Raw genomic sequence first — 72,089 nt, 5'->3', positions numbered from 1 at the left:
AATACTTCAATAAAAGTTTAAGGAAAACCAACAGACTGGAGAAAACATTTTCAAGCACATATTATAAGATAAAGGAACATATTTGCAATATACAGCAAGCTGTACTTCAAAAAGGAAGAGTTAAAACAGAAAAAAATGGCAAAAGTCACCTTGTAAATATGAAAAACAAAACAAATGGCAATAATATGAAAGATACTCAATTTCAATAATCATGTAAACAGCACACACACACACACACACACACACACAAATAACTACAATGGGATGTCATTGCTTACCAAATTAGAGAGTTGAACAAGGTGAATGCTCAGGAAACAATCACAAAATACAAAAACCCAGTATTCATAAGTATGCTTATTTTTAAAAAGAATGCTTATTGTACCACAGTTTGGAATACAGGCATAACTTCAAGATATTGCTAGTTTTGTTCACAGCAATAAAGGAAGTCTCTCAGGAAAGTGAGTCTTAATCTCTTCCCTGGTGGAGAGCCTTGCCTTCAATTTTTAAAACAGGCAACATCTGTGAATCACAATAAAATATGGTATGTTTGTAGTGAAAAATGGAAAGAAACCCAAATGTCCCTCAACAGAGACAGGTTAAATAAACTAACATATAACTACACTGGACTACCATGCAGTCAATAAGATTGTTGATATTTCTGGGACATGGAAATATGCCTGTAACTGTTTTTTTTTTCTTTTTTAGTTTTTGAAATTATGAAAGTATGTTATAGAATTAAGCATATAGTCTACTACCATTTATGTAGAATATATGGACACTCCATGATTCTCCAGTGATTTGCACACATTGGACAAATTAATGTGACTTGGCATTTTGAAGTAAAAATCTATGGTTTTGCATTATGTGTATTTCATTATTGTTGGAAACACTTTTAATATCTTTGCTCCAAACCTAACAAACCTATTTTTATTAATGAACACTAATAAAAAGTATTACTAAAGATAAAAGTTAACACCAGTCAGGGCACATGCCTGGGTTGTAGGCCACGGCCCCCAGCAACCACACATTGATGTTTCTCTCTCTCTCTTTCTCCCTCCCTTCCCTCTCTAAAAATAAATAAATAAAATCTTTAAAAAAAAAGAAGCAGTCTGCTTTAAACGCCAAATGATAGCTTCATATTTAAAAAAAAAAAGATAGAAGTTAACATAGTGAAAAGGGAGAACAGCCATTCCCAAGTCAGCAGCATGCAAATGAGTCATCTGAATATTAGTCTAAAATGGTGATTTAAGTAATGAAAACTGTTCTAATATTGCCTACAAGTCACAATTAAAGCACTGGGATTATGAGGGATGGTGACATGGAGCAAGATTAGTTGTGACCTCTCACTTGTACAGTCCAGAGTTACCTCATTTGTCCCTCAGAAAAAAGACTCATCTAGCTCTGGCTGGTGTAGCTCAGTGGGTTGAGTGCAGGCTGCGAATCAAAGTGTCACAGGTTCGATTCCCAGCTAGGGTACATGCCTGGGTTGCAGGCCATAACCCCCAGCAACCACACATTGACGTCTATCTCTCTCTCTCTATCTCTCTCCCTTCCCTCTCTAAAAATAAATAAATAAATAAAAATCGTAAAAAAAATAAATTGCTTTAAAAAAAGACTCATCTAAATTTAGTATATAACTTTGGTATGTTACCCATTTGTTTTTGTTTTTGTTCTTATTTCAGCTTAATTGAGATATATTTGACATGTAAAATTATGATATTTAAAATATTATTGTAGTGACCTGATAATATACATTGTAAAAGTATTCTGCTCATCTAGTTAAGCAAGACATGCATTAACACACATATCTATCTCTTTTTTTGTAAGAACATTTAAGTTCTACTCACTCAGAAATTTTCAAATATACAGTAGTGTTATTGACTATAGTCACCATGTTTTACATTACATCCTCAGGCATTATTTATTTTATAGCTGAACATTTATATCCTTTTACCAACCTCTCCTTATTTACCCCACCCACTGGCAACTGATTTTCTACTTTGTTTCTGTGAGTTTAAACTTTTTCAGATTCCACATATAAATAACACCACATAGTATTTGTCTTTTCTGTCTGGCTTATTTCACTTAGCACAAAACCCTCAAGGATCATCCATGTTGTAAATAGCATGATTTTCTCATTTTTAAAAGACTTTATTTATTTATTTTTAGAGAGGGAAGAGAGGGAGATAGAGAGAGAGAAGCATCAATGTGCAGTTGCTGGGGGTTATGGCCTGCAACCCAGGCATGCACCCTGGCTGGTAATCGAACCTGCAACACTTTGGTTCACAGCCCACGCTCAATCCACTGAGCTATGCCAGCCAGGGCTTTGATTTTCTCATTTTTTAATATACTTATATAACATCTTCTTTATCCATTCATCCTTTGGTGGATATTTAGGTTATTTAAATATTTTCACTATTGTGAATAATGTTGCAATGAAAATGGAAGTGCAGATATCTCTTCCATATTCTTACCCATTTTTATGACCCTTACAGTAGCCCTAGAAGCATCCTCACCTTCCCAAGATATGTTACTTTGAGGGAATAACTGATAAATTCCACTAAGTCACTGATTTGTAAACTTTCTTATTCCCATTGAGATTAGTTTTATATATGAATATGCTTGCTCATTTGGACAAAACAAAGGGATTCAAATAATTTATTTCAATCTTGAATTTAATTTACCCTTTCTCTGTCCATTTTCCAAGCCAGCCCTGGTTTTGCACAGCCAATAATTCAGAGTTTCAGTTTAGTATTATGTACAGGACTAAGTTACTGGTAGAAGAAATGAGACTGTTCTCATTGTCTTGGGTCATCTTTGCATCAACACTATTTATTTATCTCATAAGAAACAGTGTTGAAGTATTGACCCTGAGAGACTATACATTCAGCATGAGCTGTCCTTTTACAACCTTGGAGGCAACTTTATCCACAAACTTTCCTTTGATTACCTATATTTAACTTATTTTACTTAAATAAGTGGCACAATGGCAAAATTCATTTTAAAGATGAGTTCCTTAGTACAGCAACTATCCACATGGACATGGAAGAGTTACCATAGTCCCCCATTGCATACTACATCCAGAAGGATGTAATAGAAAAACAATTTACCTTCTTAACTTGGGTTAAGATAATTCAATTAGAGTAAAAGTATGAAAAATGAAAATTGATTTAATGACCACATGAAAAGTCATATAGGAAAAAGAACCTGTTCTAAAATTAGTTTAAACTCTTCCCACCCTGCCTCCAATCTGGGCCCAGTGAGTCAGGGTTGGATCTTGACAGTCTGGCCAGATAGGGTGTATCTCTTAGCTAGCTCAAAACTAAGAGAACCCATTGCACATGCCCAAGCCTTGAGGGAGAGGCAGAGACAGGTGCCAAAGGGCCAGAACAAAGGAAATCCAAAAATGGAAAAGCAGAAACCTAAAGGAGAAGCAAAAATAAAAAGCAGTTTCTGGTCCCTAATCTATGACTTAGCTTACTTTGTAATTATGAACATGTTACTTAATTTTTCTGAGCCTCAATTTTTCATCTATAGTAAAGGGTAACTCAATCTTCTTTGTTGATGTCATATGAATATATTTTGAAAAAGGTATATAAATGTAAGGTCATTTTGTTATTAAGTATAAATATTTTATTACTGGAGTTTTCCATTTTTGAAATTCTAGGATAGAGGATGACCCTTAGAAATGAAATGTGTGTTTTTCTTCTTTCTAGTCAGAGAAATGCAAGAAAAATCATCTCAAAACCTTTGAACATTGTCAATTTTCAAAATGTCCCTCTATGGCAATAGTAAGAGTGCACTAGAATTCCAGTTTCCCTTCATTTAGGTGTAGAAGCCAGGATGCCTATCCTCTCTGAACTGAGGGAACCCCTAGAGCACCTAGACATTTGGTGGAGGTGGGAGAGGATGTATGAAGAGAGAGCTTTCTTATTATTGAGTAGGTGGGAACTTCAGAAATTAAATTATAGGTACAGGTATATTTGCACCCTGAGCTTGTAGAATATTTGAAAATGAATTATTGTAGGGTACCTGTTTGGCAATTTCAAGGATTTCAGTGCCAGAATATGAGTGTCATGTCTGATAAAAAACAAAGGATGAAACAGAGGATGGAGAATAACAATTTAGTCAGAGGCTACAGCTTGTGCCAAGGCATGGAAGGACAAGGAAGCCTTGGTGTGACTTGTGTTTCAAGGATTGGAGCTCAGTGTGAGATGTGTGGGAGAGGGATAGGGAAGGAAGTTGGTAATTAGAACAAACTAGGAAGGTAAGATGCAGAGATGAAAGACCTTGAATGATTTACAAAGATGTTTCTCTTCTAGGCCAAGTTTCTCCTCTGGGACTTTGAAGGTTTTTAAAACATATTTTTTATTGTTATTCAAGTACAGTTTTCTTCCTTTTCTACCAACCCTTACTCACCACCCCAGGCCTCCTCACCTCATTCCACTGTTTCCACCCCCCTTGTTGTTGTCCATATGTCCTTTATACTTGTTCCTGCAAACACTTCACCCTATTCCCCTATACTCTACTGCCCTCTCCCCTCTGGTTACTGTCAGCCTGTTACCAGTTTCAGTGTCTTTGGTTATATTTTGCTTGCTTGTTTCTTTTGTTGATTAGGTTCCTGTTAAAGATGGGCTCATCTGGTATTTGTCATTCACTGCCTAGCTTATTTCACTTAGCATGACACTCCCCAGTTTCATCCATGCTGTCGCAAATGGTAGGAGCTTTCTTTCTTTCTGTTTCATAGAGTTCCATTGTGTAAGTGTACGATGGTTTTTTGATCCATTCATTTACTTATGGGCACTTAGGTTGCTTCCAGGACGTGGCTATTGTAAATTGTGCTGCCATGAACATCGGAGCACATAGTTTCTTTTGAATTGGTGTTTTAGGGTACTTAGAATATAATCCTAGCAGTGCAATAGCCAGGCCAAAAGGCAGTACCATTTTTAGTTTTTTGAGGAAATTCCATACTGTTTTCCATAGTGGATGCACCACTATACAATCCCACCAACAGTGCACTAGAGTTCCCTTTTCTCCACAACCTCTCCAACACTTGTTGTTTGTTGCTTTGTTTATTATGGGCATTCTCAATGGTGTGAGGTGGTATCTCATTGTGGCTTTAATTTACATTTCTCTGATAGATAGCAGTATTGAGCATCTTTTCCTGTGTCTCTGGATGCTCTGTATGCCCTCCTTGGAGAAGTGTCTGGCCAAGTCCTTTGCCCATTTTTTAATTGGGTTGCTTGTCTTACAGTGGAGTCGTGTGAGTTCTTTACATATTTTGGACATAAAACCCTTGTCTGAGGTATCATTGGCAAATATGTTTTCCCATATGATTAGTTCTCTTTTAATTTTAATGCTGTTTTCTATAGCCATGCAGAAGCTTTTTATTTTGATGAGATCCCATTTGTTTATTATTTCCTTTATGCCATTGCATAGAAGACATATCACTGAAAATATTGTTGAATGAAATACCCGAGATTTTCCTGCCTGTGTTCTTCTCTAGGAATTTAATGGTGTCATGACTTATATTTAAATCTTTGATCCAGCTTGAATTTATTCTTGTGTATGCTGTAGGTTGGTGCTCAAGAAATGAAACATTTTTTTTGCAGGTAGCTGTCCAGATCTTCCAACACCATTTGTTCAAGAGGCTATTTTTACTCTGTTTTATGCTGTCGTCCCCTTTGTCAAATATTAATTGAGCCTAGAGACTTGGGTTTATTTCTGGGCTCCCTGTTCTATTCCATTGGACTATGTGCCTGTTCTTATGCCAGGACAAGGCTCTCTTGATTATAGTGGCCTTGTAATATACATTGATCACAATACCAGGTATTGTGATCTCTCCTACTTTGCTCTTCATTCTCAAAATTACTGTAGCTATTTGGGGTTATTTATGGTTCCAAATAAATTTTTGAAGTGTTTGTGCTACATCTGTGAAATATTCAATTGGCACTTTAATACGCATTCTGTTGAATCCCTAAATTGCTTTGGGTAATATGGACATTTTGATGATGGTAATTCTTCAAATCCATGGAGACTGTATACATTTCCCTTTGTTTGTCTTCCTTGATTTCTTTCTTCAGTGTTGTGTAGTTTTCTGAGTACAGGTCTTTTACATCCTTGGTTAAGTTTATTCCCAGGTATTTTATTTTTCTTGTTGCTATATCAAATGGGATTTTTTTCCTGATTTCTGCTTCTGATGTTTCATTGTTGGTATACAAAAATGCCTGTGATTTCTGAATATTGACCTTGTATCCAGCTATTTTGCCAAATTCATTTATTAGGCTGAGGAGTTTTTGATGGAGTCTATATGATTTTCTATGTACACTGTCATGTCATCTGCAAACAATGGCAGTTTTATTTACTCTTTTACAATTTGGATGTCTTTTATTTCCTTTTCTTGTCTGATGTTTGTGGCTGAGACTTCCAACATTATCTTGAAGAAGTGCTGAGAGTGGACAACCTTGTCTTATTTCTAAACTTAGTAGGAATTTTTTTTTAGTTTTTGCCCATTGAGTATCATGTTGGCTATAGGTCTCTCATATATGTCCTATATTATTTTGAGGAATGCTCCCTGCATTCCTACTTTGCTAAGTGTTTTTATCATCAATGGGTGTTGTATCTTACCAAATGCTTTTTTAGTAGCTATTGCTACGATTGTGTTATTTTTGTTTTTTATTTTATTTATGTGATGTATGAGGTTTATTGATTTGCAGATATTGTACCATCCTTGCATCCCTGGGATGAATCCCAATTGATCATGGTATATGATCATTTTAATGTATTGCTGGATGTGGTTTGCCAATATTTTTTAGAGGAATTTGGCATCCATGCTCATGAGTGATATTGGCCTGAAGTTTTCTTTCTTTATTGTGTCTTTACCTACTTTTGAGATTAGGATGATGCTGGCTTCAAAAAAAAGAGTTTGGGAGTTTCCCATCTTCTTGGGTCTCTTGGAATAGTCTGTGAAGGATAGGGGTTAGTTCTTCCTTAAATGCTTTATAAAATTCCCCTGTGAAACCATGTGGTCCAGTGCATTTGTGTGACTGAAGCTTTTTGATTACTGCTTCGATTTCATCTGCTGTTACTGGTGTGTTCAGGCTTTCTTCTTCTTCTTCTACATTCAATTTTGGAAGATTATGTTTTTCTAGAAATTTGTCCATTCCACCTAGGTTTTCAAATTTCTTGGCATGTAGTTCTTTGTTGTAATTTCTTACAATCCTTTGTATTTCTGTAGTATCAGTTGTAATCTCTTTCATTTCTGATTGTGTTTATTTGGGTCCTCTCTCTTTTTTCCTTAATGAGAGTGCTTACAGGCTTGTCAATTTTGTTTATCTTTTCAAAGAACCAGCTCCTGCATTTATTAATCCTTAGAATTGTGCTTTTAGACTCTTTGTCATTTAATTTTTGTCTGATCTTGGTTATTTCCTTTATTCTACTTGGTCTGGACTGTCTTTGTTGTTATTCTTTGAGTTCTCATAGGTGTAGGATTAGATTGTTTATTTAAAATATTTCTATTTTTTTTTTTAGATAGGCCTGTATCACTATGAACCTCCTTCTCAGGACTGCCTTCACTGTGTCCCATAAGTTTTGGATTGTTGTGAGTTCATTTTCATTGTTTCCAGAAACTTTTTGATTTCTTCCTTGATCTCATTCTTGACCCATTCATTATTTAATAGCATACCTCTTAATCTTCATGAGTTTGAGTGTTTTTGAGGTTTTTTTCTTGAGGTTGGTTTCTACTTTTAGTCCCTTGTGGTCAGAGAAAATGCTTGAAATTATTTCAATCATCTTGAATTTGTTGACGCTTGATTCGTGTCCTATCATGTGGTCTATCTTTGAAAATTTCATATGCATTGGAAAAGAATGTGTATTTTGCTTCTTTGGGATAAAAGGTTAAATTCATCTGGTCTAAGACATTGTTCAACGCGAAAATATCTTATTTGATATTTTATTTTGAAGAACTGTCCATTTTTCACAGTGAGCTGTTGAAATCCCCTACTATAACTGTGTTGCTGTCAATATCTTCCTTGAAGTCCTCCAAGATTTTCATTATGTATTTGGGTGCTACTATGTTGTGTGCATATATATTTACAATGTTTATATCTACTTGATATAAAGTAACCTTCTGGGTGTCTTTTCATGGCCCTTTTTTTGAAGTCTATTTTGTATAATATGAGTATTGCTGCCTTGGATTTTATTTTCCTGTCCATTTGCTTGGAAAATTTGTTTTCAGCCCTTCACTTTTAGTCTGTGTATGTCTTTTGTCCTGAGGTGGATCTCTTGCAGAGCCCATATGTGTGGGTTATGCTTTCTTATCCATTCAGCTATTCTATGTCTTTTCATTGGAGCATTTAATCCATTTACATTTAAGGTTATTATTGATAGGTACTTATTCATTTCTTTTCTTCTTCATACCTTTGTTCCTATCTCTCACTGTTGTCCTTCCTTTTCTTGAAATAGTCACTTTAGCATCTCAGAGTTGCTTTGGTGGAGGTGTATTTTTTTAGACTTCTTTTGTCTGGGAAACTTCTTATGTTGTCTTCCATCTTAATTGACAGCTTTGCTAGGTAAAGTAGCCTTGTTGCAGGCATCTGGTTCCCATTACTTGGAATATTTCTTGCCATTCTCTTCTGGCTTGGAGCATTTCCATTGAAAAGTCAGCTGCCACTCTTATTGGGACTACCTTGTATGTTACTTCCTGTTTCTCCCTTGCTGCCTTAAGATTCTCTCTTTGTCTGGGAATTTTGCCATTTTAATTAAGATGTATCTTGAAGTGGGTCTCTTTGGGTTCCTCTTGATTGAGATTCTCTGTGTTTCCTGGATTTCTATGACTTTTTCTCTCATCAAACTAGAGAAGTTTTCAATCATTACTTTTTCAAACAGGTTTTCTATCCCTTGCTCTTCTCTTTCTCCTTCTGGTATCCCTATTGTACAGATATTAATGTTTCATGTTGTCCTGCATTTTCCTTAATTCCTCTTCATTCTTTCTGAGCCTCTCTTCCTTTTCATTCTCTTTCTGGGTGTTGTTTTCTACCTTGTCCTCCAGCTCACTAATCTGATCCTCTGCTTCATCTAGCCTGCTTTTGATCCCTTCTACTGTGTTCTTCAGTTCAGAAATTGCATTCGCCATTTCCTCTTGGCCCTTGTTGATAGTTTCTACTTCCTTTCTCATGTTCATATAGTTTGCAGTGAGATCGTTGTAATTTCCCAGTAGTTTTTGGTAATTCTCTGTGAGCTCATTGAGCTTCCTCAAAGCTGATTGAGCTTTGAACTCAATATCTGATAGATGACTTGCCTCTATTTCATTTATCATTCTTTCTGAGGCTCCCTCCTTTTCTTTCATTTGGGGATTGTTTCTTTTATTCACCATTATTTGTGATACTCTTCTTGTTAGCCTCTGCTTCTTAAATTGATCTGTTTTGCCTCCCTGGGTTTATGGTGTGAACTTCTATGGTAGAAGGCCTGTGAGATTCAATGGTGTAGTCTCCTCAATCTCCTGAGCTGGATGTTCTTGGGCTGTCATTTATGTTGGCTCTCTGTATGTCTTTGGGTTTTTACTGTTATTGGAGTTTCTTCGGTGGGTCCTTCCCTCCAACTGGTTTACTGAGAGTCAGTCCATCCACCATGTTTATATTCTATTGCGCAGGTGTGGATAGGTTGTTCTGAAGCTGATTCTTCTGCATGTACAAGATTTTGAGGCTTCTCTCTTGCTCTTGTTTAGTTGTTTGTTCTGGATAATTTCTCCACCACTTAGTTGTATATCCAGATCAGTCCTGGGTAGAGGTTAGTGTGGCTTCCAGTTCCTCCTTCACCTTCCTCTGTTGTTATTGGTTGGTGATTCCTTTATTAGTGTGTTTCCCCTTCCAGCAGGTATACTGGTGTTCACAGCTCCCATCTACTCTTTTTTGTGATCATTTGGAGGGGGAAGTCAAAATTATTTAACACAGCAATAATGTATTTTATGGTATTTAAAGTCCAACCTGTAGAGAAGAGTTAGGAGATCCTTTGGATATGTATAATGTTTACTGTGATATTTTCTCCAACCAGACACCTTTTAGAAGGTGTGGGAAAAGATAAGACTTTTGTTAAGGGTGGGGAAAGATTGTGAGTTGGATCTAGAAAGCAGTGAGCTTGTGGAAGGTCATATTATGAGGTAATGTGCGAGTAAAGGAAGGAAAATAAGTGTAGTGTGCAAGATAATAGAGTTAACCACCACAGTAATAAAGTTCAACATACAATGAAGTGAGCTAAGATCTGAGAGGGGTGCTATGTAGTATTTGCAATTGTATGGAACAGCAATTATTTACAATAATAATGGAGTAACAATCATATGACAGAATCTATGTGATCTGAATAACAGGAATAGGAAGTACAGGACCTAGAGTAGTGTGCTATTGGAACACAAGTTAAATGAAAGACAGAAAATTAAAAGTACACTATGAAAGAGAGAACTAGGGATGCCAGTCAAACAATGCAATTTAACAAACCATGCAAAGAAGAGTAAACAAAAAGAAGAGAAATACAAAAATACTAAAAAAATGAAGAAATAATAACAGTACAAATATACAAGAACGTGCAAGTTCACTGGAGTAGCAAAGTGAAATTTGTTTCACTGTCTCAGTTGTTGGTATTACCCTTCTTTGGGTCCACCCTGGTCTTTTCTTTTAATGGTCTCACCTTTGGGAATTCAAAAAAAAAAGGAAGAAAGAAAGGGAGAAGGAATAAAAAATAAAGAAGGAAAGAAAGGAGGAAGGAATTTTAAAACTTTAAAAAAACGAAGAAGCCCTCTTCTGGCTTTAAACCAGCCAAGCCAGTTCTACTGGCCCACCTGGCTGCAGCAGGCTGAGGAAGGATTGGTTTTGCTTTTCTCGCTCCCTGAGCCACACTTTTCACAGTTGCCCAGCCTCCAACCCAGTTCTTCAGTTCACTGCCAGGCCTCCAGTGCCCTTATGTGCCCAGCCTACACCTTCCATCCACCAGTTGCACTGTCCTTGAGATACACCATTTATGGGCAACTCACACACCACCTTCTCGCTCTTTGCTGTCCTAGATGATAGGGACTCTCAGAGTCCTTTCACAGTTGTTCAGCCCCTGCACTGAGGTAAGTCTTTCTGGGGATTGCTGACCCCCTGAGCCCTGCAGCTCTCCTCTGTGGGGGCCTCTCTGCCTTCCTCTTAGAGAGCCAGTTGGCCCTGCAGGTCCCCACGCTCATGGGCTGGGTAGGAGGTACCTCTGTGTGGTGGGTTTAGGCATGCTGCGTCCTGGGGTTGTGGGATGAGCCTGAGCACTCATCCTCACTGCTTGGGTGGGAGGGGCAGCTGCCAGGCTACAGGATTGGATGAATGCAGTCCCTGGTGCTTGGAGTGTAAGCTTGCGGTCAGGCAGATATAGGGGAGCTGGAGTCAGGGGTGTCTGCTTTGGAAAATTCTCAAAGAGCCTCTGAGTGCCTCTTTTTTTTCTTTTCTTTTTTTTTTTTTGAAAAATTCCTCCTATTCAAGCCTGCTGCTTCAAACAAGGGCCTGGCCTCTCACACAACCCAACTCTCCAACCAGACTGAGGACTGAAAGAGTCAGGGTCCATCACTTCCCAACTCTTTCCAGCCAGTGTCCACAGTCTCAGTGTTACAGAACACACAGGGGCCAAGGGGGTCAAAATATACAATTATCAAAAGGACTACCCACTAGGTTTGATTGTCTGCCACCTTAGGAAAGACACCTCTCAATGCCAGAGATTTGTGAAAAGGAAAGGAAATGTTTATTTAAAGCTATACAGACTTAAAGTAGTGACCCAATGTCTTCATTAAAATATCAAAGTCCTTTTGGATACCCACAGATGCCCACAGTGTTTCTTTCTCCCCCTGCCCTAATTTGGGTTACAATATCTCAGGAAAAGAAGCAAGCATCCATGATTCAGGCTGCTAGCACCATCAGCTGTGTTGCCGTCCAGGCAGGATCCCTAATTAATCCAAAGCCATGTGGCACCTTCTCATGGCCTACTGGCAAGAGTTCTTTCACACTTCCAGGCAAAGTCTCTCCTGGTTCCCAGGCCATGTGGTCAAAGGGAGCACTCCAAAGCCACGTGGTTCTCTTCCACCAAAGCTGCAGGGGTCCCCACTCTGGCAAAGCTGTGTGGTTCTCCACCCAATGGCTGCCATGTCTGGGTTTAAATCCCCATGCCAATCTTCCTCTGCACCCCCATTTCAAACTCCTCCCACAATCAGTTACACGTGCCAGCATTCCTGTATTATTCTAAGTTTACTGGGCTGCCATTTTGAGTCTGGCCAGGTGTGTCCCCATGTCATGGAGCCAATCTTGTCCAAGCTCCTATGCAGGCTCTGTAACCAGGGGGATCTGCCCCCCAGTTCCTTCTTGGGTGGAAGTTCTTTCCATCTCCTTGGCTCAGAGCATGGCCTCAGCTATTTAACATATCTATGCAACCATTTAAAGGTTATGGATATGTTAAATGACCATGCCATGGATTAGCTGCAAAGCTGTGGCTGTACAAAACAGCTCTGCATGTTCCTGCTCCATGTGTCCCTTCCTCCAATTCACACCTGTTGGAAGGGAAGGGGTGAAGACATCTTATGTTTTTCTAATATTTCCTAGATACCTTGAGTTCTGGACCCCATTCCAAATCCCTATTTGCCCCCCCCCCTTGGCTGAACACTGTTTCATCAGTGCGTACACACCAACCCTATGTGTTTGCCATTCTGTCCTTATTCAGCCCCTGCAATTTCAAGCATCTAGGTCCATCCAGGTGCTGCTCAAACCTTTTTTTTTGGCAGGGGAGGGAGCCATTGATGTGGCTCTCTCCCAAGAATCCTGCTGCAGATCCTGTGGGCACTGGGTCTGGGGCTGCAGCCACCCTGGTCCCCAAGCTGGTCCCAGGGACCTTATTGTCCTGAAGCACTCTCTTTACCATCTGACTTTTCAACATCCTGTACAAGTTTTGATCTCCAATCTTCATATATGCTAGGATACCACTGGCTGTCTGCTCTGTTCCTCAGAAGATTGGCTAGGTGTTTCACCAGTGTGCAGAAGGAAATGAACTCTGTTCCCCCCATCTCATCACCATCTTCTATCTCAGCTTTGAAGGTTTTTAAGCAAGCAATTGATCTATCTGATCGGACACACACAGAGCAAAAGGAAATTCTCCACAGTATGACAGTTAAAACTACAGCAAAAGTTTCTGTAATGCAGTTTAAATATTCTTAAAAAAAATAAATTCAATAAAAATTACAAAATAAAAATAAAAATTAAAGTTAAAACATTTAAGAGTACAAGAAGTATATCTTGTATATAATATTTGATTTAGCTGATAATTATAATATATTCAATGTTTAATAAATACAAAATTCAATGTTCTTTATAAGTAAAAACAAATGTTTAATAAAAAGAACTTTGAGAAAGCAGGCAAGAAAAGCAGTATTTCCTTTAAGTAGAAGAGAGTAAAATAGAATGGGTTATTATTCTTCTTTTAGCTTAAACATGTTTATTTAATTACATATCTATATTAACATGCTAGTGTGTTAGTATAGTATAACATTTCTCATTCAAACTGAGAGTTGCCAGGGATGTGCTTCAACACTCTACAAAACAACTGTAGATCACTCCATTCAGGCAAACCCAAAACCAGGCTACTGCTTTCATTGTGGCCTAAAGATTCCAATACCACAAACTGCTAGACAATGGAGCAATCCAAGTTAAGACCTTGAAGGAAAACAAGAAGAGGAATGACAATTAAATCATCTTTCCAAAGAGCCATTGAGTGGTAGGGAGACAGGAACCCTTATCCTTGAATACAGTTCACTTACAACATATGGCATAAGAATGGTCCCAACAGCCTCTGTGATAGGAAATATTCTTGTATGTAATTGGACTATCTTCCTACCTGTAAACTAGAAGCTATAACATTTTTGACTATTATATGTAACCATGTATTGACATTCAGCAACCTTTGAAAATAATTCCCTTCTCCCAATAAGGAATCTGTTATAAGGCAATCAGGTTATACAGCTATTTCCCATTCCACTGAAACACAGAATAATTGTCCTTCATATACTGCACATATCTTGGGAGTTGGGTTCTGAATGAGTGACTTTCTTACAATGAGTTGTGTTAACACTGCCTTGTGTTAACACTGCCTTATGAAGCTCACATGCGAAAAAGGCACTATGCACACTTAAAAACACACTCTTCACCATATGTAAAGACCTTAAATCACCTGAATCTAAAACAATTGCTTTCTTGAGTAAATATAAACTACTAATCTAACTATATACCAAAGATACTAGTGGGAAAATTATATTTTTCCAATTTCTTTCCTAATTAGGGATCCTAAATAAATGCATTTTAAAAAGTACCTTCAGGTAACAAAAAAATACATCTAAATGGAGGATAATAAAGATGCTGAATAGGTTAAGGTGCTCCTTCCTGTGGTCCATACTGAAAGCATAATATTATACTAGATAATGAGCATTAACTCAGTTTTTTCATTCTCTACTTCAAATTAACATGATTAAACTAGAATAGAATCTTTCCCCAAATAATAAGTAAAGAAACAGAGCCCTGGCTGGCATAGCTCAGTGGATTGAGCGCGGGCTGCGAACCAAAGTGTTGCAGGTTCGATTCCCAATCAGGGTACATGCCTGGGTTGCAGGCCATGACCCCCAGCAACCGCACATTGATGTTTCTCTCTCTCTCTCTCTCTCTCTCTCTCTCTCTCTCTCTCTCTCTCTCTCTCTCTCTCTCTCTCTCTCTCTCTCTCTCTCTCTTCCCTCTCTAAAAATAAACAAATAAAATCTTAAAAAAAAGAAAAAAAAAGAAACATGATAGAGTTGGAAAGTACCAATTTAGGTACAAATTTTGCATCTCATTGTTTTATGTAAATCAAAATCTTATAACAAAGATGCTCCATACAAGCTGTACCAGTAGTTCTTGCTTCCAAAAACACACACAGAGCAGTAATAAAAACCAAGCATGAACTCTAGGACATCTGCTATAGCATTGTTATAAAATACAATCATTTTGGCCACAAATCTATACTTACTTCAACTTTTTGTTGAAATATTAGTTTGCAACATCTCCAATTTGGTGCACCAGGACTGACAGATGTTCTGGTTTTACCTCAGCTTAAACTTAACACAGATTCTCATTATACTAGCTACAGCTCAGGAAACTATTCCTCTGTTTTGGAAGGAGGACAAAATGCCATCTGTCTCTGCATAGTTATTAAAATGGATACTGCAGTATAAAGAGCCTCAGCTCTAAGTGTTAGAAGGAGTTGCACCCCATCCATATCCTACTACAAAGTTTACATATACACATATATGTGTACATATATGTACATTTACACGTTATATATACATATTAATATTACACATAGTATTCAAGTTTTCCAATTATTTAATTATGTGAACATTTTCAACCAAAAGTCATGTCTCACCTTCCCCAGATCAATTTGTAACCCATTCATTTTACATCATCTGACACTAATTACTAGCGAGAAGGCAAGAGAGCTGTACTCCCCCAGCAAAAAGATTTCAAGGTCATTTGGCAGCCTTACTATAAAAATTGGGCTATATGCAGAGACAATGGAGAGAATAAAAGTAGAAAAAGTATTTATAGAAATGAAAGGACAAGCGAACTCAACTACAGTCTATACCTCTACAAGTCAGCAGGTGGGCAGAGAAAGAGGAGGACAAAGAAGAGGAAGAAAAGAAGGCTGATGACAAGGAAGACAAGGCAGACAAATAATAGAAGCTGACACCACAGAAAACCTGAAAATGGTGCTGATGATTTTGTTAACCCTGATAGTAGGAATGTGGCTACAAAGGTATCAGTATTAACTGCCAAGCAGGCTTCTTCTCTGCAACAAAATGTGGAACTTAAACTTTCTGTGCAACATTATGATTAACTTTGATTCCTATATTTTCGTAGTTTTGAAACAAATAAATGGAAAAGAACTTTCAACCTGGAGAGAAATTTCATACTTCAAGGAATTCAAGGAGCTCTTTAAAACCAGTATTTTCTTCAGCAGAGGCACTGGAGATCAAGCAATTGCATCTTGAGATCTGGAGACTCTGACTTAGGGTATATTCAGACCTTTACTCCCAAACTTCTTGACATTTAGTTACCTGCTTAGGGCCAACAGTATCTTCTCTCTAGCCAGCAACTGGTAGGTACCCAAGTCCTCTCAGAGTCTATATGAGGGCCTTATCATTTTCTTTTTTCATTATACCTTTAATGCTTTTATATTTGTCTAACTCTTCCTTTGTAATTAAAAAAATATGGTACATTTATACAATGTAATACTATGCAGAAGAAAGAAATAACAACCTCCTACCCTTCGTGACAGCATGGACAGATCTGGAGAGTATTGTGCTAAATGAAATAAGCCAGGCACTGAAAGACAAATACCATATGATTTCACCTATAACTGGAACCTAATCAACAAAACAAATAAGCAAGCAAAATATAATCAGAAACATTAAAATAAAGAATATACTTACTGTAACTAGAGGGGAGAGAGTTAATAGAAGAATATAGGGGAAGGGCCATCAAGGAACAGGGCCTTAACATTTTCAAATTAAATCATTGTCTGAACCCCTAACCCCAGACATCTGTCTAAAAAATTGATGAGGATTAGAAATCACAATGAATGCATTTTTTTACTCCAAAGTCAATTGGTTTGGATCTATTTATATAACCTTTAGTTGATTCTATATTTTATTTGAAATGAGACTCTGAAAACCTTATTTGAAAGCTATCAGTCCAGTTCCCACATGGGTGAGTTAACTTCACTCAGTCACTTGTCACAACCACATGCTTTCCCCTCATTCCACTGAATCATCTGGCAAATGGTGCTGTTGGCCACAATGGGAGCTAAGGAGAAAATGTGGCCCAGTCAGTGCAAATTCATCTTCAGGGCTGTGGGGGGATGCTTAGAAGTCAGGGGCCATTTCAAATGGTACTGGACAGCCCATTCAATTTTGCTGTCTTCTCTCCCACACTAACTTTCACTTACAAGTGTTGTTACAGCCCAAATTGTCTGGAGTTGCTGCATTTACCTGTGACTAACCTGTAATGATGAACTCCATTGGTTTGTAATATTGCTAATCTATGTTATTGTGATTAAGACAATATAAACACCCTCAAGAGAAAAGCTTGTCTCAATGCAGAGGAATATCTCAATGAAGAAAGTAAGTACCTGTGCAGAGGCAGAGGTCCAGGTCTGTGTTAAAGGTGCTCCAGAACCAAAGCTGACACTTGGACAGGAAGCCCCCTCAGTAAGCCAGGTCACCTATGAAAGTCCTCAACTGCACCTTGCAACCATCCCTTACTGGGCTCCTGACACCAATCTTCCCCCAACTTCTCTGAACTCTGCTTGCCTCTTGGACTTTGGATTTCTGACACCCCCTAGTTCTTGGTGTCACCTAGCTTTTGTTTTTATCATCCCCCTTGAAGGAAGCATTCTTGATACTCAGCATGCATCTGGCCAGACCCACTGTGCTAGGCACAAAAGCAGGATAAACTTAGAAGAGCTTTGGATAGAGACAAAAGATATCAGCTCCAACCCCAAGTAAAAAGTGTTATGTGAAGCAAATCCACTAACCTCTCTGAATATATGTTTTCCCCTTTTTCCAGATGGAGATAATTACACTGATTCTGCATAGGGATAAAACAGTGTCTGGCACAGACTACGTGCTCAGTCAATGTTTATTAAATACTGAAAGATTAAAAACTTAGCATGTTATCCAAGTATAAGGTGATATTAAAGCATTATCAACATAGCAAAAGATTTTAAATGTCTCATACACATCTCAATAGTTGCATCAAATTTCTTTTTCTTTCTTTTTCTCAGAGATTTATATTTTTTTTTATTTTAATCATTGTTCAAGTACAGTTTTCTCCCTTTTACTCCCAATACAGCCCACCCACCCAACACTCCCCACTTACCTCCCATTACCACCCTCCCCGTAGTTTTTGTCCATGTGTCCCTTAAATTTGTTCCTGTAAACCCTTCCCATTCTCCCTTGAAATTCCCTCTTCTCCCCCTCTGTTCACTGTCAGCCTGTCCTCTATTTAACTGTCTTTGGTTATATTTTGCTTGTTTCTTTGTTTTGTTGTTTAGGTTCCTGTTAAAGGTGAGATCATATGGTATTTATCTTTCACTGCCTGCTTTATTTCACTTAGCATAATGCTTTCCAGCTCCATCCATTCTGTTGCGAAGGGTAGGAGCTCCTTCTTTCTTTCTGATGCATAGAATTCCATTGTGTAAATGTACCATAGTTTTTTCATCCATTCATTTACTGATGGGCATCTAAGTTGCTTCCAGCACCTAGCTATTGTAAATTGTGCTGCTATGAAAATTGGAGTGCATAGGTTCTTTTGGATTGGTGTTTCAGTGTTCTTAGGATATAGTCCCAGCAGTGGAATTGCTGGGTCAAAAGGCAGATCCATTTTTAGTTTTCTGAAGAAGTTCCATACTGCTTTCCACAGTGGTTGTACCAGTCTGCAGTCCCACCAACAGTGCACAAGGGTCCCCTTTTCTCCACACCCTCTCCAACACTTGTTCTTTGTTGCTTTGTTTATGATGGCCACTCTGGTGTGAAGTGGCATCTCATTGTGGTTTTAATTTGCATCTCTCTGATAGCTAGCGATATTGAACATCGTTTCATGTGCCTTTGAATTTTCTGTATGGCCTCCTTGGAGAAGTGTCTGTTCAAGTCCTTTGCCCATTTTTTAATTGGATTACTTGTCTTCTTAGAGTGCAGTCGTGTAAGTTCTTTATATATTTTGGAGATTAAACCTTGTCTGACGTAGCATTGGCAAATATATTTTCCCATACTGTTGGTTCTCTTTTAATTTTGATACTGTTTTCTTTAGCTGTGCAGAAGCTTTTAATTTTGGTGAGGTCCCATTTGTTTATTCTTTCCTTTATGTCCCTTGCTCTAGGGGACAAGTCAGTAAAAAAGTTTCTGCGTGAAATATCTGAGACTTTCCTACCTACATTCTCCTCTAGGACTTGAATGGTGTCACAGTTTATATTTAAGTCTTTTATCCACCTTGAATTTATTTTTGTATATGGTGTAAGTTGGTGCTCAAGTTTCATTTTTTTGCATGTGGCTGTCCTGTTCTCCCAGCACCATTTGTTGAAGAGGCTATTTTTCCTCCATTTTATGTTGCTGCATCCTTTGTCAAATATTAATTGACCATAGAGACTTGGGTTTATTTCTGGGCTTTCTGTTCTGTTCCATTGATCCATGTGCCTGTTTTTATGCCAGTACCTGGCTGTTTTGATTACAGTGGCCTTGTAGTATAGTTTAGTGTCAGGTATTGTGATCCTTCCTATTTTACTCTTCTTTCTCAAAATTGCAGCCACTATTTGGGGTCATTTGTGATTCCATTTAAATTTTTGAAGTGTTTGTTCTATGTCTGTGAAATAAGCCATGGGTACTTTAACAGGAATTGCATTGGATGTGTAAATTGCTTTGGGTAGTATGGGTATTTTGATGATATTAATTCTTCCAATCCATGAACACGGTATATGTTTCCATTTGTTTGTGCCTTCCTTGATTTCTTTCCTGAGTGTTATGTAGTTTTCTAAATACAGGTCTTTTACCTCTTTGGTTAGGTTTATTCCTAGGTATTTTATTTTTCTTTTTCCTATTTCAAATGAGATTTTTTCCTTTATATCTGCTTCTGCTGTTTCATTGTTGGTGTACAGAAATGCTGCTGATTTCTGGATATTGACTTTGTATCCCGCTGTTTTGCCAAATTCATTTATTAGGTCAAGCAGTTCTTTGGTGGAGTCTATAGGATTTTCTATGTACATTATCATGTCATCTGCAAACAGTGACAGTTTTGTTTCCTCATTTCCGATTTGGATGCCTTTTATTTCTTTTTCGTGTCTCATCACTGTGGTGGAAATTCCAGTACTATATTGAATAGAAGTGGTGAAAGTGGACAGCCTTGTCTTGTTCCTAATCTTAGTGGAAAACATTTTAATTTTTGCCCATTGAGTATGATGTTGGCTGTAGGTCTCTCATATATGGCCTTTATTATGTGGAGGAATGCTCCCTCTATTCCCACTTTGCTGAGTGTTTTTTTTTTATCATAAATGGGTGCTGTACCTTATCAAATGCTTTTTCTGCATCTATTGATATGATCATGTGGTTTTTGTCTTTGCTTTTGTTTATGTGATGTATTACATTTCCTCATTTGTGAATATTGTACCATCCTTGCATCCCTGGAATGAATCCCACTTGGTCATGGTGTATGATCTTTTTAATGTATTGTTGGATGCAGTTTGCCAGTATTTTATTGAGGATTTTAGCGTCAATGTTCATCAGCGATATTGGCCTGAAGTTTTCTTTCTTTGTTGTGTCTTTATCTGGTTTTGGAATTAGGATGATTTGGCCACATAAAAAGAGTTTGGGAGTCTCCCATCTTTTTGGATTTTTTGTAATAGTCTGTGAAAGATATGGGTTAGTGCTTCCTTAAATGCTTCGTAGAATTCTCCTTTGAAACCATCTGGTCCAGGGCTTTAGTGTGTTGGGAGTTTTTTGATTACTGCTTCAATTTCCTTTGTTGTTATTGGTCTGTTCAGGCTTTCTGCTTCTTTTTCATTGAGATTTGGAAGATTATATTTTCCTAGAAATCTGTTCATTTCACCTAGGTTTTCAAATTTCTTGGCATACAGTTCTTTGTAGTAATTTCTTACAATCCTTTTTATTTCTGTGGTATCAGTTGTAATCTCTCCTCTTTCATTTGTGATTGTGTTTATTTGGGCCTTCTCTCTTTTTTTCTTGATGAGTCTGCTTAAGGCTTGTCGATTTTGTTTATCTTTTCAAAGAACCAGCTCTTCGATTCATTGATCCTTAGAATTGTGCTTTTAACTCTATGTCATTTAATTCTGCTCTGATCTTGGTTATTTCCTTCCTTCCCCTTGCTCTGTGCTGTCTTTGTTGTTGTTCCTTGAGTTCTTGTAGATGTAGGGTTAGGTGGTTTGTTTGAAATGTTTGTAACTTGTTTAGGTGGGCCTGTATCGCTATGAACTTCCCTCTCAGGACTGCCTTGGCTGTGTCCCATAAGTTTTGGGGTTTTGTGAGGTCATTTTCATTTGTTTCCAGAAACCTTTTAATTTCTTCCCTAATTTCATGCTTGACCCATTCATTGTTTAATAGCATTCTATTTAATCTCCATGATTTTGAGTATTTTGGGTATTTTTCCTTGGGGTTGGTTTCTAGCTTCAGTCCCTTGTGGTCCAAGAAAATGATTGGTACAATTTCAATTTTCTTGAAATTCTTGAGGCTTGTTTTGTGTCCTATCATGTGGTCAATCTTTGAAAATGTTCCGTGTACATTTGAAAAGAATGTGTCTTAAGCTTCTTTGGGGTGGAGGGCTCTGTATATATCAGTAAAGTCCATTTCACCTAGGGTATTGTTCAATGCCACAATATCTTTGTTGATATTTTGTTTGGAAGATCTGTCCATTTTTGATAGTGGGGTGTTAAAATCCCCCACTAAAACTGTATTGCTGTCAATATCTTTCATGAAGTCCTCTAAGATTTTCTTTATGTATTTGGGTGTTCCTATGTTGGGTGCATATATATTTACAATATTTATGTCTTCTTGGTGGATTCTTCCCTTGAGTATTATGAAGTGACCTTCTGGGTCTCTCTTTATGGACCTTTTTTCAAAGTCTATTTTGTCTGGTATGAGTATTGCTACCCTGGCTTTTTTTTTTCCTGTTCATTTGCTTGGAAGATTTGTTTCCAGCCCTTTACTTTCAGCCTGTGTAGGTCTTTTATCCTGAGGTGGGTCTCTTGTAGGCAGCATATGTGTGGGTCATTATTTCTTATTCATTCAGGTATTCTATGTGATTTTATTGGAGCATTTAATCCATTTACTTTTAAGGTTATTATTGATAGGTACTTATTCATTCATTGCCTTTTATGTACTTGAGTCCTCCCCCTCTCTCTTTTCCTTCCTTTCCTTAAAGTAGTCCCTTTAGAATCTCTTGCAGAGCTGTTTTGGTGGAGGTGTATTCTTTTAGACTTCTTTTCTCTGGGAAGCTTCTTATTTGGCCTTTTATCTTGATTGAGACCCTTGCTGGGTAAAGTAGCCTTGGTTGCAGACCTCTGGTTCTCATTACTTGGAATATTTCTTGCCATTCTCTTCTGGCTTGAAGTGTTTCAATTGAGAAGTCAGCTGTTAGCCTTATTGGGGCTCCCTTGTATGTTACTTCCTTTTTCTCTCTTTCTGCCTTTAAGATTCTCTCTTTGTCTTGAAATTTTGCCATTTTAATTGTGATGTGTCTTGAGATGGGCCTCTTTGGGTTCCTCTTGATTGGGACTCTCTGTGTTTCCTGGATTTGTGTGACTTTTCCTCTCATCAAATTAGGGAATTTTTCCTTCATTACTTTTTCAAATAGGTTTTCTATCCCTTGTTCTTCTTCTTCTCTTTCTGGTATCCCTATTATATGGATATTATTACGTTTCATATTGTCTTTCAGTTCTCTTAATCTCTCTTCATTCTTTCTGAGCCTCTTTTCCTTTTCTTGCTCTTTCTGGGTGTTCTTTTCTATTTTGTCCTCTAGCTTGCTAATCTGATCTTCTGCTTCATCAATCCTGCTTTTCATTCTTTCTACTGTGTTCTTCAGTTCAGAAATGGCATTCTTCATTTCCTCTTGACCCTTGTTGAGAGTTTCTATTTCCTTTTTCATGTTTATATAGTTTGCAATGAGATCGTTGTAGCTTCTCTCTAGTTTCTGGTAGCTCATTGTGAGTTCATTGAGCTTCCTGATAATCATTGTTTTGAACTCAATATCTGATAGTTGAGTTGCCTCTATTTCATTTGGCATTTTTTCTGAGGCTTCCTTCTTTCCCTTCACTTGGCGATTGTTTCTTTGTTTTCTCATTGTTTGTGGGATTCTTCTTGTTGGACTCTGTTTCTTAAATTAATCTGTTCTGTTTCCCTGTGATTATGGTGTGATCTGTGGTAGAATACCTGTGACATTCAGTGGAGCAGTCTCCTCCATGTATCCTGGTATTCACAACTCCCCCCTATTCTTTTTTGTGATCAGTTGGAGGAGGAAGGCAAAATGGTTTAAGACAACAAGACAGTATACTATGATATTTACATTAGCAGCCCGTAGAGAAGAGAGGGGGTATCCTTTGGCTACTTACAGTGTTAACCGTGATCCTCCACCCCACTATCCACATTTTAGAAAGGATGGAAAGAAGGTAAGGCTCTTATTGTGGATGAAAGGATTCTAGTTGGATCTAGAATGCTGTGAGTCTGTGGGAGGTCCGATTCTAGCGTAGGGTGGGAATAAAGATTAGTAAGTAGGAGTAGCATGTAAAAGAATAGAGACATCCCCCACAATAATATAGTTCGGGAAATTGCAAAGTGGGCTGAGATCAGGAAGGGATGTTGAGTAGTATTTACAATTGTGTGAACTAGGTCTTATTTACAGTAATATTAAAGCAACAATCATGTAGCAGAATCTGTGAGATCTATATAATATGAATAAGGAGTATAGAACCTTGAGAGGTGTACTAATGGAACACAGATGAAGGATAGGAAATTATCAACACACTGTGACTGAGATACCAGGGGGAACCTATCAAATGACAGTATAACCAGCCAAGCAAAGAAGATTATACAGAGAGAAAAAGAATACCAAAATACTATTAAAATAAAACATGTCAGAAAAGTGAGAAAAAGATAATACAAATTTGCAGTAATGTGCAAATTCAATAAAAAAAGGGGGAAAAAAGCAGAAGATGGAGTGCAGGAGAGATAAATTTGGAGTGGAAGGAATAATACTACGATGAATGTTAGAGAAACATAAGGGATTGAGAGATATAAAAATAATAAGAATTGAAAAATCAAAAGTCACTTAAAACACAAGATAAAATCAATCAACCTACAACAGCCAAAAACAACAACAACAACAACAACAAAACAAATCCTCTTGTTGCTTTCTAACTGGCCAGACCAGTTTTTCTGGTCTTGCTGGTTTCAGCAGGCTGAGGGCCATTTGAAATGCTAATCACTCTTCCCAGTCAAAACTTACTATGTCTCTGGGGTACTGTCCCCAGCGCCAGCAGGGCACTCTCCCCAGAGCCAGTCTGACTTTCTCCAACAGGACCCTGGGTGCTCCCTAGACCACTCTCCAGAGCTCACTGTGTGGTCTCCTGGGCTCTGGGGTCCCACAGATCTCCTGGGTCTTTTCCAGTTTCACAATGCAAACTCTAGGGATTGCAAGGAGACGTGCCCTTCCCCCAGATTTCACCGCCGCGGGCACTATGTTCTTGAGATGCACCTGCGTCTTTTCTGGATTCACGGTGCAAGCTCCAGGGATCGTAAAGGGGCACACACATCCACCAATTTTTCAGTTTCGGTCTCTAGGAACCCTCTAAGCACCACGTCCCTTCCAAGAGTCAGGATTCCCAAGGGGGCGCGCACTTCCACATTTCACCACCGCAGGCTCCGGAAACCCGAGAACACCTGCGCCCTTTCCTTGTTCAGGGTTACGAAGTCTGGGTTTTCCACGGATCCACACTCCCACTGGGCTGGGGGTGTGGGCTCACGTCCAGGCCGCCCCTGGTCGTTCAGGCTGGAGACACTCACTTCTCCCAGGGCTATGGGTGGGTGTTTGCAGCCCCTGCGCAATTGTTTCCCAGTCCAACTCCCCTCTCTGTGCCTTCAAGCCACAAGGTCTCCCCTGGTGTTGCTCAACCCCCATTGTCCGGGGAGGGAGCAGGGACTCTGCTCTCCTGGGTGCCCTGAGGAAGAACCAGGAGCACCGGGCCTAGGGGTTGCAACTGCCCTGGTCCCCATGCTTACCTCTAGGTCCCTGTTGTCCTGAAGCAGTCTCCTTACTGTCTGGTTTTTCCATGTCTGCTATAATTTTTGATGTCCTATTTTCAAAAATGTTTTGGTAACCTAGGCCACTTGCTCTGTTCCTCCGCCGATCTGTGAGTTTCTCTCCCCTGCAGAGAAGCAGAGATTCATGCTCGCTCAAGCAAAGCTGCCATTTTTCTAAATCAGTTGCATCAAACTTCAAGTGACAAAGACTGTCAAATGATAGGCTTGTACGTAAAAATGGGTGCAATAATATTAGCTAATATTTACTGAGTGCATACTAGGTTCTAAGTCAATATTCTAACCATATTACATGGATTACTTCATGTCATCCTCACAAAACCCTAGTAAATGAAAAATATTACCTCAGTTTTAATATAGAAGAAATTGAGGCTCTGAGAGGTTAAGTAACATACCTCAAGTCACCCACGAAAGGAATAAATAAGAGTGCTTGTATTTGAGGCAGCAGTGAGTAAAATATGCATCAGAAAATATAAATTAGCTAATTACAACCAGACTTATGTTAGTGTCACAGATATCAATAGGTGCACAGGAAACAGTAACCAACTACACTTGAACTTCTTCAACACAGGATCTATAAAACTAGAGTCATAGATAATAACTTTGATGACAAATATTTCTTTCTTTTGTAGTCACTCTTTTTTGCTATCAGTCCTCACTCAAATTTATTTAGGGGACCATTTCATTTGTAACATACAATTTGCAGTACATCTGCCATATTGTTCTTCCATTCTGTAAGGCAGCAGTGAGAAGGTAGAAGGAGCAATCATCTTAGAGTGAAAAGAGCAATGTTCTAGTCCTAACTGGCACTAACTATCCTTTGCTTTCTCATTGGTAAATTAAGGAGGTTGAAGCATATTCTCTATTAAGCTTCTGTGGGGGCTATGGTTGTATGGTCTTAGAAAGTTGAAGTTAATGTTTATTCTTTGAGACTAAATTGGCTAATGGTGGGGTTAGAGGGGAGGAGAGGAGACTCAACATGCTGAAACACCATAGAAGGCATTGCAAACTCCACAGAACTACAATCCAGAATAGTGTAGTGGCCGATTTCAGCCCCAAACAACTTTCAGTACAAATGCTTTAAATTTCTTATGGCAATAATGGGATTTTGATGAAGAAAAAGGAGGAGGAGGAGGAGGAGAAAATGATCGATTGCCACCATTGACTGAGTACCTACAATAAGCTTAGTGCTTACCACACATACATTGTTTCCTTTAACCTCATAAGAACATTGCAAGGTGGGCATCATTATACCCACTTTGCAGTTGTATAAACTAAAGGTTGGAGAGAAGAAATGACTTCCCAGTAGCACACAGTAGTGAAGTGACAGAGCTGGTATTCTGACCACTGGGCTTCAAGCTCTATGACAGGAGATCACATAACCTTATTCACCATTGTGCATCCACTACCTAGCCCAATACCTAGCATTTACTGAATGCCTAATTCAATTGGTACTTATTGAATGAGGGAATAATTCTAAAATTTGTGCTCTTGTCACTCTCCATGCTGTCTTTTTCTAAGACCTGTTTCTATCTCTTGTGCCAGATATTATGTTAGGCACTTTACATTTGTTATCTCACATATTTCATTTAGTTAAACTTCAAGACAAATATAATTGTTCCCACTTTAAAATTGAACAAACTTAAATTTGCAGAAGGTGAGTGAATTACCCAAACCTCTAAATAAAAATAGCTAGGCAGTAGGAGAATCTGGCTAGTTTCAAATCCTGATCTTCTTATAAGATTTTTAAGTTATTTGTAAATTATGAACTATTATATAAGAAAAAGGAAAGTAAACTTGTGGGACATTACTTTAAGTGATGGGGCTGTGTATTTTTAGTGCATTTTCAACTTTGCTGTTATCCTTTCCCACTCATGTAAATGCAGACACATATGCCAAACCAACTGGCCTATAGGGTTTCTGGTTTAGTGTCATTTGAAACCCACACTTCAAACAACCAGCCTGGTGTCACTCACTCATAGCACTACTGACTGTCAGAATCACCTTGCAAGAATTAAGAGATATACAAGGACTTACTTGTTCCCTCAGTTTCTTCCATCAATTTCATATATTTCATATTAATATATAAGTAAGCATATTCATGCTGAAAGACATTTAATATTATAAATTCAAGTGGATAACTTTTTTTGGTTTTCATTGGGTAAGAAATGAAGAATGATAAAATGTATCTGTCATTTTCTATATACTCCAATTTATTAAACTGACAATGTTGGTTATTGAGGATTGAGTGAATGCATAATTTTCACTGAAATTGTATGAAAACACAGCATTAGGAGTTTCAAAGGTTTCCATTGATTAGCTTATAGAAGAAAGTCCCAAACATCAACATCCTCCATAGAGGGCCCTTTGATGTCTCTTAACATTAGCAAACAGCACTTATAGAAGCATATAGTGATAAACAATCACTGAGTCTGATCAGGATGCCTACATCTGAATGAGGACACTTAGCTCAACCCCAGGATCAACCACACAGTATAAAATCTTTCCTCACACCATGTCTGGTACCATTGCCAAAAATACTATCTAGCACTCTCACCTCAGGTCTTCTGTACTCCATACTCACCCTGTGTTCTCCTGACTCTTCACACTGCCCCAAATGCCAGGACCATTCAGGCCCTCCTCCTTTGCACATGCTGTTAACCTTTAAGAGAATGTCCTTTCTGCTCCCATCTTCTTGTTGGTGACCACTTATACTTCCTTCATGACCTGGCTTGTGTTCTGGGGAACCTCTCCTGAATTCAGCAGGAAAAGTTATTACTGTCCACCCCCACTCCAATGCCTGACTCACACACATCTTTTCACCACTCAGCTGACACATCTATTACTTCCACTGAACTAAAAACTACTTAAGATAACAACCCTCCTCTGTGCATCTCTGGAATTCTGTGCCTAGGCTCTATGGGGTCTGGCACCTGATATATATTCTGCAAAAAATTCAGTGAATGAATACATGTGGACTCTCTAGACATGGCTCATTTCTTTTTACTAGTCTTCAAAGCAGAAAATTCATAAAGGCATTTTTAAAGCATGTCTTCACAGTTGATGCCTAGTTAAATCTGTAAGAAGGCCATCTTTTTGCTTCATTAAGGCACGTGTCTGACAACATGAATTTACCTTTAAAGTGGAGTGTCTCCATAGATCAATGGAACAGAAGATAGAGACCCTAGAAATAAACCCAAGTGTCTATGGTCAATTAATATTTGACAAAGGAAGCAGAAGCATAAAATGGAGTAAAAATAGGCTCTTCAACAAATGATGTTGAGAGAGCTGGAAAGTTACATACGAAAAACTGAAACTTGGTCACCAACTTACATCACACACAAAAATAAACTCAAGATGAACAAAAGACTTAAATATAAGTCATGACACCATGGAAGTCCTTCAGGAGAGCATAGGCAGGAAAAACTCAGACAGTCCATTTAGCAATACTTTCACCAATCTGTCCCCTGGAAAAGAGACATAAAGTAAATAATAAACAAATGGGATCTCATCAAAATAAAAAGCTTCTGCATGGCTAAAGAAAACATCAGCAAAATGAAAAAGGAACTAACCATACAGAAAATATATTTGCCAATGATACCTCAGACAAGGGTTGATCTCCAAAATATATAAAGAACTCACACTACTCAACACCAGGAAGACAAACAATCCAATTAAAAATGGACAAAGTCTTGAACAGACATTTCTCCAAAGAGGACATACAGAGGGCTTAGAGACATATGAAAGGATGCTCAGCATCACTAGTGTACAGAGACATACAAATTAAAACCATGATAAGATACCACTTCACACCATTCAGAATGGCTATCATAAACAAATAAGCAACAGTAAGTCCTGATGAGGTTGTAGAGAAAATAGAACCCTAGTACATTGTTGGTGAGAATGCAAACTGGTGCAGCCACTGTGGAAAACAGTATGGAATTTCCTGATAAAACTAAAAATGGAAGTGCCTTTTGTTCTGGTAATGCCACTGCTAGGACTATACCCTAAGAATCCTAAAGCACCAATTCAAAAGAATCTATGTGCCCCAATGTTCATAGCACCACAATTTACAATAGCCAATTGTTGGAAGCAACCTGAGTGCCCATCATTAAATGGGTGAATCAGAAACTCAATAGAATACTGCACAGCAGAAAGAAAGAAGGAGCTCCTACCCTTCATGACAGCATAGGTGGAATTGGAGAGCATTATGCTAAGTGAAATAATCCATGCAGTGAAAGACAAATACCATATGATCTCACCTATAAGTGGAATCTAATCAACAACACAAATAAGCAAGCAAAATATAACCAGAGACATTGAAGTTAAGAACAATCTGACAGTAACCAGAGGGGCAGGGGAAGGGGGATAAAGGGGAAAAGGAAGGGGATGGTTGTCAAGGAACATGTACAAAGGATCCATGGACAAAGCCAAAGGAGGGGTAGGATTGAGGATCAGTGTTGAGTATAGGTGGGGTGGGGAAAAGTGGTAGGAGGAAAATGGAGACAACTATATTTGAACAATAGTAAAAAATAAAAATAAATAAAGTGGAGTGTCTCCATTTTGAATGACAAAATGAGATGGTCAGGAGGAGCAGAGAACTACAAAGCAAACTGTGATGGAAAATGAGATGTAGGGTCAATCTTTTAGGTTTGGTCATATGCAATCCTCCATTTATTTCTTGTTATTTGCATTGTATTTTCAAGGATAGAGTTTGGAAAATCTCTTGTCAGACTAGTCATTCATTTGGGTGTCACTCCTTTTTATTTTGTTTATGCAATTATAGTATCTCAAATTTCTAAAGAACCTTGCTACCAATCTTCTACCAAAGCAGATTAGAGTGGAAATAACAAGGTCTTTGGCACCATGTGTTAGGTGGAATTTTAAGATAACCCCCTGACACACAGTAACCCACATCCCTGTGTTATTTTCCCCTCTTCAGTTTTGGTAGAATCTGTATCCTATTTCTAACCAATAGAATATGACAAAGAAGATGGGATATTAGTCCTCTGATTGTTACATTATATGGCAAAGGTTAAGGAATTTTGCAGATGTAATAGAGGTCCCTAATTAGTTGACTTTTAGTTAATTAAAAAGGAGATAGTCCTGCATAGATATGACCTAGTCAAGTGAGCCCTTCAAAAACAGGGTCTAGAAGACTTTCCTGAAAGTTAAGATTTGAAGGAGCAGAAACTGTCCTTATTCATTGATGACTTTGCAAAAGCAAGCTGAAATGAATTCTACAGATGCAAGAAATCAATTCTGCCATAATTAGAGAGATCTTTGGAGTGGAGAGATCCTTCCCTGGTTGAGCCTCCCTATGAGAATGCAGCCTAGTTGATGCCTTGATAATAGTCATATGAGACCTTGAGCAGACAACCCAGAAAAACCATGCCTGGTCATCTGAGCTACAGAAACTGTGACATAATAAATAGATGTTTTGAATTGTGAAGTTTGTGGTGATTTGTTATACATGTGTATCACTTAGTTTCCTTATCTATATAATGAAGATTATGTCATTAATCTTACAGGGTCATTGTAAGAAGCAATAAATGAATATATGGCATGTATGTTGACATATGAGATGTATGTTTTAGACATTCTAGTTATTACTCAAATGTAAAATGTTAATAAACATGTATTTTTTAGTCCAATGCAATGCCATTGTTTTAGTTGCTGGGTTTTCAGAAACAATCAAGCTCTTATCAAAATTCACACAGTAGTGATGGGGAGACAGACAGTAAACATCTTAATATGTAAATGAACAATAATATATAACAAAAATAAGGCAGGATGATGTGGTAGAGAATGACTGGAAGACACATCCAATTAAGTGGCCAGAGAGTTGTCTAAAGAAATGACACCTGACCAGAAATCTGAACCACATGAAGGTATCAGTTGTGTGAAGATCAAGGGGCAGGATTCTTCAGAAAAAAAAAAGAACAGGTTCCACATTTTCAAGAGGGAAAGAGTTTGGTGTTTTTATGCAACAGAAAGAAGCCTGTTGAGGTTGCAGTAGAGTGAGAAAAATGCTCAGATAGGGTGGAGAGGTAGGCAAGGGCCAGATTATACAGAGGTTCATAGGCCACCATTAAGAATTTCCTTATATCTAATTTCCCATTGAAATGTTTTGGTCCAGGTGAGTAGAATTATCTGACTTATAGTGTTGCAAGATCACTCCACTGCCGTATGGTGCTTGGATTGCAGGTAACATATGATTAAAGTAGACAAGACAGTAGGATTGCTGTAGTCTAGGCAAAAGAGGACTGTGACTTGGTCTTGGGGAGGAGGAGAGAAATACAGATGAACATTCAGTTCAATAAATATTTTATCCATTAAATACATAGATCCAGAACCACACAAAGAGAAATGCCATGTTTTCCTTATTTTCCTTATCCTTCTTCCGCCATTCTTGTTGCCTCATACCAGTAACCCAGTATATGTCTGTGGCCAGCATCTGGTTCAACCAGCAAGGCTAAAGCAGGGGAATTCTTTTATAAGGCAACACAAATACTACAGTCAAGAGAATCCACAAAACCTAGAACACTGTATAAAATTCATGATATATGAGTGTGAGAGGATCCAGAAGGAAAGGTGTTAAAGCCCAAGGTGGTCAGAGAAAGGCATAGAGGGAGGGTATGGAATGAAGGAGAGAAGAGCCAAGGTCAAGACCAAATGGCGAATGGGCAATGAAATGGCCTAGGTAATAACTGGATATCTAGAATCTTTAAAGATTTTCCACAATTGCAAGATATGGCCTATAGTTGGTTTAGCTGAGTTTGAAGGGCCAAGGTAAAAAAAAAAAAGAAGTGCATATATACATATATATACACATACAGATACATGTATATATAAAAAAGTGCATGTTAAAAACCTAATTTAACACATTCATTCATAATTCACTGTGAACTTAATTAATTAAAACAAAAATATTTAAGGGCCAAATGCAAATTGACAAACATGAAAATCTCAGAGAGTTTTAGTAAACTGAAGAGTATCATTAAATACAGTTTTATATGTATGTGAACTGTTTCTACTTGCCAACATAATCCATTAATTGCAGATATTGTTGTAATCTTATACCCAGTCAGTAGTTGCACTTCTAACTTAAGAGCCAAAAATGGAAAGACATCAATCAGCTGTGACTTAAAACATCTTACTAATATATCTGACATATCCAGCAGGTGAACAAAGAAAGGTCTTTGATAGCATGGAGTGCTAAACAAATGCATAGTAATAGAGATAGTCATCTCCTCCAGAAAGGGCCAGGAACTTAAATAGTAGGGCAATGAGCAAGGATTTGACCTATTGTGTTCAATAACAAAGGCTCCCAAACACACCATGCTTCCTGTTACTATTACTTTACAATAAACTTCCCATCATTTAGAATACACTGGTACTCAATTGACAAACATATCTTAAGTGCGTGGTCCATGAAGACAGTTTTCTCAGACTTAAGAAAGATTTTGTTAAGCTGTGCTATAAATACTAGAAAAAAAAAGCTACTGAATGCAGAAGTGATTTCAATTTCACTCTAGGACTTTATCAGGTTGTATTCATCTGTTTGTAATTCTTTCTCAGGAAGTCACTGCATTTTTATATGATCTTTTCTCAGTTCCCACATCAACCCTCCTCCCATCCAATACCAATCTAATACCATATTGATTTCTTTTTCATAGTTAAGATGAGCACATCCTAGGTTACAAAGAAAATCCCACTAAATAATTCAAAATCCACAGCCATCTATTGGCACATAAGAAACAATCATTCTGCTGTTTATTACTCATTGCAAAGATTTATTGGCTATTGAAGAGGAATTAGTGGGTACCAGCTAAGCTTAGAAATATGAATTAAATTATCCAAGGCCAATTAAGTGAATTTCCACTTATGTCTGGTTTTAATTTGGATGCTATAAGTAATTTCTGGTGAGTACTTTTTGGTCTGATACAAACATTTAATTATCAGAGAAATTAGATTTCTGACTACTCTGCTAAAGTTTAAAGATATGTACAAAGCAGCATTTATAAGGGTAAATGCAAGCACTTGTACCTGTGTAAGATATAAAATTGTTTAGTTCTCTATATCTTCCTCTAGGCTGTGAAAAAAAAAGTAGAATCTGTCAATCATCTCAGTGGCTATTGTGCTTAATACAGTGTGTGACACATACTAAGTTCAAAACTAATGTTGACTATAAGTTCAGGATCAGTGTCTAAAAGTCCTCATATCTAATAGTGGAAATTGATCACACATACAAATTACAACAGTACAAAGCCATACAAGCTGATAAAAGCATCTTATGCATAGAAAAAATTAAATGCAATAAATATATATGAATGAGGGTTTCTTTAGGATGTGGTCATATGCAAAGAAAGTCATGGAGAAAATATAATTGGGACAAATTTCTAAAGATGAATAAATATTGTTGGAAAAGACATTCTAAAACATTGGAATGCCAGAAGCAACAGCAGGAAGGTACAAAAATCTAGTGTATACTCATGAAATAACAAATACTTCAGATCCAATTGTATGTAGTGCTGGGTGTGGGGAAAAGAACAGGCTAGAAAGATGTCTTGAGGACAGATTATAAAGGTCCCACATACCAGGTTAAGGTATTTGGACATTAGTCGGTAGTCAATTTGGTAGCATTTTACTCAGAACCCACTAAAGATTTGTGAGTAGAATATTAACATTAATTAACTTAATAAACTACTTGAGAGACATATCAACAGAATTTAAAGTTATATCCAGAAGGGGTCACAAGATGGCAATGTAGTAGGAGGATCTATTACGTACCTTCTCCCAGAACCAAATTGGAAATAAAACTAAAGAGAGGACTAGACACATGAAATAAACTGCAGACTACCTGAAAAAGAGACTTTTAACCGAGGACAGGAAAAAAATAAAACAACATGACCCATAGAAAAGGTGAGGTTATTAAAGGGGCCAGCCCATTCACAAGATGATGTGGCTGTGGGAGCCTCTCTTGGAAAGGAGAGAAGGCAGGGACCACAAACCAGGTTCCCAAACACAGAGCACTAGTGCCAGAATCAGCAGACCATGTAGCATCCAGTGTGAAAGGCCATGTGGTTTGTCTTTTCTGTGAAGAGATGAGACCCACTAGAAACAAACCCACTATTTTTTTTTTATTTCTTAATTTTAAAGGGGCCAAAGCACAAGTTTTGTGTTCTCAACTACTCACCTTGGTTCCCAGTGAAGGGAGGGCGGAGTGGACTGCAGTCAAGTGAGGACAGTCTATAGTAGGAGGCATTGAAGAGAGATGTGAGGGAGCAGCCATGGGGTTCTCTGTGCTGGGGTATAAATGGATTCCACAGCAGCTATAATTCTTGAGAAGAGTAAGCCCCTCTTAGGGGAAAAGCAATTACCTTATCCTGTGGAATACCACTCCCACCAACCTCTAGAATTGCACTTACCCCACCCTGCATCTGTTTTTTTTTCTTTTTCTTTTAAAAAAATATTTAGTTCTGAGTTTTGTCTTATTTTGTCTGTTTTTTTTTATTTTCCCTCATCCTGAATCTTAACTTTTGCTGATATGACAGCAACAGATGAAGACTCAGTGGATGTCACAGATGGGATGTAGTTTGCAGCAATTCCATACACTTTCCAGGGAAATAGACTTGTGTTTACCCTGCACAAGAGTGCCATAGAAACACCACCAGGTTACCCACAGACTCAACATCTAGGCTCTGGAGACTCCATCCATTAGCCTACTAGGGGTCTGCCCTCCCAAGTACAGGGAAAAAATTCCAGACAGACTCATACTAGTAGTGCAGGGGCAGGGAAACACACTCACCATCTTCCCTGGAGTCTGAAAGGCACCTGCCATGGGAGATCCAGGAATTCCAAACCACCCTGATTCCACCAGAAACCCTCTTAGAAACAGTTGGGTCTGCGACTAGTCTAAAACTGACAGCAGACTGGCAGGCAGACTGGCAGGCAGAGGCAGATCTTGCAGTGACTTGGGTCATTTGCTGATCTATCCCAATGCTAATAAAACCCAGCTTTGCAGAGCAGCTTGCCCCAACCTGTGCACAGTCAATCCTGGAAAAATCAGCCACAAACTGGATTGCTTGTAGTTTCAAACAGGTTGCTAAGGGCTGGAAATGGTCAGAACCTGACATTGGCCTACTCCAGCCTGAGACAACATCAAAGCAATATCCAAAGGGAGAATCCAGTAGGAACCCCACCCCCTGATTCCACCAGAAACCCTCTCATAAACAATTGTGTCTGCAACTACTCTAAGAATCAGAGCAGGCTAGCAGAGAGACTGGCAGAGGAAGATCCAGAGATGACTTGAGATATTTGTTGACACACCCCTCAGCCCAGTGCTTTATAGAGCAGCTGGGCCCATCCTGAGTGCAGCCAAACCTAGAAGAATCAGCCACAAACTGTGAATTGTTTGTAACTTCAAATAGGCTACTGAGGGCTAGAAATGGACAGCACCTGACACTGGCTTACACCAGCCTCAGACTACATCAGAACACACCCAAAGGGAGAACCCATCATAAATACTAAACTCAGCTGAGATGAATTCCACTTGGTTTTTTCATTTTTTTCTGTTACTTTTATAGATTTTTATTATTTTTTAAATATTTTCAATGGTCTATTTTTTCTTTATGTCTCTTATTTTACTCTTACCTTGGATTATTCCATTGTTCCCTTCTTTTCTTTTCTTAATTTTATAATTCTTTCTCTTTCTTTTTCTATTTTTCTAGTTTTCCTCTTTCAGTTTATTATTTGTATTAGTTCTCTTTCCCTTTCCCCTTCTTTGATCACTTTGCTGTCCTTTGGTGTTCTATTATTCTTTTCCTTTTTTCTTTTTTAGATTTTATTTATTTCTTTTTAGAGAGGGGGGAGGGAAGGTGAATGGAGAGAAACATCAATGTGTGGTTGCTTCTCACACACCCCCTACTAGGGACCTGGCCCACAATCCAGGCATGTGCGCTCACTGGGAATTGAACTGGCAACCCTTTGGTTTGCAGGTCCATGCTCAACACACTGAGATACACCAGCCAGAGCTCTTATTATTTTTCTTTCATTTTCTCCTTTCTCTAATATTCCATGTATCTTCCCACTTTTATTATTCTCATATCCCATGTTATTATATTGCTGTTTTTGTTGGGAGGTGGGTTTGCTTGTTTTGATTTCATTTTTTGTGTTCTTTTGCTTTGTTCTTCCAGGACCTGTACAACAGTGTACAAGATAAGGTGGGGTTTAGCACTTCAGTCATCAAGCCAGAGGGGAAACCGCACTATGGGGGACCATTCCATGTGGCATGGGAATGTAGCCCAGCCCCCACTCAGAAAGGCCAGTGGGGAGTGAGGTTCAACACACAGGAGCCATGCCCATGGATAGGTTCTCCCATGGGGAATCAGGCCTGCATTGTACCCAGGCTGCTATGAAGCTTGCTTTTGCTAAAACTCCCCCACCCTGGATTGAGGCAGCAAATGTTTACTGCATATCTCTAAAGTAACCTCCTCAAGTCTGTGCTAAACCTCTCAAGTATGGAGTGTAACCAGTTCAACTAATTTTCCCCTTGGTCTGCAACATCCTTCCCTTTGAAGTAATTAGCAACATTCTTTCCTTTGTTATCTGTAAAAGGTAATCACCTACAGTGAACCTGTGCATAGTAAATGAGGACCATCCTCAATATAATGTACCCAGAAAAGCAATAAAATCCTTTCCAGGCAGCTGTTGAGTCTCTCTCTTTCTCTCTTAGAGAACAGCCATGCTGTCCCTTTTTCTCCACAGGACTTCTGTAGTATGTGTGAATTTTCTCATTACAGCCACAACACATGGACCCTGCCAGCCAGGATCTGCATCATCTGGTGCCCAGGAACAGAGACCCAGGGCTACGAGCCACAGTTGTGGTCAAACATCCACTTGGTTGGAGTGTGCGCATCAGCTCAGGTAAGGGCAGATGACACTGAGAGCTTTTCAGGAAGGTCATAGGGTGTGTTGGATTTCAGAGAAAAAGGGATTTCTTTCAAGGTCACCCTCTTGTGATCACTTTACATCTGTACCCTCTTTAGGAAGCAGAAGCCTGGCTTTCTCTCCCAAGCATCTGCCACAATCTCATGAGCATGGGTCGAGCAATTAAGAGCCACAAAGTTGCTTGCAGCTAGAAGACTCCCATGAGAGAATTATCTGGTATGTGGACAGGGACAGAACACTAGGTTTTCTGCCAGTCAGAAGCAAAAGTCCATGCAATGAGAGGCACACTATAAAAACACTCACAAGCCCATCACCATGGCACAACCCCCAACTAGGTCTGGGCTTGGGAGAAAGAAGGAAGACTTTCCCTTTAATCAGCTTTAAAAATGGCAGCTAGTTACAGGGCTATTTTACAAGCATCTCAGGAAATTCTTTCATGCCACCTCTAGTGATCCTTTAGATTTTGCCTTTCCCTCTGTCTGCTTGCATAAGGAAAAGCGGAGAGTGAATGAGTATTTCTGTTTCAACCAGACTCCAAAGATCTCTTTCCAAAATAATTTAGTGTTACTCACAGTTAACACTATGAGAGCTTTTGACATTTACCACGCTCCAAAGACAAAAGGCACTTCCTCCCCTCAGCGAGAAATTGGGTATTCCCACGTAAGTCGGAGCCTTGCGAGGGTGCCTGGGATCAATTCCCAAGACATGCAGGGGACTTATAGGGACCCCCAACACCACTTAATCTAACTTCTGGCTCATCCAGGAAGCACCACATAAAGGTTGGTCACCTAGTGTTTCAAGCCCCAGCCTCACAGCCCTAAACGTTGGGGGGGGGGACCTGAAACCCATAAGCAGGGTTAGGGTACTTGGAAAGTACAGTACCCCTCTCACTGATGGTCTTTCACCAACAGTACATTTAGACCCACTACACTCTCCTCACTAGCAAAAAGTAGGATTTAAAGGTGCAGATGGAGAGAAAGTAAAACTGAAACTGGTTTTGTAACTGCCACACCTACAGCAGGAGGAATCTCAGGAAATGTTCTTTTACTTATTAAAAAAAAATTTCTTTAAAGGTTTCTACAAATCCTCTTACACAGGGAATGAGCTCTCTAAGGAACAGGAGCAATATTTTTTGGCTATTTCAATAGCTTTTTAAGGCTGCTGGATGTCTCCCGGATAAGGGATGTTTAGATCTGGAAAATGAAAAAAAAAAAAAAAAAGCAGGGCAGAGAAGCCCTCATAGTTAGAAAAGCTTAGAAAAAGAGAAGGGACTGATGTGTGCTAGCTAGGTCCTTCCTGTGGTTCACCCCAGCTTCAGCAACCATCATGGCCCCACCCAGTGAGCTCAGCCAGGGCACAAGTGTGCACACACTCACAGCACAGCTGCAGTGCTGGCATGTGCATGCTCACAGCGCATCAGGGCCTGGTCTTTCTGCCAATGATGGGCAGTGGCAGAGGGGGAATTTGTTTCCTTCGCCTCTCCTCCTGTGTGCACAGGAGCAACCTTTCCCCACTCCCAGTGCCAGGTGCTGTCCCAACGCACCAGCACAGTCATGACCAGCTGAGTTTGCCCCCAGGGCCATGATTCTGTGCAGTGCCTAGCCTTGGTGGGCACCTAGCAGCAGATGTAGAACTGGCAAAAACAGCACATCTAAAGGGGAATTACAGCCAGGTATCCCTGAACTATCCATTTCATAATATACTCCTTAAGTCAAAACATTTGGCAATCTAATCAGGCTTAAATGTTAAAAAAACTTATTACAACTTATTAAACTTCTTATTTTGGAATGTTATATGGATTATGAATGTTGTAGAAGGTTCAAGTAAGTTGTAGATAGTCTGTAAGGAAGGAAGGAAGCAAAAATGGAAAGGAAATAAGAGGAATAGTAAGCAAGTAAATCGTTGAAACACTGCAAATTCTAGATCTAGGAACTACCAGGTCTTGCGAACAATAAGATAATTAACTTGCTGCTCAAACTCATTGCAGCTTGCAGAAACAGCAGGGGGTCTGTCTTTCCAAGAAGACACTAACTCAGGTGCTCTATAGGCCCCTCTCCTCACTGGGGAATCAGCAAAGAATGTTAGAGCTTGAGGCCTTCAGCCACTGAGACCATTCACAAGAAATCAAGATTAATAATGGCCTGGGATATATTGAACAAACCATTCAGGCTTTCTTAGAAAAATGGGGAATTTGGCATAAAACAGGTATCCCCTATAATCCTACAGTTCAGGTAATTGTTGCAAGAACTCACCAAACCTTTAAAACATTTGAACAAACAAAAAAAAGGAGGAGTCAGGAAATATCCTCCAGGAATTTAACCATGCTGGCAATAATATATATGTACAATTTTTTGAATTGTGATGATAATTTAAAGTCACCCATAGAAAAACACCTTGTACAAAACAGACCTGCAGTCCCACACCCCTTGGTCTTATACAAAGACACATTAGGGAAAAGAAAATGGGAAGGCCCAGTTGTGCTATTAACTTGGGGAAGAGGGTATGCTTGTGTTTTCTCTCCAGAAGGACCTTTTGAGCTGCTGATAAAGAGGGTGAAGCCATATCATAGAAAAGGCTTTCCTGGAAGCAACCCACTTCCACCCTATTGGACTGTCCTAATCCAGAATTCAAGCTGTACATCAACCCCCTGAAGTGAAATTCCAGCCAGTACTCCTAGAGCAATATTCAACATCGCCTAACAGGGACTTTTTTTCTACAAACTTATAAGGACAGACTGATAAACTGCAACTAGAATTACATCAGCAGCTGTAGGACATTCAACACTTAACCAAGCAAGAGGTTTTTCAAACCCTCTGTGATAATCTCATTGGCTAAACCCAAAAACCTAGTTTGATTAACTTAACCAGAGTGTGGATCTTTGGAGCCACTGGCTGCTTACTGATTATAATAATGCTCTGTGTACTTTGACACAGTTGCAAATTATTTTCCCAGGGTTCTGTAAGAGACCAGCAAGTAACAAACTTTATGGGATATGTAGCAGTCCTACCTAAAAACAAGGGAGGGAATATAAGCACCATTCCACTTGACATGGGAATGTAACCCAGCCTCCACTCAGAAAGGCCAGTGGGGAGTGAGGTTCGACACACAGGAGCCATGCCCATGGATAGGTTCTCCCATGGGGAATCAAGGCTGCATTGTACCCAGGCTGCTATGAAGCTTGCTTTTTCTAAAACTCCCTCACCCTGGATTGAGGCAGCAAATGTTTACTGCATGTCTCTAAAGTAACCTCTCAAGTATAGAGTGTAACCAGTTCAACTAATTTTCCCCTTGGTCTGCAACATCCTTCCCTTTGAAGTAATTAGCAACATTCTTTCCTTTGTTATCTGTAAAAGGTAATCACCTACAGTGAACCTGTGCATAGTAAATGAGGACCATCCTCAATATAATGTACCCAGAAAAGCAATAAAGCCTGTCCAGGCAGGGATTGGGGCCCTCTCTCTCTTTCTCTCTCTCTTAGAGAGCAGCCATGCTGCCCCTTTTTCTCCACAGGATTTCTGTAGTATGTACGAATTTGTTCATTGCAGCCACAACACATGGACACTGCTGGCCAGGATCTGTATTACCCCACAAACAAACAAGCCAACATTCAGGATCTAAATACAACAGTAGAATCCACATAAACCACACAAAGGGCATTCCTAGAGCATCTATGTCAGGAGATAAAGGAGTCTACACCACTGGGTCTCACATGATTCTTACCACATAAGCCCACCCTATAAGACAGACAGTCAAATCACATCTATCTAGTACATAGAAACAACAAACAAAAAGAAACAGCTAAAATGGGGAGGAAAGGAATAACATTCAAAACAAAAAGAGGTATCCCCAGAAGAACTAAATAAAATTGAAGCAAGCACACTATCAGACTTACAATCCAGAATAATAGTTATAAGGATGCTTAAGTAACTTAAAGAGAAATACAGCAGCATGAAAAAGGACATAGAAACTATGAACATGAACCAGTTGAAAATGAAGAATGTAATATCTGAAATTAAGAATACATTAAAAGGAATTAAAAGCATGCTAGATAAAGCAGAGCATTGAAACAACTATTTGGAAGACAAGATAGGAAAAATATCCTATCAGAGCAAAAAAAAAAAAAAAAGAAAAAGAACTTAAAGAAAATGAGGATTGTTGAAGAGAGCTTTGGAACAACATGAAATGAAATAACATTCACATCCTAGGGATAGCAGCAGAAGAAAAGGAGCAAGGGATAGAAAACCTGCTTGAGACTGGTACAGCCACTATGGAAAACAGTATGGAATTTCCTCAGAAAACTAAAAATGGAACTGCCTTTTGACCCAGAAATTCCACTGCAAGGATCATATCCTAAGAACCCTGAAACACCAGTCCCAAAGAACCTATGCACCCCAATGTTCATAGCAGCACAATTTACAATAGCTAAGTGCTGAAAGCAACCTAAGTACCCATCAGTAAATGAGTGGATCAAAAAAAAATGGTACATTTACACAATGGAATACTATGCAGCAGAAAGAAAGAAGGAGCTCCTGCCCTTTGCAACAGCATGGATGGAGCTGGAGAGCATTATGCTAATGGAATAGCCAGGTGGTGAGGAAAAAAAATACTATATGATCTCACCTTTAAGTGGAACCTAATCAACAAAACAAACAAACAAGCAAAATATAACTGGAGACATTGAAATTAAGAACAAACAGACAGTAACCAGAGGGGAGATGGGAGGGGATAATGTGGGGAAAAGGGTGAAGGGTTTTCAAGAACAACTATAAAGGACACATGGACAAAATCAAGGGAGTGTAGAATCAGTGGAGGGAGGTGGCGATGGCTGGGGTAGGAGGGAAAGGCAGAAAAATATACTTAAACAACAATACAACTTAAAATTAGAAAACCTGTTTGAAAAAATAATGACAGAAAACTTTACTAATTTGGAGAGGGAGAAATTCACACAGATTCAAAAAGCACAGAGTCCCAATCAAGGTAAAACCAAAGAGGGCCACACCAAGTCATGTCACAATTAAAATATCAAAGTTTGAAGACACACAGAAAGTCTTAAAGGCAGCAAGAGACAGAAACTTTGTTACCTGAAATGTAATAAAGCTGTCAGCTAATTTCTCAACAGAAACACTACAAGCAGAAGCGACTGTCATAAAATACTCTAAGAAATGAAAAGCAAGGACATATAACCAAAACTACCCTATCAAGCAAGGCTCTCATTTAAAACAGAAGGTAAAATAAAGCCTTTCAAATACCCCTCCTCAAAAAGAAGGCTAAAAGAGTACAATTCCACTAAACTATCATTGCACAAGATGCAAAAATTACTGTTTTAAGGAGAATAAGAAGAAATATATAGAGAGAGGAACGCACATAAAAAGGGAAAATCACAATGTATAAGTACCTATGAACAATAACCTTCAATATAAATATATTAAAGGCTTCACTCAAAAAAAAAACATAGGGTAGCTGAACGGATAAGAAAACATGACCCACACATATGCAGCCTACAAGAGACCCACCTCAGAACAAAATATTTACATAGATTGAAAGTGAAGGAATGGAAAAAAATATTCCATGCAAGTGGAAGTGAAAGGAAAGCTGGGGTATCAATACTTGTATCAGACAAAATAGAGTTCTATACAAAGGCCATAATAAGAGAAAACCAATGTCACTAAATAATACTAAAAGGATCAATCCAACATGAGAATATAATCCATGTATATTTTTTTGTTGTTTTAATGAAGCCAGCATTATCTACTTTCTTTCTTCTTTCTTTCTTTTTTTTTTTTTTTACAAAGCCAGCAACATCCTAATTCCAAAATGAGATAAAGATACAACAAAGAAAGAAAACTACAGGCCAATATCGCGGATGAACATAGATGCTAAAATCCTCAACAAAATTTTGGCAAACCACATCCAGCAATACATTAAAAAGATTATACACCATGGTCAAGATGGATTCATCCCAGGGATGCAAGGATGCTACAATATTTGCTAATCAGTAAATGTAATATATCACATAAACCAAAGGAAATACAAAAATCACATGATCATATAAATAGATGCAGAAAAAGCATTTGATAAGGTAAAAACACTCAGCAAAGTGGGAATAGAGAGAACATACCTCAACATGATAAAGGCCATATACGAGAAACATACAGCCCAAATCACACTCAATAGGAAACAACTGAAAGCTTTCCCACTAATATCAGGAACAAGACAAGGACATCTACTTTTATCACTCTATTCAGTGTAGTATTGGAAGTACTAGCCACAGCAATCAAAGAAGAAAAAGAAATAAAAGGCATCCAAATTGGAAAGGAGAAAGTAAAACTGTCACTGTTTGCAGATGATATGATAGTGTACATAGAAAACCTTATAGACTCCACAAAAATATTATTCAACCTAATAAGTGATTTTGGCAAAACAGCAGGCTACAAAGACAATATTGAGAAATCTAAGGCATTTTTATACACCAACAACAAAATATCAGAATCAGAAATGGGGGGGGTCTCATTTCTATAGCAAGAACAAAAAAATCAAGTAGCTAGGAATAAACCTTACCAAGGAGGTAAAAAGCTTGCAGTCTGAAAACTACAGAACACTGAAGGAAGAAAGGCAAGAAGACACAAATACATAGAAACATATACTGTGTTCATGGATTGGAAGAATTAACATCATCAAAATATCCATATTACCCCAAACAGTTTAGAGATTCAATGCATCCCTATTAAAATATCAATGACATATTAGACAGATATAGAACAATCATTTCACAAATTTATATAGAACCAAAAATGACCTCAAATAGCCTCAGCAATTTTAAGAAAGAAGAACAAAGTTGCCAGGACCACAATAGGTGATATCAAGCTATATTACAAGGACACCATAATCAAAACACTGTGGTACTGGCATAACAACAGACACATAGGCCAATGGAACAGAATAGTAAGCCCAGAAATAAGCCCAAGTCTTTATGGTCAATTAATATTTGACAAAGGAGGCAGAAGCATAAAATGGAGTAAAAATAGCTTCTTCAACAAATGGTGTTGGGAGACCTAGACAGCTACACACAAAACAAAATGAAACTCAACCACAAACTTGCACCATATAAAAAATAAATTTGAGATGGAAATATACTTGAATATAAGTCATAACACCATAAAAGTCCTAGAAGAGAACATAGGCAGGATAATCTCAGATAATCCATGCAGCAATATTTTCACTGATATATCCCCTAGAAAAAGGGACATAAAGGAAAGAATAAACAGATGGGATCACCACAAAATAGAAAGCTTCTGCACAGCTAAAGAAAACAGAAGTAAAGTGAAAGGAGAACCAACATATGGTAAAATATATTTGTCAACGATACCTCACACAATGGGTTGATCTTCAAAATACACAAAGACTTGAGTTCTGGTCAAGATGGAGGCTTAGGAGGAAAGGCTTTGCTTCCTCACACAACCAAAATAAGGGTAACAACCAGAACTGACAGTAAATCAAACTGCCTGGAACTTTTACAACCGAGGAGTAAAAGAAACATTCACCCAGAAGAGTAGGAGGGGTGGATATGAACAACGGGCAACTGAGAAGAGAGTACTCATGACTAGGCAGCAGACAGCACCTGTGAGAAGAGGCTGTCAACCAGGATGCACAGCAAAGTGGCAGACTAGGTGGGCAAGGTGGCAGACTAGGTGGGCATGGTGGGGCTGGCTGAACAGGAAAATAAATACTCAAAGCTAACTGTAAAATACTGCAGGTGGTGCCACAGCAGGAAAAACTTCCATTCTCAGAGGAGAGTTTGTTGCAAAGTGGGGCTAGAGTGGAGAGATCCAACTGCATTGTTCCCTTTCTGACCCCTCCCCCATAGACAGCACCACAACTCAGCAAAGATGGTTGCCCCAACCTGTCAAATACCTAAGGCTCCTCTCCTTTACAATATAATAGGTGTGCTGAGACAAAGAAATATGGCCTGAATGAAACAGAAGATCAAACTACAGGAAAAGAGCTAAGTGACCAGGAGATAGCCAACCTACCTGATGCACAGCTCAAAACACTGGTAATCAGGATGCTAACAGAACTCCTTGATCCTGATTGCAAAATGAAGGAACAAGTGAAAGCTACCCAAAGTGAAATAAAGCAAAATATACAGGGAAACAACAGTAAAGGGAAGGAAACCAGAGCTAAAATCAACAACTTGGAACTAAAGGAAGAAATAAACATTCAACTGGACTAGAATAAAGGAACAATTCAAAAAAAAAATGAGAAGAGGCTTAGGAACTTCTGGGACAATGATAAATGATCCAATATCCAAATCATAGGGCTGCCAGAAGGAGAAGAACAAGAGCAAGAAGTTGAAAACTTATTTGAACAAATAATGAAGGAAAACTTCCCCAATCTGGTGAAGGAAATAGACTTCCAGGAAGTCCAGGGAGCCCAAAGAGTCCCAAAGAAATTGGGCCCAAAGAGGAACACACCAAGGCACATCATTAAGTTACCCAAGATTAAAGATAAAGAGAGAATCTTAAAAGCAGCAAGAGGAAAGGAGAGAGTTACCTACAAAGGAGTGCCCATAAGCCTATCAGTTCTTTAAAAAAAAATACTTTCAGGCAAGAAGGGGCTGGAGAGAAGTATTTGAAGTCATGAAAGGCAAGGACCTACATCCGAGATGACTGTATCCGGCAAAGCTATCATTTAGATTGGAAGGGCAGAAAAAGTGCTTCCAAGATAAGGTCAAGTTAAAGGAGTTCATTATTACCAAACTCTTATTCTATGAAATGTTAAAGGGACTTATGTAAGAAATAGAATAAGATCAAAAACCATGAACAGTGAAATGATGACAAACTCAAAACTCTCAACAACTAAACCTAGAGAAATAAAAACAAAAACCAAGCAAACAACTAGAACATAAACAGAATCAGAGAAATGGACATTGCATGGAGGGTTTCCAGTGGGAGGGTAGGGGAAGAATGGGGGGGAGTTACAGGGAATAAGAAGCGTAATTGGTAGGCATAAAATAGATGGGGAGAGGTTAAGAATGGTATAGGAAACAGAGAAGTTAAAGAACATTTATGTACAACCATGGACATGAAATAAGGTAGGGGAAGCTGGAGGTTTGGGAGGTGCAGGGTGGAATGGGGATAATTGGGAGAACTGCAATAGTATAATCAATAAAATATACTTAAAAATAAAAAAAAGATTTGCTACACTTATACAATGGAATATTTTGCAGCAAATAAAAAGAAAGAATCCCTACCCTAGCTTGTTCTGGAGATTATTATTATAAGTGAAATAAGCCAGGTGGTGAAAGACAAATACTATATGATCTCGTTTATAAGTGGAATCTAATTTCAAAATAAACTAATGAGCAAAGTAGAATCAGAGGCATAGTTGGAGTAGACTTACAGGAGTAAGAGGGGAGGGGGATGGAAGGAACCATTTGAAAGATGGTTCCTTTTAAAGTTATTAGTCAAAGAACATACATGAAGGACCCATGGACCTAGACAACGATGTGGGGATTGACTATTAAACAGGGGGGTGTGCTTGGCAAAGGGGTGTGGAGGGGGGAAATTGGGACAATTGTAGCAGCATAAGCAATAATAAAAAAGAAATAAAAATTAAAAATGGGACTAAATCAAATTTAAAAGCTTCTGTACAGTTGAAGAGACCATCATCAAAATGAAAAGGGAATTGATTTCATGAGAGAAGATATTTGCCAATGATACACCAGTCAATGACTTAATCTCCAAAATATATAAAGAACTTATATGACTCAATACCAAGCACACAAACAATCCAATTAAAGCATGGGCAAAGGACCTGGATAGACGCTTCTCCAAACAGGACATACAAATGGCCCATATACCTATGGAAAAAATGCTCAACATCACTAGCCGTCAGAGAGACACAAATTAAAACCACAATGAGATACCATTTCACACCTGCCAAAATGGCTATCATTAATAAATCAACAAACAAGAAGTGTTGAAGAGGTTGTGGAGAAAAGGAAACCCTAGTGCACTGTTGGTGGGAATGCAGACTGGTGCAGCAATAGTAGAAAGCAGTACGGAATTTCTCAAAAAGTTAAAAATTGAACACATTTTGACTCAGTGATTTCACTGCTGCAAATATACCTGAAGAATCTTGAAACATAAATTCAAAATTATTAATGCACCCCCATGTTCACTGCAGCAAATATTTAGAATAGCCAAGATTTGGAAGTAGCCCAAGTGCCCATCAATAGATGAGTGTATGAAAGAGGGGCAGTACATCTACACAATGGAATACTACATAGTAGAAAGAAAGAAGGAATTCTTTCCTTTTGCTACAGCAGGGATGGAACTAGAAACTCTTATGCTTAGTGAAATAAGCCAGGCAATGAAAGACAAATACTATATGATCTCACTTATAAGAGGAATCTAATGATCAAAATAAACTAATGAGCAACATGGAACTAGAGGCATAAAGTCATGGAACAGATTGGCAGCTGTAAGATGGGAGAGGGGATTTGGGAACTCATTGAAAGAACATGAAGGTATTAGTCAAAGAACATGTATGAATGATCCATACACAATGGTGAAGGGACTGAAGTGGGTGTGGGCTGGATGGGGGTCAAAGAGGGAAAATGTGAGACAACTATATTAACATTAAAAATTAAATATTAAAAGTTTAAAAATAAATAAACAAAACAAAGTTATGTCCAAAATTTTGAAGGGAAAAAATACAGGAAACCTCATATGAGTCTACATAGGGAAACACACAAGACAAATACATGAAGTGACTAAAAATAGAGAGCATCAATCCAAATGGAAGAAAAACTCAGGTGCAATCAAATAACACTTGGGCATCAGAGTGCATGACAATCAGATAGAAATAAATGAGAATGAGTATCCTTAAAAATGCTAATGTAAGCAACCACAAGAGATCAAATCAATACCATTTGAGACATTCAATATTTTATCAGACACATGAATTCAGGTATAAAAAGTAAATTGAGATACACATGAAAAGAAGATAAGTGTGGTAGCCAGGTGAACCTGGATTTGAATCCTGGTTCCACCATTTATTAGCTCTGTGACCTGAGGAAATTTGCTTAGCTTCTCTGAGCCTCAGTTTCATTGTTGGCAAAATAGCAATTAAAATAATACCCACCTACAGAATAGGTGTGAGTATAATGAGAAAATGTATACAAAACGGACTCTGTAACCTTTAATGGCCAAGGCCATATCTTCCAAGACTTTGGTGTGTGTATGAAAATTACCAGAAAACTTATTTAAATGCACATTCTTAGTCTCCTTGTCCCAGAGATTTGATTTAACAGATTGGCAATAAAGTTCTGGGATATTCATTTTTTAAAATTAATTGTAGTTTTAAAAAATCATAAAATTTACCAATTTACCTATTTTTAAGTGTACAGTCCAGTAGTGTTAACTATATTCACATCATTGTGCAACAGATCTATATACAAATCTTTATACCCATTAAGCAACAGCTTCTAGTTTCCCCTCTCAACTGGACCCTGGCAACCTCCATTCTACTTTCCACTTGTGTGAAGTTGACAACTATAAACACGTCATGTAAGTGGAATTATGCACTATTTACCTTTAGTAACTTGTTTATTTTACTTAGCATGATGTTCTCAAGCTCCATCCATGTCATAGCATGTATAAGAATTTCCTACCTTTTTCAGGGTGTATAATATTCCACTGTTAACACATGTTGCTTATCCATCTATTAAGTGATGAACATTTGGATTGCTTCCACACCTTAGGTATTGTGAATAATGCTTCTACAGACATGGCTGTGCAAATATCTCTTCATGATCTTGCTTGCAATTTTATCAAATATATACCCAGAAGTGGGATTGCTGTATTATGTGGTGTATTAAGTTTTGTTTCATTTTCTGAGGAAAAGCCATACAGATTTCCATAGCAGCTGCATTTTTTTTGCATTACCACTAACAATGCACAAGGTTTCCAATTTTTCCATCTCTTTGCCAATATTTGTATTATCTGTTATTTTTTAATAACAGTCATCCTAATGGATATTAGGTGGGATCCTTTTGTGGTTTTGATTTACATTTTTCTAATGGTTTCTGTATTTTCAGCATGGCCACAGTTGGTTCGAATGCAGAATCACACTTTTAGAAAAATTGCTCTAGGTCAACAGCGGTTGCTGTTTTTCAATAATAAGAATGAGGAGAGTGAAGGGGGGCTATTATTTTTTCAACCCAGATACTACAGGAATATCCAAGACTATCCTTCCCACATTACCATTACACAAAGAAATTTTATTTCCTGTATATCATCTAACAATGAATGCTGACCTTTTGCAATTACTTTCTTGTTTCAAAGCACCTAGCATAATACAAATGGAAGTTTAAATGTATTATGAGCAACATTTTCCATTGACCATTCATCTTTGTTGTAGGCACAGGTGTGTATGTAAAGAAGAACTTGAAAGATATGATTCTTATTCAAGATAATTCTGTTGATACTACCAATACTTCCACAAAGAAATATTTCTCCACTCTTTTTATTTTGACAACCACCATTATCTTCAATTCCCGAGTATACTGGCCCACACCCAATTTTAATTCTGCATAATTTGTATATGTACTCTGATTTTACCATTGGAATAAGAATGCCAGTCCAATCCATTACACACTTTGGACAAAAATGCATTCAGAGAGATTTTCTCCCGTTGTGTGTAAAATCACTGGATCTTTCCACAATGGCTAATAGGAATAACTGAATTAAATGGAGGGAGTGTATCTTGGAAGTCTTAGAAGTTAAAGAACAGCATTAAGAATCTTTATTAAATGAGGCATTTAAAATTTATTTATTGAGTACCTATTATATACAGATCCCTTTAGTCGTAATTCAAAAATCCACATATTTTAGTTACCACTTCCTGTAAAAGGAGTCCTTGTGACCTAAATACTTTCAGGACTGAGGTTAAAGTCATAGCCAGGGCTATAAATAAATTAGAAGATGGGTTTATTAATTATTTCTTTGAATATATACTGAGCCCCTTTTAAGTTCCAGGTACTGTAATGGATACTGCAGATAAATTAGTGTTTCAATACTAAATAATGTTGTTTTATCACTGAATAACAATGCTTTACTTAGGGGAATATCTATCTCCCAGTCAAAGTGTTGCCAAATCAAACATATTTATCTTCATTCAAACAAAAGGTTGCACTCTTGCTCCTTTATTCTTGGCCCACCTATCTCTTTGTTCTGTAATGCTCATACAGACTTCTCTGTTGGCATTTAGTGGTAATATCCTTGTGTGTATGTACAGATTCTCAATTAGTAATGTTTTTTTTTATTCTATAGTACTGAAGTCCATTTTGTTAAAAAATAGCCCATGATACATTAAGGCAATACACCATATATAAATTAAAATACTACAAGAAGGACTTGTAGTATTTTACATAAACTGATAAAAACTACATGATAAAGTTGACAGATTGGGGTGAGAGCCAAAGGAAGTTAATATGGAGAAAGTTTTTTAACAAAGACCATTCATTTAGGGCTCCAAACACAGCATCCTTTACTCTACCAAGAAAGACAGTTCTACATTTTCAATCAGGAAGAAATACCATGCATTAAGAAAATTTTGGCAGTCACTCAAATGAATATTTTCCCAAACATGTGATATTAAATTATACTAATTAGCTTTAAAATGTTCTGGTAGAATAGAATGAAATGTGTATTTCTCTTTGGGGAAGTATGAAGATGATTTTTGGGGGTTAAAGTACTTAACAATAGGGTAGCAAAAAAATTCAGGATGTTGGCAACCCTGCTGTAAAGAAAATATTAGGCCTCAGTGCTTTCAAAAGCTACTACATAAATCAGTAACTTAACCAATGTTCAAATTGAAGAAATCATTATAAAATAGGAAAAACTCTTCTTTACTATCTAAAAAGACAATACTTCATTACCAGCCTTCATCAATTCTCTCCCTGGCATCCCAGCTCTCCAAAGAACTCATCATGGTGGATGAGAATGAAGAACTAGGATTCATTTTTGTTAGTGACACCTTTAGTAATAAACTCAGGGTGTTCCAGTTACTGTTATTTCTCTTTATTTAATACTTGGCACCCTGAGGTTTCAGTGAGAAACCAAGAAGCATTATCATTTTATCACGGAATTTTAAAAGTCAAGAAGCTTAGAAATGTGTTCAAATTTTATGTTAATTCACTGATGAGCCTGGGAAAGCAGTTGACTAATTACTCTGTGTTTTCAACTAAAGTGTTCTGACACAATCTCATTAATTATTGAAAAGAAAATAATATCCACTAATAGGGTCTGCAGTCTAAGTTGTTTTAGTCTCAGAGTGAAGCTGAACTATATGGAAGAAAGATTAGAAGAATCTGGGCCTAACAGCTGCAGATAAATTTTGTAATCAGGGATAGAGAATGTAGCCTACAACTATTTTAAATGAGATGGCTAAGTGGACCCAGTAGTTTGTGGATGGGAGGATTCTTGTGTTTGTCTTTTTGCCCAAACAGTTACTGCTACATAAAATTTCCCCCACATCCCATTGTATACACACATCCAAGGCTTATTCTTCCATCAAACACAGTCTCTTCCACAAAGTATTCTACAATCACTCAATCTTCAGACACTCCATCTCTTAAAGTCTTTTTTTTTTTTTAATTTCCAGAGGCAAGGGATGGGAGGGAGAAAAAAAGGGAGAGAAACATCAATGTGCAGTTACTTCTTGTGTGCCCCCAACTGGGGTCCTGGCCAGCAACCCAGGCATGAGCCCTAACTGGGAATCAAACTGGCAAACCCTTGCTTCACAGGCTGGCACTCAATCCACTGAGCCACAGCACCCAGGGTAATCCTCTAAAGTCTTTTAAATTTGGTTTGTTGCATGTTATCTCATATCTTGCTGGCACTTAGCATAATGTCTTGTTGACATTTATCTTCTTTCCACATATGTCTTATTTCCCAATTAGATAGTAAGTCATTTAAATGAAGACAGACCCTCTTTACAACATACTTAAAAAGTAGTTGTCTTTCCCTGATTAAGCCAAGTAACAAGGAACTACCTACCACCTCATGGAGTAACTCTAAAGGGGAAGCTGTAATTATTAACCCCACTGCCACCACCACAAACATATTTTTTCCTTATACCAAACAAAATCTGTCTTCTGATAGTTCCCATCCATTAGCCCCTAGTCTAACTAACCTCTGGGGTTACAAAGAGTGCATGGGCACAGCTTCTTTTCCATGGGACACTTCATATTCCTGAACACAAGTCATGAATTCCCCTCTGATGTTCTCACTTCTCCTGCCAAACATCTGCAACTCTCTTGACTATTCCTCACTAAACATAATTTTCACACCTCTCACTTTCATCCTTACGGCTTTCTACTGAAGAACCTAAAATTTGCTAAATGTGTCTCTAACGTCTGGTGCTCAGAACTAAGCTTGACCTTCCAATTCACTTGTTCCTTTACTTATAAATTTATTCACTCAACCAATGATTATTTAGTTCCTTATATACATGGAGGATCCAGCAGTAAGATACAGACAAGGTTTCTGCCCACAAGGGACTTATAAAATGTGAGGAGATAAACACTTGCTGTAACATTACAAATAATTATTCAAAAGTAATATTGGTTTAAGTTTGTGTAACAAATTACCACAAACTTAGGGGCTTAAAAGAACACACACTTATCTCTGTTTCTGAGGGTCAGGAATCTGGGCAGAACCTACCTAGTTCCTCTGCTCATGTGGTCTCATGAGATTGCAACCAAGGTCATGACCAAGAATGGGATTTCATATGAAAGTTGAACTGGGAAAGAATACACTTTCAAGGTCTTTCAGGTTGTTGACAGAATTAATTTACTTGCAACTGGCCAAAGGATTTATGGCAGCTTGGTTCTTCAAAGCCAGAACAGCAGGAGAGTCTCTAGTAAAACAGGCTAGATTATGCAACCACAAACACATAACCACATACATCCTATAAACTTTGTCATATTCTGTTGACTGGAAGCAAGTCACAGGACATGTCCCTTTACAAAGAGGGAAGATAATGTGAAGGTATGATACCAAGAGGTGGATGATCATGGGATGACTTTAAAATTCTGCTTACCCATATTAGCAAACATAAAGTGTTTGTTATCAACAAAAAGCCCAGGAGGCTATGAAAGTATTAATAAATAGCATATATTACTGGGGAGGTATGCCATTAATTTTTAAGTATAGTTTGTTTCATGTTTGTTTTTCACTTGTTTTTTGGCCTTTATTACTACTTGTTTTATTGAAAAATCAATTTATTTGTCTTTATTTTCAGAACTAAGGTTATATTTATTTATTTTAATGTTGTTTGATTACATTTGTCCCAATTTTCCCCTGTTGCTCTCCCCTGCCCTGCTCAACCCCTGCTCCCAGTCAGTTGCCACACTGTTGTCCATGTTGTCCATTGGTTATTTATACATGTTCCTTAACTAGGCCCTTCCCCTTCATTCTTCCCTTACCCCTTCACATCTTCCCTCTATTCCCTGTCAGTTTCTTCCTTGTTTCCATGCCTCTGGTTCTATTTTACTCATTTCTTTCTTTTGTTCATTAGGTTCCTGATATAGGTGAGATCAAAGGGTATCTGTCTTTCACCATAATACTCTCCAGCTCCATCTATGTTGTCTCAAAAGGTAGGAGTTCCTTCTTTCTTAATGCAGCATAGTATCCCATTGTGTAAATGTATCACAGTTTTTTCATCCACTCCTTTACTGGTGTGCACTTAGGCTGTTTCCATCACTTGGCTATTGTAAATAATACTGCTATGAACATAGGGATTCATAAGTTCTTTTCAATTGGGATTTCAGGCTTTTTAGGGTATATTCCCAGCAGTGGAATCACTGGGTCAAAAGGCAGTTCCATTTTTAGTTTTCTGAGGAAATTATATACTGTTTACTGTTTTCCACAGTGGCTGCACCAATCTGCATTGCCACCAACAGTGTACTAGGGTCCCTTTTCTCTCCATCCTCACCAGCCCTTGTTGTTTGTTGATTTGTTAATGATAGCTATTCTGACTTGTATGAGATTGGATCACATTGTGAGTTTTTTTTATTGTTGTTCAGTTACAGTTGTCTCAATTTTCCCTCACATTGCTCTCTCTTGCCCCGTCCAACCCCTATGCCTATAATTTGCATCTCTCTGATGGCTAGTGATATTGCACATCTTTTTATATGCCTATTGGTGCTCTGTATGTCCTCCTTGGAGAAGTATCTGTTAAGTTCCTTTGTACATTTTTAATTGGATTGTCTTCCTGGCATTGAGTTGTATGAATTCTTTATATATATTGGGGATCAAACCATTGTCCAAGGTATCATTGGCAAATATGTCTTCCCATATGGTTGGTTCTCTACTCATTTTGATGGTGTATTCTTTATTCATGCAGAAGCTTTTTAATTTTATATAGTCCCATTTGTTTATTTTTTTTTACTTCCCTTGCCCTCGAGAATGTATTGGCAAACATATTGGTGAGAAGGATATCTAAAATTTTACTGCCTATGTTGTCCTCTGGGCCTTTTACAGTGTCATGACTTCTAAGTCTTTTGTCTATTTAAAAATTTATCTGGTGTATTGTGTAAGTTGGTGGTGTAGTTTCATTTTTTTTTTCATGCACCATTCCAGATCTCCAGCACCATTTGTGAAGAGAATAATATTACCCCATCTTACGCTTCTGCCCCTTTTGTCAAAGATTAATTGGCCATAGAGACATGGGTTTATTTTTGGTCTCTCTATTCTGTTCCGACGGTCTATGTGTCTATTTTTATGCCAGTACCACACTGTTTTTATTACAGTGGACTTGTAGTGTCATTTGATATCAGGTATTGTGATCCCCTATTTTTCTTCTTTATCAAAATTACTAGGTTATTTTTGGTCATTTTTGGTACCACATAAATATTTTAAATATTTGTTCTAGCCCTGGCTGCATAGCTCAGTGGATTGAGTGTGGGCTGCAAACCAAATCATTGCAGGTTTGATTCCCAGTCAGGGCACATGCCTGGGTTGCAGGCCATGGCCCCCAGCAACCGCACACTGATGTTTCTCTCTCTTTCTCCCTCTCTCTCTCTCTCTCTCTCTCTCTCTCCCCCCCTTACCTCTCTAAAAATAAATAAAATCTTTAAAAATATATTTGTTCTAAACCTTAAAAGTCTGTCATCGTTTTTTTGGAATTGAGTTGAAAAATTAGATTGCTTAGGGTAGTATGGACATTTAAATGATGTTGATTCTTACAATTCATGGATACAGTATATGTTTCCATTTGTTTGTATCTTCCTTAACTTCTTTCTTCATTGTTCATTAGTTATCTAAGTAAAGGACATTTACCTCCTTGGTTAAGTTTATTCCTAGGTACATTATTTTTCTTATTGCCATAGTAAGTACGGTAATTCCTAGTTTATCTTTCTGGCATTTCATTCTTGATGCATAAATAAACTTTCAACTTCTGAATATTGACTTTGCATCCAACGATTATGCCACATTCACGTATTTATTCAAATTGTATTTTTATGGAATCTATAGGGTTTCCTATGTACACTATCATATCATTTATAAATAATGATAGCTTTGCTTTCTCCTTTCCAATTTGGAAGCATTTTTTTTTTCTTCTCTGATTGCTGTGGCTTGAACTTCCAATACTATGTTGAATAAAAGTGGTGAAAGCAGACATCCTTGTCTTGTCCTGATCTTAGTGAGAAAGTTTTTAGTTTTTACTCATTGAGTACAATGTTGGCTGTAGGTTTTTGATTTTTTAATATATTTTATTGATTATGCTATTACAGTTGTCCCATTTCCCCCCTTCATTCCCCTCCACCCTGCACACCCTCTCCCACCCACATTTCCCCGCTTCAGTCCATGTCCATGTGTCATAAGATCTTTAGCTGCTACATTCCCCATAACATTCTTGCCCTCCCCCTGTCTATTTTCTACCTACCATCTATGCTACTTATTCTCTGTACCTTTTCCCCTTCTCTCCTCTGCCCACTCCCCTGTTGCTAACCCTCCATATGATCTTCATTTCTGTGGTTCTGTTCCTGTTCTAGTTGTTTACTTAGTGTGTTTTTGTTTTTGTTTTGGTTCATTTGTTGATAGTTGTGAGATTGTTGTCATTTTACTGTTCATTTTTTATCCTCTTTTTCTTAGTGTGTTTCCTTGAGTCCAACTTTTTGGGGACTCTTTGGGCTTCCTGGACTTCTTGGAAGTCTGTTTCCTTTGCCAGATTGGGGAAGTTCTCCTTTATTATTTGTTCAAATAACTTTTCCACTTGTTGCTCTTCCTCTTACCCTTCTGGTATCCCTATAATTCAGATGTTGGAAGGTTTCAAGATGTCCTGGAGGGTCCTAAGCCTCTCCTCATTTTTTTGAATTCTTGTTTCTTCATTCTTTTCTGTTTGGTTATTTCTTTCTTCCTTCTGGTCCACTCCATTGTTTTGAGTCCCCGTTTTCTTCCCATCACTATTGGTTCCCTGCGCATTTTCCTTCATTTCACTTAGCGTAGCCTTCATTTTTTCATCTAATTTGTGACCAAATTCAACCAGTTCTGTGAGCATCCTGATCACCAGTGCTTTGAACTGTGCATCTGATAGGTTGGCTGTCTCATCATCACTTAGTTGTATTTTCTGTGGAGCTTTGATCTGTTCTTCCATTTGGGCCATTTTTTTTGTCTTGTCATGCCTGTTACATATGAGGGGTGGAGCCTTAGGTGTTCACCGGGGCGGGGAAACCCAGTCTCTGGGTTGTGACACTGTATGTGGGGGTGGGGTCCGAGAGGGAACAATGGTGCTTGCTCCGCTCTCTGCCGGATTTCAGTCCCTTTCGCCACTCCCCTAAAGGAAACTGGGCCTTTGTGGTGCTGATTCCTGTGTGGGTGGGCTTGTATACATTCTAGGACCCTGTGGGTCTCTCCAACAAACTCTCCTGTGAGGCTGGGAGTTTCTCCCTGTGCCTCACCTGCCACAGGTGTTTTCAATTGGTGTTTCGAGGCTTTATTTCCTCATGCTGGAGCCCTGGGTTGTGTGGTCTGTCTCTCTTCCCAGTTTCGCCTGGTTTATCTGTGCTCAAATGTGGGACTACCAGGTCAGCCAGCCACCTTGCATGCAGTGCCTCGCTTCACAATTGCCGCCTTGCTGGGTGTGCCCGTTGCCACCCCGTGCCTGGGGTCTGCCAACCACTGCCTGTGTGCCCAGGCTCCACCCACTGCCATCTTGCATGCCCAGGGTGCCTTGCACACCTGGTGCCACCGCTTTTTGTGCCATGACCCCTCTCTGCCTGGCTGCCTGATTCTGCCCCGCCTACTGGTTTGGATGAATGTGTCTATTTTAACTCCTTGGTTGTCAGACTTCCATACAGTTCAATTTTCTATCAGTTCTGGTTGTTATTTTATTTCTAAATTATTGTTGTCCTTATTTTGGTTGTGTGAGGAGGCACAGTGTGTCTACCTATGCCTCCATCTTATCCAGAAGTCCTTGTTCTGGCACCCATATAATTTGGACATTGGAATGTTTCAGATTGTCCCAGAGGTTTTTAAGCCTCTCTTCACTGTTTTGAATTCTTGTTTCTTCATTTTGTTCTGGTTGGATGTTTATGTTTTACATTTCCAAATTGTTGCTTTCAGTCCTGGTTTCCTTCTGGTCACTGTTGGTTCCCTTAATATTTTGCTTTATTTCATTTTGGGTATATTTCTCTTTCTTTTTTTTTTTTGAATTTTTCGAACAAGCTTAATCAGATCTGTGAGCATTTTGATTACCAGCTTTATATTCCTCATCACATAGGTTAGCTATCTCCTTAACACTTAGTTCTTTTTCTGAAGTTTTTTCTGTTTTATTTTTTTTGGGGGGGGCACATATTTCCTTATCTTGGGGCACCTGATAAGTTGTAAGGGCATGGGGCCTTAGTTATTCCCCCAGGCAGTGCAACCCTCTTTGCTGCACTTCAGTGATACCTATGGGGGAGGGGCCAGAGAGGGAATAATGCAGCTAACCTGCTCATCTCTAGTGCATTTTCTAACAGACCCTCATGTGAGCCTGGGAGTTTCTCCCACCACAGCAACTCTGCCATAGTCCACAGTCAGATTTGAGGCTCAGTTTTGCCTTCAGCCAGCCCTGCCCATGCAGTCTGCCACCTCACCGCAGCCAGCCCCACACACCCAGTCCTCTGCCTCACCTTGGTTTTTCTGAGACAACCCCTGTGGTCCACCGCCTTACTGGTCTGGTTGTTCTGGTTGATTTTTTTTTCTTTAATAGCTTGCTTGTCGGAGTTCCATGCAGTTTGATTTTCTGATGCTTTTGGTTGTTTATTGATTTTAGGTTGGTTGTTATCTTCCTTTTGGTTGTGCAAGGAAGCAAAGGGTTTCTACCTACACCTCCATCTTGGCCACAACTTCATATTACAATACTTTTATCTGCATACAGTAATGGGCCATGTTTTTGTGGTCTTCTGTCTCAACTTGTGTTTCAGGTGCCTTTCAGTCTCTGCTTATCTTTATTTGAGGAAGTGCAGAATGTAGATGGAGAGTGCTGATTCCCCTTGGGTATAACCTTGAGGAAGGACCCTGAAGGGTCCCAGGAATTTTCCAATTATTTATTCCTCTGTTAATATATTTTATTGTGTCCTTGGGCTCTTTTCTTCTTAACTAACTTTGGTCAGGAATTGGATTAAGTGATCTCTCATTAAATGAATACTATTGTCTTTCATGTTTTAATTTGTCCACTAGTTAATATCCCTCCCTTTCTACTTTTAGGTTTGAAATGTGTCACCTTTGGGTCTGAATGATTCTGGGATCATTTCAACTAAGAAAGTTTTGTTTAAAACAATGGAAAGGATTAATCATTTTTTAAAAGACCATATTATTTGGTCATTCTTTCATCAACTTTTCAGTCTTTTTAAAAATCTTTGTTATAATGGCAGGGAAACCTTGTTGGAATGTCAGACCTCAAGAATGTATGGCTACCTTGAAATATACTGAGTTTTGTTTGATCCCAGAAGTACAGAAAATTTTATGAGATCACTGAATTCCCTCTGTGTGTTTGAGGCCTCTCCCTAAATTCTGCATGATAAATGATTACTCACTAAGGGAAGAAAATTCTATAATTACATTTGATAGCTTATTCCAATGTCTGTACTGTTGTAGAATGGAGACTCTTAAGGGCTTGCTGTGTCACACTGGAAATTAAATGAGATTCTTGCTCTCTCAGTTTTTTTCAGTTAACAAAGCACCAGTCAATATTCCACTCACAGAGCCTCAGATGTGAGGGCTGTGACAATTGTCACCAGAGTTGACTCAGCTGCTGTAGTTGAGTAAAAGGCTATTTTCTTTCTCCCTCACTATTGTGGACTCATCCAAAATGGATAACATTCCTAGATACTTATGATGTTGTGGTAATTGGTAGTGATAACAAGCATCAGCCTGTGAACTTGAGTTCACAAGACCCTTATTGTCCAACATTAGAATATACAAGGAGTTTGACTTTTCATAAGCACCAAAAGGGTGGCATAATGATGCTGTCCTGCCAAGGCTGGCTCTTGTGAAATAAATTTTGTGTACAGTTTTCTAATGATGCTCCAGGGACTTTCTACACCATTAGATCCCTTGGTACTTTCTAATATAATGACTGACTTAGGGCATGGCACAGTGCCTTCACAAGGAATGTTTAGAATTGATTTCCATGTGCTAGGATGCTTGGTGGGCAATTTGATATCTGAGAAGATTATTTGTCAATTAATTTCCACAGCTGTCTATTTTCTGTGGGTCACTACCAGGAGGAAACTTAGTGAGATTTGTACATTGCTGAGGGTGTGGTGACAATAAAGAGGTGGCAATCCCAAACTTAGCCTTGGATCCCTACCTTGGTGCCTATCTACTTCTTAAGCCTTCTCTTTCCTCATTTTCTTCACCAGACATCTTTCTATAATAGCTCTACATACCTATTCTTTTCATTTTCCCTGTTATTGAAACTTTTCTTTCTCATATTACTAGAAAATACCCTCTTTCTCCCAGATAGCTCCATAAACCCAACTTAAATGTCACTTCTTCAAGCCTGCCTTTCTTTCTTTCTTTAAAAAACAGATTATAAATTTTATATTTTTAGGCAGGGGGAAGGGAGGGAGAAAAAAAGAGGAAGAGAAACTTCAGTGTGTGGTTGCCTCTCCTGCATTCCCCACTGCGGACCTGGTCCTCAACCCCAGTATGTGCCCTCATTGGAAATTGAACCAATGACCCTTTGGTTCACAGGCTGGCACTCAGTCCACTGAGCCACACCAGCCAGGGATAGACTGCCTTTCTTAACCCCATAATTATATCAGGCCTTGCTTAACTATATATCTCCTTAGTAGCACTTTGTCTAAAAGGACAATTATTCCTTTACTTGCAATATCAGTTCACATGGTGAGGAGCAGAGAACAGCATAACTTCCCCCAAAGGCAGATGCTGAGTTGGGCAAAGGGACCTGCCCTTCTTCAGCTTGTGTTATTCATGTGTACTTTCTGGAAAATTATTGGGTTATGCAAACCCAAAGTTAAATCTATGAATGTCCACAGACTTTGAGGGTATGTTGAGTACCTTTAATCTTAATGACACATTGAGGAACATCTGACCCATTTTGTATTAAATTAAAGCAATGATTATCAAATGCACCTGATCAGTTCTGTGCTAGGTGCTAGAAAGTAAAAATAATTGTATAAGACGTTGTTTGTCCCATATGCTCTGCTTGTATACACTTGTGATTTGGTTAACACGAGACAGGATCTTTTGGAAAATCCAAGATGGCGGAGGAGTAAGTATCAGCTACACTAACTTTCTCCCTCAACCAATCTGGTGTTACAACTAAATTGTAGAGAAATCATTCGAAATAAACAACTGAATAGTAGTGGGAGAGAAGCCTTATGAGCACAGACAGACAGAAGAAACAGCTTTACCACAATGTGACTGGTATAGAGTACAGAGGAGATTCAAGAAGGCTGGCTGAGCTCCCATAGGCATCATCTAAAGTGCCAAAGGAATAATTCAGCAGCCAGGGGTTCCCCTTGAAAAGTGTGGAGTCTGAACACCAAGCTGGTCTCCCTTGCTACAGCAACATAGCCAGAAAGGAACCCAGATAACACCCAGCTGTGAAAAGCAGCATGTTTCTGTCTGCCAGGAGTCACAGATGGCTGTAGCCTCAGAGAGCCTTCTAAAGGGCCAAAGCATAAAATTTCATTTGTATCTACTTATCCTGGGCTCTGGCAAAGGGGGCATGCAGAGTTGACTAGAGTTGCTTGAGGAGAGTCTGGGGTTGGTGGCTCTGGGGAGAGAACAGAGAGAGAAGCCACCAGGATCCTGGTGTTGAGTCACCCCCCATTCTGCAGGAGCCATCTTGTTCAGGCAGACCACTCCCTTCCAAGTGTCATCAGCCTGAGGGGAAGCCACAGCCCCGCCCCCAGAAATTACTTTGCCCCATGTGGTACTGAAGCCTGACTGCTGATTACAGAGTGACTAGATTAACAACTGCAGGATTTAACCAAAGGCTATGGATCCCTGGTAAACTCAAACAGGGTGCCTAAGGCCAGATGGAGTCACCATCTGACATCACCAGAGGTGGATTCAGAAAAAAAAAAACAAACAGTGGTAAATACTAGATGCTACTGAGACAAATTCCATTATGGTCTTTTTCATGATTTGCAATATTTTCTCTCCTGCATAGCTTTATAACATTAAATTATTATCCTTAAGTTTGTATATTTTAAGTCACTACATTTTATGTTATAATTTATTTCAAATATCATATTTTAGCCCTCCCTTCTCTTACCTCATTTTACCTTCTCCCTTCCTTTTTATAATTTCATTTTAAATTTTGTTTTTTTTTCTCTTGCTATGACTTATTTCCATTCCACACTCTTACTACTTCTCCCTCCTCTAATCTCTCAAAACCATTCTTCTTGTTTTGTCATCTAACATTCTTTTTCAGTCTTTGCTCATTGGTTGTGGATAGGTGGCTGTTGTTTCATTTATTCAATTTTATTTCTAGATCTTCACTATTTTGGTATTTCAAATATCAAATTTTACCATTCTCCTCTCATACTCTATTTGGCCTTCCTCCTTTCCTTTCTGTTTTTTTTATCTCAAATTTTAATTTCTACCTGGCTTAGCTTGAATTTTGTCCCTCACTCTTAGTATTCCTTCTAACTCTATCATCTGAAAATCACTTCCATTTTCTATAGACATTTCTTAAACTTTTCTTTATTTTTCCTTTTTATTTCCATCCCATCTATATTAATCTTAGCTCATTTGTTGTTGACAGTGCTGTGGTGGATCTTTTTTCTCCAACTTGGTTACTATTTTTTTAAACCTATTCACTTATTTTTTTTCTTTTTCTCTAACTCTCTGTCTTTTTTAAAAATTTCTGTTTAAACCTAATACTATACTCTCCCTTTCTCCTGCTTGATTCCTCCTACATCATTCCATTTTTATTTATGATGTAAATTTTACTTTCTTTATCTCTTTGCCTTGACCTGATTGCCTAATCTTATTATTGCTCTTACCTATACCCTCCCAAAATTATTTTTCTTTTAGTTAGTCATCTCATATTCACTTCTCCTTTCTTATAATATTGTTAATCTCTTTACACCGTTATTAACACTGGTGAATTTGCTGTTGGTAGTGTGATAGCAGGTTGGAGTTATTTTTGTCACTGTGGGTTTGTTTGTGGTCTGTGTGGGTTTTTTTGGGAAGAATCTTCACAACAGCATACAAGATGAGGTAGGTGGAATGACTCTCAGTCAGCTAGCTGGAGGGAATGACCCACCAAAGAATAACCCAACAACAATCAAAACCTAATTACAACCAGAGAACTGACATAAAGGGAATCAAGTTCAGGAGAAAAAGGAGACTGCACCACTGAATCTCACTGGACTCCTACCATAGAAGGTCACAACATGAAGAAAGATAGTCAAAGCAGATCAATCTAAGAAGACAAACAAACAAGAAGAGTCACTTAAAATGGGGGGTACCCAGTTGCAAGGAAAGGAGGAATCCCCAGAAAGAGTGCTAAATGAAATAGAGGCAAGCCAACTATCATATATAGAGTTCAAAATAATGGTTATAAGGAAGCTCAATGAACTCAGTGAGAATTACAAAAAAAATACAGGGAAGATAAAAGAAACTTTCTTAAAATTATGACAGAATGAAAAAGGACATAGAAAGTATCCATAAAAGCCAGAAGGAAATGAAGAATATAGTTTCTGAATTAAAGAACATAGCAGAAGGTACTAAAAGCAGGCTAGATTCAGCAGAGGATTGAATCAGTGAGCTGTAGGACAAGGTAGAAAAAATTGCCAGAGAAACAAAACAAAACAAAACAAAACAAAATAAAACAAACTACTCTAAAAGAATGAACAGGGATTAAATGAGCTTCAGGACAACATGGAATGTAATAACATGTTGGGGACCACTATGTGTGGTTTTGGAGACTGTAACCCTGTGAGAGGAGGCCTTGAAAAAGTCCAGCAAGTCTCACAGGAAAACCAGGAAACACAGGTGGCAGGCACGACCCGACACCAATACTGAGGGTTTCCTGTGGGAAAGCAGGCCTGATATATACATTGTATCCTTTGAAACTTTCTCTGCTTTGCTTTGTATAGCCCTGTTGATATAAACTGGATGTTTAAGTTGAAGGCATAAGGAGTAAACTCCTTATCTCATACAACTTTTCTTAAAGACCATCTGGCATCAACATGACTAACAGACAGACCCTGAGGCAGATCTCTGTTCCTTCAATTGTTATCTATAGATAATACCTGTTTTTGTATGACTATAGCTTTTTGACATTGACTGATGTGCTATGCATGTATGCCATATACCCCTACACATACCATTACCAATAAAAGCAATTTTGGGTAAGGGCTAGGGATATTCCCCAATAGAAGGAATCACCACCCCCTTTCTCACTGGAATAAGATTGTGTATGGGACAATTTATTCTCATTCACAGAGGCTGGGAGAGGTCTTCTGGATGGAGTTCTCCCACAATAATATCTGTATAAGAGGGATACTAGAAGGAAGAAAGTGGAGAAAAGATTAGAAAACCTCTTTGAAAAACTAATGATGGAAAACTTCCCTAACTTGATTAGAGAAAGCATCATGTAGTCCAGGATGTACAGAGAGTCCCAATCAAGATGTATCCAAAAAGGTCCTATCCAAGATGCACCATAATAAAAATGGCAAAATTTAAAGACAAAGAGAGAATCTTAAAAAACAGAAATGGAGAAAAAACTAGTAACATACATGAGAACCCTGAAAAGGCTATCAGCTTATTACTAAACAGAAACACTACTAACCATTAGGGAATGGCATGAAATAATTCAAGTAATGAAAAGCAAAAGACTGCAACCATGACTACTTTACCCAACAAGACTCTTATTTAAAATGGAAGGTGAAATAACGGGGTTCTCAGATAACCAAAAGGCTAAAAGAATACATCTCCACCAAATGAACATTGCAAGAATTGTGAAATGGACAGCTTTAAGAAGATAGAGAGATTAGAGAGAGAGGGAGGGAAGGAGAGAGAGAGAGAGAGAGAGAGAGAGAGAGAGAGAAACACAAGAAAAAATGGAAAATGGCAATGAATAAGTACCTATGAGGAATAACTTTAATTGTAAATGGGTTAAATGCACCAATCAAAAGATATAGGATAGCTGAATGGATTTAAAAAATGACTTGCATATATGCAGTCTGCAAGAGTTACACCTCAGCACAGAAGATCTATCAGACTAAAAGTGAAGGGATGGAAAAAATATTCCAAGCAAATGGATATGTTAGAAAAGCTGGGGTAGCAATGCTTTTATCATACAAAATATATTTCAAAACAAAGAACAAAAAAGGGACAAAAGAGGACACTATATAATACTTAAGGGAATAATTCATCAAGAAGATATAACCAACCCTAGCTAATGTGGTACAGTGAATTGAGCACTGGCCTGTGAACCAAAGAGTTGCTGGTTTGGTGCCCAGTCAAGGCACATGCCTGCCTTGCAGGCCATGTCCCCAGTAGGGGCTGTGTGAGAAGCAACCACACATGGATGTTTCTCTCCTTCTCTTTCCCCCTCCCTTTCCCTCTGTCTAAAAACAAATAAATGAATAAAATCTTTTAAAAAGAAGATATAACACTTGTAAAGATATATGCACCCAATATAGAGATGAAAAAAATATATAAGGAAATCTTTTTAAAATTATTTTCTCGTTGTTCAAGTACAGTTATCTGCATTTACCCCCTACTACTTCCCCCACCCCAGCCAAACCCACCTTCCTCCCCTGTTTCCACTCCCCCTTGGTTTTGTCTATGTGTCCTTTGTAGTTGTTCCTGAAAACCCGTCCACCTTCTCCCTCATTATCCCCTCCTACTTCCCCTATGGTTACTGTCAGATTGTTCTTAATTTCAATGTCTCTGTTTATATTTTGCTTGCTTGTTTGTTTTTTGATTAGGATCCACTTAAATGTGAGATTATATGGTATTTGTCCCTCACTGCCTGGCTTATTTCACTTAGCGTAATGCTCTCCAGTTCCATTCATGCTGTTGCAAAGGGTAGAGGCTCCTTATTTCTTTCTGCTGCATACTATTTACAGGAAAATCTTGGAGGACTTCAAGAAAGATTTCAAAAGCAACACAGGCATTGAAGGGGATTTTAATACCCAATGTCAAAAGTGGATAGATCTCCCAAGCAGAGAGTCAAAAAGAATACTGTGGCATTGAACAACACCCTTGATAAAATGGACCTAATTTATATATACAGAACCTTTAACCACAAAGGAGCAAAATATACATTCTTTTCAAATGCACATGGAACATTTTCAATGATAGACCAAATGGTAGGTCACAAAAGGAGCCTCAACAAACTCAATAAAATTGAAATCATATCAAGTGTTTTCCCCAATCACAAAGGCTTGAAACTAGAAATCAACCTCAAGGAAAAAACTCAAAAACATTCAAGTTCATTGATATTGAATAACATGCTATTAAATAATGAATGGGTTAACAATGAGATCAAGGAAAAAATCAAAAATTTTCTGGAAACAAATGAAAATGAACCACAATAGCCAAAAATCTATGGGACACAGTAAAGGCAGTCCTGTGAAGGAAGTTCATAGCAATACAGGCCTGTCTAATATACATAAATTTGAAGTCAACAACCTAACATTACATCTACAAGAACTAGAGGAACAACAACAAAGACAGCCCAGAATGAGTAGAAGGAAAGATATTATCAAGATCAGAGCAGAACTATGTGACATAGAGACTAAGAGAACAATTCAAGGATCAATAAATCCAGGAGCTTTATCCTTGAAAAGATAAAGGAAATCGACAAGGCTTTAATCAGACTCATCAAGAAAACAAAAAGAGAGGAACAAAATAAATTATAAACAAAGGAGGAGAAATTGCAACCGATAACACAGAAAAAGAAAGGATTGTAAGAAATTATTATGAATAGCTATATGTGAAGAAATTTTAAAAACTGGGCAAAATGGACAAATTTCTAGACACTTATAATCTTCTAAAACTGAATCAAGAAATAGCAGAAAGCTTGAATAGACTGATATAGGCTGATAAAATTTATTGAAATTGAAGCAGTAATCAAATATCTCCTGGTATACAAAAGATCTAAACTGGATACAATCACAGGCAAATTTTACCAAACACTTAGTTAAGAGATAACTCCTATCCTCAAACCATGCCAAAAATTTCAAGAAGAAGGGAGAATCCAAAACTATTTTTATGAGACCTGTATCATCTTAAACCCAAAACCAGATAAACACACAATAAAGAAAGACAACAAATAATGCTGATGAAAATAGATGCTAAAATCCTTAACAAAATATTGGCAAACCGCATCCAATAATACATTAAAAAGATAATACACCATGATTAAGGGAGATTCATCCCAAGGATGCAAGGATTGTACACTATTCACAAATCAATAAACATAATACATCACAACAACAAAATAAAAGACAAAAATCACATGATCGTATCAATAAAGGCTGAAAAAGCATTTCATAAAGTACAGCATTCATTTATGATAAAAACTGTCAACAAAACGGGAGTACAGAGAGCATACCTCAACATAATAAAGGCCATATATGAAAAACCTACAGCCAACATCCTCACTTCCCACCAAGATGGAGGCATAAGTAGACACACTGTGCCTCCTCACACAACCAAAATAAGGACAACAATAATTTAGAAATAAAATAACAACCAGAACTGATAGAAAATTGAACTGTATGGAAGTCTGACAACCAAGGAGTTAAAATAGACACATTCATCCAAACCAGTAGGCGGGGCAGAATCAGGCAGCCAGGCAGAGAGGGGTCATGGCACAAAAAGCGGTGGCACCAGGTGTGCAAGGCACCCTGGGCATGCAAGATGGCAGTGGGTGGAGCCTGGGCACACAGGCAGTGGTTGGCAGACCCCAGGCACGGGGTGGCAACGGGCACACCCAGCAAGGCGGCAATTGTGAAGCGAGGCACTGCATGCAAGGTGGCTGGCTGACCTGGTAGTCCCACATTTGAGCACAGATAAACCAGGCGAAACTGGGAAGAGAGACAGACCACACAACCCAGGGCTCCAGCATGAGGAAATAAAGCCTCGAAACACCAATTGAAAACACCTGTGGCAGGTGAGGCACAGGGAGAAACTCCCAGCCTCACAGGAGAGTTTGTTGGAGAGACCCACAGGGTCCTAGAATGTATACAAGCCCACCCACACAGGAATCAGCACCACAAAGGCCCAGTTTCCTTTAGGGGAGTGGCGAAAGGGACTGAAATCCGGCAGAGAGCGGAGCAAGCACCATTGTTCCCTCTCGGACCCCACCCCCACATACAGTGTCACAACCCAGAGACTGGGTTTCCCGCCCCGGTGAACACCTAAGGCTCCACCCCTCATATGTAACAGGCATGACAAGACAAAAAAAAATGGCCCAAATGGAAGAACAGATCAAAGCTCCACAGAAAATACAACTAAGTGATGATGAGACAGCCAACCTATCAGATGCACAGTTCAAAGCACTGGTGATCAGGATGCTCACAGAACTGGTTGAATTTGGTCACAAATTAGATGAAAAAATGAAGGCTACGCTAAGTGAAATGAAGGAAAATGCGCAGGGAACCAATAGTGATGGGAAGAAAACGGGGACTCAAAACAATGGAGTGGACCAGAAGGAAGAAAGAAATAACCAAACAGAAAAGAATGAAGAAACAAGAATTCAAAAAAATGAGGAGAGGCTTAGGACCCTCCAGGACATCTTGAAACCTTCCAACATCTGAATTATAGGGATACCAGAAGGGTAAGAGGAAGAGCAACAAGTGGAAAAGTTATTTGAACAAATAATAAAGGAGAACTTCCCCAATCTGGCAAAGGAAACAGACTTCCAAGAAGTCCAGGAAGCCCAAAGAGTCCCCAAAAAGTTGGACTCAAAGAAGCACACACCAAGGCACATCATAATTACATTAGCCAAGATAAAAGTGAAGGGGAGAATCCTAGAAGCAGCAAGAGATAAGGAGACAGTTACCTACAAAGCACTTCCCATCAGACTGTCAGCTGATTTCTCAAAAGAGACCTTACAGGCAAGAAGGAGCTGGAAAGAAGTATTCCCAGCCATGAAAGGCAAGGACCTACATCCAATATTGCTCTATCCAGCAAAGCTTTCATTTAGAATGGAAGGGCAGATAAAGTGCTTCTCAGATAAGGTCAAGTTAAAGGAGTTCATCATCACCCAGCCCTTATTATATGAAATGTTAGAGAGACTTATCTAAGAAAAAGAGGATAAAAAATATGAACAGTAAAATGACAACAATCTCACAACTATCAACAAATGAACAAAACCAAAACAAAAACAGTGAAAACAAAAGCCAAGCAAACAACTTGAACAGGAACAGCATCAGAGAAATGGACATCACATGGAGGGATATCAATGGGGAGGGGGAAGGGAGGAATGGAGGGGAAAGTACAGGGGAGAAGATGCATAATTAGTATGCATAAAATAGACAGGGAGATATAAAAATGATGTAGGAAACAGAGGACTCAAATTATTTACATGTACAACCCATGGACATTAACTGAGAGGAGGAGAATGCTGGAGGGTTGAGGGGGCAGAGCTGAGGGGGGATCAAGGGGGGGAGTTGGGAAAACTGAAATAGCATAAACAATCAAAATACTTTAAAAGTAGACAAAAATAAAATGTAAAAAAAATATATTTTAATATGTTAAGGCAAAGGGCACAGGGCTGATATGTTCAAAAAAAATGAGAATATTTCAAATTATAATCTAACATTCTCATTTTGATAATATCCACTCAGCCCAACACAGGAAAGTACATTGATATTAATTATACGATTGTTTGTAATAACAGCAAATTTTTTGAAAAACAGAATGGCTATGGCTATGGTGAGAAGCAAATTGCCATAATTTCTATCCATTTCTTTTGGTACCATGTAAACAAAATGCAGTCTACAGCATTGAAAGAAAGGCTGACTAGTTTCTCTCAGAGAATTTTCCAGATTTTCCATTCAGGAGTGCCCAATTTGAGACAAGGAGGTTGCAGTAGTTCTTTTTTGGAGACCATGGCTCACCAGTGAGGAGTCATCTTTCCTCTCTTTGGCTTTCATGGTTTCCCACAGAACTTGTTTTTTTCTATTGCTTCTCCACAACAGCAGCTATGTCCTGGGTATCTATACAGGACCAAGAATATAAAAAGTCCTTCTTGGGCTCACATGGCTTTTAAGTATCAAGCTTGGGCATTAAAAACATCTATGATTCCAGAGTCAATGTTTCTGGAGTTAAACACAATCCCCTGAAATGGGTGGGAGTGCATGAACAAATGTGCATGCAGGCATACACATACATGTGTGTAAGTGGAGACATACACATAGACATCTCACACTGGGTTCCCTCAGGACACAAACTGAAGTTCACTGGTTAGCTAAAAAGAAAAAAAATAATATCATCAAGTCATTTTAAGATATTCAACAATAATAATGTAGAAAGAATGAAAGTAAGAACAAAAGTGGTACTTCAAAGAATAAGTCATATGTAAATGATAGCTGAAACAGCCAATGGAGCATCAGGAACTTGTAGTCAAAGCCTTGTTTTTTTTCTCTGAATTTTAAAGTACTCTAGGACAAGGGTTCCCCAAGTAGTATCTATACTACTCCTCCAGGGAATCAAAATTATTCCAAAATGTATATGGCATAAGGGTAGAAAGCATCTTGTCACAGATCATCCATTACATTGAAAAAAGCCATGATGGGATGAAATGTGGAGCCCAGTGTCTTAGATGTCAGTGATATTCCCACTGACTAGAAAATTTTTAGAGGAGTCAGGACAGCAAGAACATGAGTGACAGAAAAGGCTTTGGGGAACATACATAGCCAAATTTAAAAAAAAAAAAGGAACAGTAAGAACATTGTTTTATTGAGAAAGAGGAACACAAAGAAGGGTGAACAGATGGGGGTGTGAACCTCTAGGAAAAGAGGGCTGTAAGTGCCCTCTTTGTCATGATCTGACTCGCTAGAGTCAAGTGCTTCGAGGGGGAAGGGAAGAGACCATGTGCTCTACCATCGAAATCTCTCTTATAAAATAAGACTGATGGTATATGTTATGTCAGGAGGCTCTTGTAAAAGAAACTGCTGGACTGAGCTAATGGATAAATCCCCAAGATTTGGAGACCTGGATTCTAATCCTGTTTCTTTTTTTAATCAATCTTTTTCTTTATTATTTGTTTTATGTTTAAAACAATATGTATCATCACAAGATTATAAAATACTAGTATATGTGGTTTTCTATATCTTTCATAATTTTGTTTCTTTGCACTTTTTTCATGTTGTTTTTTTTGTTTGTTTTATTGTTGTTCAAGTCCAGTTGTCTCCATTTTCCCCCAGCCCCACACAGTCCCACCTATCACCCTCATTCTTACCACCCTTTGGCTTTGTCCATGTGTCCTTTATACATGTTCCTTGATGACCCTTCCCCTTTTCAAATGCCAATTTACCGTAGAACACTTGAAAACTGCTTAGCCATATTCTGTCTCAAGTTCTCCATTGGCAAGGGGTAATAAATAAACCCTCTTTGGGGTACCTCAAAATCACATTCTTGTATTCTTGATAAGTATAATATAACTATGAATTCCTAAAACTGTTCATCCTTTTCAGTTAAATGCTTCCCTCTATTTCAGCCAAAAAAAAAATAAATTCTTCCATTCTCTGTCAATGCTCAGAAAAAAATACAAGACATCAGTCTTCCATCCAAAGAGAGTTTTATCCTCACCACTGTGGCTCAGTTGGTTGGGTGTCATCCTGCTAAGCAAAAGATTGCTGGTTCCATTTCCAGTCAGGGCACATACCTGGGTTGCAGGTTCAGTTCCCAGTAAGGTTATGAATGAGAGGCAACTGATTGAAGCTTCTCTCTCATATCAATGTTTCTCTCCTCCTTCTCCATCCTTTCCCCTCTCTCTAAAAATCAATAAATAAAATCTTTAAAAAGAGTTTTAAAAAACTAAGAGAAATTTTAAAAAGTAATTAAGTTGCACATTTATCCTTACATTGGTAGAAACAATAGTCATGTTGTTGTATCTATGATTGCATATTGAATATTCCCTAATAAAATATGGAGACAGAGCCCATGCTGTAGGTTATATCATTTAAAGCATCATCTAGTTCTTCCAGCCATAGATTCCATTGGAAAAAAATAAATGATGAATCACCATCACCCCATGGGTTCTTCAATGCTAACAGGTTGTGTTTTATTGAGATTAGAACATTTTTTTGTTAATTTGTTTGTGGAAATAAGTTCCTAAGAATGAAGTCAAATGAATTGACTGAACACTATTTCTGTATTTTCAGTTCTAAGAAGCCAACCCTACAGGAGCTGGTAGTCTTATAAAAGGGAATGCTTCATCATTGTCACTTCTAGAACAAAGAGGCAAGTTAAAGGTACATTAATATGTTTCACATCCTGCTGCTGATTGACCATAAAGATCTCACTTGTCAGTATGAAACAGATACATTTATCTAAAGCAAAGGATTACTTATGTATCAATGGCTACTTACTCATGGGTTAAAGATGGAGACAGGAAGAGAATCTTGAGGAAGACCATGGCTTTTTGTTTGTTTTGTTTAGAACTACAAAACTGGATCAGGAAGATACCCCTGTTGGGATATATCTCAAGTTTAGACATCACCATATCCTTAAATTCATCC

The sequence above is a fragment of the Phyllostomus hastatus genome, unplaced genomic scaffold (genome assembly GCF_019186645.2).
Source record: "Phyllostomus hastatus isolate PE091 unplaced genomic scaffold, TTU_PhHast_1.1 phas_scaffold_397, whole genome shotgun sequence".
Taxonomy (NCBI): domain Eukaryota; kingdom Metazoa; phylum Chordata; class Mammalia; order Chiroptera; family Phyllostomidae; genus Phyllostomus; species Phyllostomus hastatus.
This window is presented reverse-complemented; position numbering follows the sequence as displayed.